At 62.8% G+C, this 67,012-nt stretch overlaps 3 protein-coding genes across 14 annotated transcripts in view; 1 reads left to right on the plus strand and 2 right to left on the minus strand.

Annotated features, from left to right (window-relative positions):
- Positions 1–10,192: 10,192 nt before the first annotated feature.
- Positions 10,193–24,639, plus strand: CHRNA4 (cholinergic receptor nicotinic alpha 4 subunit). Of its 3 annotated transcripts, XM_019637245.1 has the most exons (6): positions 10,193–11,139; positions 12,517–12,668; positions 14,805–14,849; positions 14,942–15,051; positions 20,274–21,651; positions 24,250–24,639. In XM_019637245.1, exons 1-6 carry the CDS (start codon positions 11,061–11,063, stop codon positions 24,373–24,375), a joined length of 1,890 nt encoding a protein of 629 aa, XP_019492790.1. In that variant the 5' UTR covers positions 10,193–11,060; the 3' UTR covers positions 24,376–24,639. The 3 variants fall into 3 exon arrangements, with proteins under 3 accessions (XP_019492790.1, XP_019492791.1, XP_019492792.1); XM_019637246.1 differs by lacking the exons at positions 10,193–11,139; positions 12,517–12,668; positions 14,805–14,849 and having other exon boundaries at positions 14,960–15,051; positions 20,410–21,651; XM_019637247.1 differs by lacking the exons at positions 10,193–11,139; positions 12,517–12,668; positions 14,805–14,849; positions 14,942–15,051 and adding an exon at positions 16,414–16,467 and having other exon boundaries at positions 20,410–21,651.
- A 2,778-nt stretch (positions 24,640–27,417) lies between these two features.
- Positions 27,418–52,104, minus strand: COL20A1 (collagen type XX alpha 1 chain). The gene is made up of 36 exons (XM_019637146.1): positions 52,023–52,104; positions 49,851–49,961; positions 46,454–46,597; positions 46,034–46,177; positions 44,485–44,643; positions 44,077–44,196; positions 43,361–43,525; positions 42,689–42,853; positions 42,247–42,404; positions 41,775–41,904; positions 40,784–40,929; positions 40,571–40,694; positions 40,238–40,377; positions 39,683–39,812; positions 39,114–39,256; positions 38,844–38,976; positions 38,302–38,444; positions 37,982–38,111; positions 36,857–36,895; positions 35,670–35,808; positions 35,227–35,369; positions 34,908–35,017; positions 34,317–34,475; positions 34,131–34,208; positions 33,639–33,725; positions 33,018–33,071; positions 31,295–31,390; positions 31,144–31,197; positions 30,980–31,033; positions 30,715–30,768; positions 29,903–29,974; positions 29,245–29,280; positions 29,073–29,121; positions 28,727–28,873; positions 27,900–27,977; positions 27,418–27,530 (listed from the first exon to the last, which is right to left on the minus strand). Exons 1-36 carry the CDS (start codon positions 52,102–52,104, stop codon positions 27,505–27,507), a joined length of 3,942 nt encoding a protein of 1,313 aa, XP_019492691.1. The 3' UTR covers positions 27,418–27,504.
- A 3,618-nt stretch (positions 52,105–55,722) lies between these two features.
- ARFGAP1 (ARF GTPase activating protein 1) overlaps positions 55,723–67,012 on the minus strand; it is an 11,912-nt gene continuing 622 nt past the window's right edge. The window contains exons 2-14 of one of the 10 annotated variants that reach the window (XM_019637363.1): positions 64,481–64,544; positions 64,231–64,340; positions 63,922–64,093; positions 63,374–63,474; positions 62,745–62,831; positions 62,148–62,244; positions 61,409–61,465; positions 60,030–60,062; positions 59,052–59,081; positions 58,267–58,323; positions 57,763–57,822; positions 57,198–57,268; positions 55,723–56,369 (exon numbers count right to left, since the gene is read on the minus strand). In XM_019637363.1, the coding sequence (XP_019492908.1) occupies positions 56,051–56,369; positions 57,198–57,268; positions 57,763–57,822; positions 58,267–58,323; positions 59,052–59,081; positions 60,030–60,062; positions 61,409–61,465; positions 62,148–62,244; positions 62,745–62,831; positions 63,374–63,474; positions 63,922–64,093; positions 64,231–64,340; positions 64,481–64,540 (1,254 nt within the window). In that variant the 5' untranslated portion in view covers positions 64,541–64,544 and the 3' untranslated portion in view covers positions 55,723–56,050. Of the gene's footprint in view, positions 56,370–57,197; positions 57,275–57,762; positions 57,823–58,266; positions 58,324–59,051; positions 59,082–60,029; positions 60,063–61,408; positions 61,466–62,147; positions 62,245–62,744; positions 62,832–63,373; positions 63,475–63,921; positions 64,094–64,230; positions 64,341–64,480; positions 64,545–67,012 lie in introns of all 10 variants that reach the window. The other 9 variants (XM_019637362.1, XM_019637371.1, XM_019637365.1 and 6 more) reach the window with 9 other exon arrangements.

Here is a 67,012-nt window from a genome sequence, read left to right on the forward strand (position 1 = left end):
GCCCCCAGGGGCCTCAGCCTGTAAATCTTGGCAGATGGTGGGACTTGGGGAGTGAGGGGACGGAAGTGTGAGACTCCCTAACTCCAGCTGTCTGTGTAAGGCTGCAGAAACGGTTACAGGCGTCACACCTCAGTTTTGTGATTTAGGAACATCAAGCAAATCTTCCATCATTGCAGCACTAAGGAAATAAAGCACAATAAAAAGACTGAGGCAGACCAGGCAGTGAAAACCTGCTCTGTGGGGTGGGCGCTGAGGCTGGGGCCCCACCAGGCAGGTTACTTGGAAGAGAGGTTCCCAAGCCTGTGGCCACCTTCCCCCCACCCCTCGTGCACCATGGGGTAATTGCTGGGGTGCTGGCTGTCACCTCCTCAGGCTGAAGGGGCCCTGGCTGCTGAGGAGGGACAGTCCTTTTCTTCAGGCAGCGAGAAAGACTCGCGTAAATGTTTCATGTGCCTTTTTTTTTTTTTTTAAAGAGTTCTGGCTGGCGGCTGGCGGAGAGAAACCTCTGCTCCTCAGATAGCCCTGCCAGCCCCGAGGGGCCGGTGACGGAAACCCGCAGGCTTGTCAGCAGGAAGGACTCCAGCAGGAAGTCCTGCTTGTTATCCCCCACACCCGCCTCCCCATGCTGGAGGGGGCTGGAGGGGGCGGGGCTAGTGGCCGGGGAGCAGGGGTGCCTTTGGCTGCGGGTCCCTGACTCAGAAGGAAGGGGCTGTGTCAAGGGCAGGCAGCCTACCCCTGAGGGCGGGGCCCAGCCTGGATGACAGCTCCAAGCAGGGACGTGGGGCAGGTGTCCAGCTGCAGCACACACAGGCCCTTCTGCCCACGCGCGTAGGAGCCAGCGCTCAGAATTCAGGGGTCTCTGGGGTCCCAGAGCCCCTCATGGTGCGAATCATCTTCTTGGGGACAGGATAGACAGGGGATTCCTGGTCCCCCCAGCCCCTCTGCCCAATGCTACCCTAGGGCTGGCAAGGCCAGGACATCAGGGGCCGTGCTGCCCTCCCCCTCTGGTGGGTCCCGAAAGTCCCAGTCCGGGGGCCCTTTCATCTACATTAGGCCGGGAACACCCCACTCTCTGTGTATTCACCTTTCTTTCCAGCAGCACCCACCCTCTGTACCCCAACTTTGTCCAACACATGCTCCCCAGGACAAGGGCATGGATTTCGACAGCTGCAAACACATGGGGTGCTGGTGGCCCCGTTTTAGAGATCAAATGGAGGAGTCAAGGTCCTGTTGCACCCCAGGCCCGGGCTGACCTCTTGCTGGCGATTGCCCAGCCTCCATGCACCACCCCAGAGTTTCCCAAGGAAGCCTGGAATCCCGAGTGCCTTGCTGTGAGAGGGACCCCCCCAGACAGCAAATCAGCAGCTCCACAAATGTCACTGGCACTGGGACACTGCTGCTGCTGCTCAGCCAGAGGCGAGAAGCCACCCCCATCTCATGGCAGCAGGAGGGAGCAGGCAGGGGCCTGCCTCTTGGCCTAGAGACCGGGGCCTCTGGTGAGCAGGAGGCCGGGGGGGCGTGCAGCCGCAGGGTCTCCGCCGGAGGGCTGGCCACCAGCTTCCCTCTCCCAGGGACACGTCCAGGTTGCACTCTTGTCCCTGGGGATTTGTGTGTCCTGCGGGGCCCCCTTTCACTGTAGCTAACGGGGGATGTCATCGCTCTGGGTCTCAATGTCCCTGTCTTCAAGACATACTCTGGAATGAACGAGGCCATGGACACGAGGCTGGCGGCACAGCGTCCGTGCTCACTGGCTTGTCCCCGTGGGAGCTGGGCTTATTGTCATCGTGGCCTCTGCGCTCCCAGTCTCGCCAGCCAACACAGCCATCCAGATCAGGGACCGTGTCTTCAAAGAGCTCACCGTCCGATGAGATGTGACCAACGGAGGCACGTGCAGGTTGCTATGGAAACACGCACAGGCTGTGGGCAGGGGGATGGGCCCCAGAGGGTCTCCGATGAGTTGTTGAAAGATAAACGCAGTTCTGAGCAAAGCAGGGCAAAGGGGGGTGGGTAGCACCTCTTTCTGAGCAACTGTGAAGCTGCTGGGACGCTGGAGACGGTCAGCCCGGGGCCGCACAGGCCAGAGCTGTTTATTTAAAAACCTCTCTGCAAAACCAGCGTAAGACTCAGAGCGTTCTGTTTGCTCCCTGGTTGGGGTGCCCAGACCGAGCTGGAGACTGCCGGTTCGTTACGCCAGTCTGTAAACACACTCCCCCCACATGGAGCTCCTGGCAGACACCAGGGCTGGGGAGGTGTGGGTGCCTCGGGCTGTCAGCCAGGCCAAGTAGGGTCACAGCGCCAAGGCCCACCAACCAGGTGGGTCCCTCCGGTGGGCATGTGAGCTCCCTGCTCTGTGTCTGCACTCAAGGTACTCACATCCCCCATCAAAGTCCCTCTCAGCTCTTCCTAGATGGCAGGTCCGTGGGCAGGGGTCCCTGAAGCGCTCTGGTCCAAGAATGGCCCTTGGCGAATGCCAGAACTGTGGCTGTCCTGTTGCGCTGTGGCACCAATACAGCTTGTCTTCGGAACGGGGAGGCCTCAGTGGCCAAGCGGTCTCAGCCCCTAGCACATCACAGAACCCACCTGCCCAGGAACAGGATTGCAGGTGGGCAAATGGGGAGGGTGAAGCCCCTTTCCGCCACGGTCTCCAAGGGCAATGTCTTTGCAGCTGTCCTCTGCTTGGAGGGGCAGGCCCCCCACATCCCTGGTGTGCAGAGGTCTGACTTCAGGGACCTCATGGTCTGCGGGGACAGGCGGTATGGGGGGGTTCCCTTTGTGTTCAGGGCAGGCGGTTTGTAAGTTCTGTGAGCTGGAACCTTGCAGGGACACCCCAGCTTTCCCTGTCTTTCCCTTTCCTGGGAAAGCCCTCCTCCCGTTCACCTCAAGCCACTTGGGGTCCTGGCCCTATGTTTGTCTGTCTGCCCCTCGGGGCTCCTGAGGGCCGCTCCCTTGTGCGATGATCATCGTGATTGCATGTTTGTCACTCTGCGCGCTCACCGAAAGTGCTGCCTCTGACCTTCACATGCCCGCTCCCTCCGCACAGTCGTCTGTTCAATCCTGATCAGTGTGAGTGGGAGGGGCCGCAGCAGGAGCCAGGCCCACGGGCTTTCTCAGGAGGCCTGAGCTGGCAAGGTCATCCAAGGTCGCCTCCTCCCACGCCCCTGGGACAGTGGTCATGGCCGTGTTGCGAGGATTCAGCTTCTGGGCCCCCTGGTCACTGGCTCTGGGCTGGCAGGGAGGAAGGATGGCCTCGCCCTGGGGGTGTTCTTCCTCCATACCCACCTCCTGGAGGCTGCCATGGGCATAGGACTCCCACGGAGGCCACTGTCTGAGTCAACAGTCTGTCCCCCAGAACCACAGCATCCGAGATCAGAGATGAGGGACCCACACGTTCCAGCTGCTCAGCTCAGCCTCTGTCCACCCCCGGAGAAGGCAGGAAGGCGCGGGGCAGCGAAGGTCGTGGCCAGAGAGCCAGCAGGGGAAGGGCAGCCCCCATTCGCAGCACCCTCGCCCGCGGCTAGCACTGTGAGAGGGTTCTCAGGCCCGGAGGGTGAGAAGGGCGCTGGAGACCGGAGGGAAGCCCGGTTGAGCTCGCCAGGGAGCAGAGACCCCCACTTCCAGCCTACATGTCCCCGCAGGGCTGTGATGGCAGAGCCCAGCACCGGCGCGAGACCCGGGACCCAGGCTTTGAGGGGCCCATTTCCCTGCAGCCCAGACAGCCAGGCTGCAGGCCCCGTGGGGAAGGGCAGGAATCTCCACCACTCAGGGCCCCTGCCCGGCTTGTCTCATCCCTCCTGGTCTGTCGCGCGGCCGGCAGGGAGGTCCCTGGACAGGGTGATGCCCCTATTGGCCAGCTTGGAGAACAAGGAACCGCAGTGTGCAGGTTCCAGGAGCTGGGCTTGTGCCGGTCGCTCGATGAGAAGGAGCCCCAGCCCCTCCCTCCGTGGTGGAAATGCCGTCCAGAGGCGGCTGAGCCAAAAAGGGACACACGCCACAGCCAAATCTGCATTTCCAACGCTGAGAAAATGTATCTAAGCTCTGCAAGCGACGTCAGGGTGATTATCTGCACCCAGCACTGGGACGAGGTCCAGTGCCTCCCTGAGAACTGGCCAGGGATGTGACAGGCGCTCTGGAGAGAGACGAGGAGCTGGCGGGGCCCTGGCACCCAGCCAGCCAAACAGGTACCAACTGACCCAGACGCAGGGAGGTGGAGGCCGGGCCACTGCCACCTCCTGGTGGTCAGAAGGAAGAGGAAGACGGAGTGGGGGGCTCAGGGAGGAGGGGCTGGAGCCTGTGGGAACCACCAGGGGAGACCTGAATATTCATGAGCCCGCTGCCCAGGTAGCTGTGGCCACTGGCACTGGCCGCTCTGGCTCCTGGCTCCTGGTTTTTGGAGCCATGACGGGCTATTTGTAGAGGCGTCTTTGTCAACAGGAGGCAGAGCTGGGTTTCAGGAGCTGTCCTGAGCAGACAGCTCTTGGCGCAGCTGGGGAGGAGGGTGGAGTGGCCTCAGGGGCTGTGATGCTGGGGGGGGGGTGGCCTGGCCCTCTCGTTGGCCCGATGACCTCAGCTTTGTCCTCATGGGAGTCACAGAATAATAATGCCGCCCCAGATGCTTGTGACAATTCATCTGGTGTGACAAATGTTAGAACATGCTGGAAATGAAAAAGGGCTCCGTGATCCAATGAGCCCCTTCTCCCCTGCTCTCGCTCCTAAAATAAGGATGAGCTTGAAAACATAAGCGCAGGGAGCCGAGCTCCCCTCCTCCTGACAGGACGACATTGCCACGCAAGTGACAGGCACCTGTGCTTGGTTCAGGGGATGTGTCCAGCCGGGTCTGAGTCAGTACGCTTATCAGTCAGAACAAATTAGTAAGATCCGCGTCCCCCTTTCACAGGAATCTCACCAGTCTTGGTTTCCGGCTCCCTGTACAGAGGCTGAATGTCCAAAAAGGATGAAGGCCGGCCGAGAGCCCAAGGTACCAGCTGGACCTCTGTGTGTCCATGAACCAGGCACAGAACCAGCAGCGAGAACCAGAGCGGTGGGTCCACAGGGCAGGTCACCACAACCACTCAGCGCCCCTGCCCAGCTCCGCTGACCCTGGGTCCTTGGGGTGACTGGCACATAGGGGGGCTGAGGGCATCCTGTCCCCGAGGCAGCACACCAGCACCAGAGCCCCACCAGAGTGCATGCATGCAGGGTGGCCCCCATGGGGCAGTGGCGGCCAGTGCTCTGGTGTGCTGAGCAGCCTCTGGTGGGGGGACAGCACCAGGGACGGAATGTGATGATTAGAAGATCCAGGCGCCCACCCGGCACAGGGAGCCTCTGAGCTGGAATCACCCCGGGGCCCGGAGACCTGAGCTCCCACCTACCAGCAGCTCCCTGAGCAAACATGGCCTGCGGCCTCCAGGATCTCTGATGGCCTCTGGGCCTGCACCGTCCAGCTGGCTTTGGGTGGGGGTACAGGGGCTTTCTCTCCTGCGCCTTCTGCTGAGCCTGAGGCAGCTCCGACCCCAGAGAGACCCCACTCGTGCAAAACAAGCACAAGGGGCTCTGGCCAAGCCCAACGTGGCTCTTCCATTGTCCCAGATGGGCCAGGCCTCGGAGTGGGGTGGGGGACCCCAGGTAGAGCTCCGTCTGCAGCGGCAACCGTCTCCTCTCTACCTGGTGCCAGGTTTGGGGCCGAGCAAGGGCAGGTGTCTCAGAGGTGAAGGAGAAAGGGGTGGGCTTGGCGTGCTCAGAGGCCCCTCCCTGCAGGGCTTCCGCTTTGGCTCCGCTCAGCAGCTCTCCAGCCACAGGCAGAGCGACTTCCACAGAGGTCTTCCCTGCTCCTCCCCCCTGAGCTCCCTTCCGTGACCCTCGGCCCTCATCCGATCCTCCTGGGATGTCTGCAAGGCTCAGGGCTGGGAGTCACAGGCAGGTGGCCAGCTGGCCGGGACAAAAGGCTTTTCTGTGCCGGTGGCCTGTCAGGACGTAATTCTTCACAAAAAGCTGAACTTTCTCCCTCTCCTAACGGCTGCCTCAGGGGCGCTGCTGGAGGGCTCCGTTGTCTGTGTCCGCTGGCTAGAGGGGTGGGCAGGCGCCCAGAGACCTGACGTTTGGGTCCCGTGTTAGGCTGTTTGCGATGGAGCCCTGTGTGGCGGTCCTTGGCCATAGACCTTGGCACATGCCGCTGGCACATGCTGCGGCCCCTGGGGAAGGTGGCAGGGCCCACACCGGGCCTGGCCCATGGGTTCAATGCTTGGACTCTGAAGGCACTTGAGTTGCAATCCTGCGTCCAGCCCTGTATCTGTTGGCACAGGGACCTTCCCCTGAAAGGACAGAGCAGGAGTCGCCAGGTGGCTTCTGTTTAATGGCAATTTTAGCCACAGCAACAGTGAGAAGTCAGCAACTGACAGACACCCAGCCAGGTACTAAATGCCAGCTGGCCCGACCTCCCTCCATCCTCACAACGGCCCCATGAGTTGGGGGCTGTCACTACCCGCACTTAACAGCCGAGGCTCAGAGAGGTGCCTGGCTGGTCGGGGCAGAGCCAGCATTTAAGCTCACATCTAAGCACCCGCTGTTTGCTGGGCCAGCTGTGAACCTGGAAGCAGGCACACGTGCCCATCATTTGTACTTTTTACAAACCGATTCTTCCCTCTGCAGACTGCTTTCACCTGGAGGCTGGAGCCCTCCTTGGGGGTGTCTATTCTATCCATCCATCCATCCAGTCATCTATCCATCCATCTACCATCTACCATCTATCCATCCATCCATCCATCCATCCATCCATCCATCCATCCATCCATCCATCCATCCATCCATCTATCCACTCACTCAACGCGTTTACTCAGCCCCTAATAAGAGCCAGGTGTTGTGTGCAAACCCTAGAGCCTCCCCTCGTGAACTTACATTGTCAGCAGGGGTCGGGGCAGAGGAGAGGCAACAGAAGACATGCAATATGATGTCTGGTGGTGACAAGCACTAGGAAGAGACATAAAGCTGGTATAGGGCAGAAGTCAGGGAGTGGGGGGCGGGGGCGAGAGAGAACACTTCTGGAAAGCTTAGTTACAAAGGAGCACTGCACTTCACATGGGTCCCCTCCTTCAGGAGTATTTGGGTTTTAAAGGGCTGCTATGGCTGACCCTAGGAAGACATGGAGGGACACCTGGTACAGTGTCACCAGGGTGGAGCAGAGGTTTGAGCAGGCCAGGGATGGACCTCCTCCATCCCTGGGTGAGGCCAGGCTGAACGGTGGGAGGAGAAGTCCCCTAGAGCTGTGGGAGGGCAGGCAGGACTCTGCCTCCCAGCTGAGCTCAGCAGCACTGCCCTGCGCTCCCGTGGGGCACGGAAGCACCACTGGGCCTGGTGCTGAAGGGCCCTCTCCTGTTCCCTCCCAGGGTCGCCTCCCTTAGCCCCTACATGATTGCCTACACCCCATGCAGCTCAGACTGGGCACCCAGCCGAAGCTCCCACCTTTATTTAATTCAAATCCTTGCTTACACCAATAACTGGTTACCATGGAAATGTCCTTGGGACAGGGTGGAAGGTGGAAAGGGCAACGGAAGGGGAAAGGCCTTCCTGCAGAGATGACTTTCCACTTCAGCAGCAGTCTTTGGAGCTAGTGTGACATTCGCTGGGGGGCGGCAGGGGCGGTGTGTGCATGTGGGAGGGGGTCTCCAGGAGCCTGCTCCACACCCTCCCTCCCCTTGCCCCCATCCGTGATCACCCTCAGAGGACACTGTCCTGCCACAGAGGACTCCAGGGTGGGGGGTTGGGGGGGTGGAGGTGCCCCTCTCCAGAGCTGGTCTCATTTGTCTGCAAATCGGGTTTTCCTTCCCTTAGAAACCGTTTCAGCAGCGGCCACAGGGAGGGGCCTAGAGGCCTGGAGTAAAAATCTAATTCAGAAGCTGAGATGATTACTAGGTTCCCACAACCCGTGCTTTCCAGCAGGCCCAGGTGGAGGGAAGGCTGTGCAAATTAATGAGTTAGACCCGATTAATCTTGCCGCGTTAGCAAATCCACTGGGAGAGCTAAACGAGGCTGGGCAGATGTGTGCGAGTGTGCATGTCAGAGCCCTGAGGACTGGCGCTAACCCAGCCCAGCCTCGGGCGCCGGGAGAGACAGCCCTGCTGGCCTTGCCAGGCTCCCTGGCTGAACTCACCTGTGGGAACGGCCATGAGAGCACCATCCCCGCTGCTTGAGCTGGCCAAAGTGAGGGAAAACAGGACAGAGCTGACCTTGCCTGGCGCTGCTCCTGCTGAGGACATAGGGCCTCTTTTGCTGTAGACGTGTGCCGTGGGGGCAATTCCAGCACCTGCCCAGGCCAGGACGCCAGGCTGTGTCCAAGCCCTGGCCAGGGGTGGGGGCCCTGCCTGTCCTCCACATGAATCCTTGGTCCAGGTCAGCTCTAAGTCTGAGGCCTCCAGCATCAGCGCTGCCTGAGATGGCAGTCACAAATCACAGATTTGGGGCCTCTGCCCAGGCTGAATAGACTCCAAGGGTGAATTGCCAGAACCTGGAACTTAAACAAACTGCAGACTATCCCCTGTGCATGACCGAGTGGACTTCCATGGTCCCTGGGGCTACGATCCTGTGTGCCGCTTCCTCCAGGAAGCCTCCACAGCTTGGCCCAGCTCACCATGCACCCTTCTAACATTCTCGGCAGCACCCAACCTTAAGTCCCAGGGGATGAGCCCAAATGCAGAGGCATGAGGGAGCAGCCTCACCTCAGAAGGCCTGTGTGGCACAGGATGACAGGATGAGGCGAGCATCACTTTATCAGCCAGTGACAAGCCCTGTTTATGCCTCCCTTCCTAGATTGCCGGAGGAGCGTAATGATGACCTCTGCTTCCTGGAGATGCTGACATGGCTGGGAAACCAGCCCGGAGCACGGCTGGCTTCTTCCACTAATAAAAGAATGTGGAATCAGCTCTGAAAACCATCCCATCCGGGACCGTCCTATTTGTCGTGGGATTTCTCATCACAACAGGATATACAGACAAAGGAGGCTGTACTCACTTTTCCCATGCAGGGGTCATTAGTCTCATCACCCTCCCCAGGCCCCTCTCCGAGAGGGGGACCCTGGCAGGTTCAGAACCTGGAGCAGCCCTGCCTTTGCCTGCCGTGTAGTGGGGATGGTCTGGGGCCCCCCCGCCCCTCCCTGGTGCCCTGTCAGTGGTAGGCAGGGCCTGCTCACCAGCCTTCTAGTTCTTAGCACAGAGCTGGCTCACGGAAGGAGCATACAATGCCAGAAGAACCCAGGGTTTGGCACTGCCTGAGGGGCTTTGGCGGGTAAGGAGGAGAGGGGTGACAAGAGGTCTTGTTTGGAGGGGCTTCGGTCCGTGGTCTGTGGGTTGGTCCGAAGGAGGGCAAAGTGGCAAGGCTGGGTGGTCCAAGGGGTTCCCCCAAGGGCAGACTTCCCTTGGCTCCAGGGGAGAACAGACCATGGGTGCCACCTGGAGGTCACCTCAGTAGGGGCACAGGCCAGCCCTGGGACACGCTATGCCCTGGGCCTGGAGGAAGCCGGGGTGCAGACCCTGAACACAGGTGGCCTGGGTTAGAATCTCACTACTGGCTGTGTGACCTTGGGCACGTGGCTTCACCTCTCTGGGCATCAATTTCCTCATCCCCATCCAGAGACAAGCCAAGAGCCCGCCTCCTCGGGGTTCTGTGAGGGCCTGTGAGTTCATGCCTCTCAAAGGGTTGGGCCAGAATCTGGGAGGCCCAGGGACAGACGGTGAGAAACCCCTACTGCTGAGGCTGGACACACAGCGCGCCGCATTTGGAAGTTCCATTTGTACCTGCCCCAGTGGACAAACGAGGACATGGGAGGGGGCAGGGCTGGAGAGGGGGTTGGGCAGGGGCGGTCACAGGCGTTCTGGTCCTCCAGGGGCGGGGTGCCTTCCTTCGCTGCCCCATGCCGAGGGAAGTCTGTGGGGGACTCGGCCCCCCGCGGAGCCCGGGCACTGGGGGAGTGGTCACAGGACCGCGGCCGCCTGGTTCCTGCGGAGCGCGCCCTCGCCTCGCCTCGCCGCAGACCGGTTCTGCTGCACGAAGCAGCCCCTCCCGGGCGCTTCCCAAGGCGCCGGCGGCTCTGCGGGCGGTAACCTTGACCTGCCCGAGGGCGGAGCCCCTGCGGGTCCCCCAGCGCCGCCGGCGGGATCGCAGCTGTGGCCCACAGCGTTGATCGGTCCGGGGACGCCGGGGGTCTGTTCTCCGCGCACCTGGGCCCGAGACCCCCCGCGGCCGCCCCACGGCCACTGCCCACAGCGCGTGGGGTGGGCGGCGCCCCAGGCCTCGGCGGCCCAGGGCTCGCCGGCCTCGAGGAGGTGGGGCGCACTCCCGCCCCGGCCCGACCGGGAGGCAGCCGGACGCGGCTCTGCTCTCCCCAGTAAGGCAGCCTCAGGGCCGGGGCGCCCCGCCGCGCGCCGCCGGTGCGCCGGGAACGGGCGGGTAGGTGCGGGCTGTTTCCTGGACGCCGCACCGGGCGGATGGCGAGGGACCTGCGATTCCCGAACTACGAAGCGGGGCGGCGGCGATGGAGTCAAGCAGCCGTGTGCGGGGCGCCCCGCCCAGCTCCCAGGACCCCTGGGCGCGCGGACCCCGGGCAGGCTGCGGGCAGCCGGGACTGAGGTCGGGGTGCGGGGCGGCGCCTCGTGGTCCGGAGCCAGACCCACGCCGGGACCCTCCAGTCGCGCGCAGTGACCGCGGCCCCCACGCGTGGCTCGAGCACGTTCTCAGCCCCGGGAGGACGAGGGAACCTTGACCCGCGCGGCGCGGGCTGAGCCCAGCCTCCGCGCCCCCTGTCGGCTCCGGGCGGGTCCCGCTCCCTCCGCCCTCCCGCCCTCGCCTTCCCTCCGGCTGCCTCCCTCTCCCCCTCCCTCTAGTCCCCGCCGGCTGGAGACGGGCAGGGCCGGGCGGGGACGCGCCGCGGATCCACAGCCCCGCGCGAGGAGCGGCCGAGCCAGGCCGGGCGGACAGGGCGGCGCGGGGGGCATGAAGTTGGGCGCTCGCGGGCCTCGGAGCGGGGGCGCGGCGGAGACAGCGGCCGCCCGCGTCTAGAGCTCGCTCGTTGCGCCATGGAGCTCGGGGGTCCGGGGGCGCTGCCGCCTCCGCCGCTGGCGCTGCTGCTGCTGCTGGGGGTCGGCCTCCTGCCTGGTAAGTTTCGGGCGCTGGACTGGCCCCCTTTCGCCCGCTTTCAGGGCAGCCCAGGACCTCCGGAGCCAGAGGAGGGGAGGTTCCTGGCTGTGGTCCCAAGCCGCGGGTGTGCGCAGCGGGGCACCCCCGAAACGCAAAGGCTGTCCTGCGGCGTGGCGGAGCCAGGCACGGAAGGAGTTAACGCGCCTGCTAACGCGGGACAGGGGTTTGGGTGGGGTGGGGGCTGCTGTTTCAGCAGCTGGACCCAGAAGCTGCTACTAGGGTTGAGAGAGGCGGGGTTCATCTCACCCTTCCCCTGCCCCCATCAGACCAAATTAACCTGCAGACCCCGTCCACACGCTTGCTCCTGGTTCAGGGGGGATCAGAGGGGGGCCTCTGTGCTTTTCTGCTTCCCCAGGCTCACAGGGACAGAGGGAGTTGCAGTCCGCCCCCGCCCCTCCCCTGGGCAGCACCTTGCTATTCAGGGGACGTGGAGGGAATTGAACCCCCGGCCCCCACTGAGAAGTGGCTACATCTTCCTGGTTGGTCAAAGGGACCAGGGGACAAGGTCGGTGCTCTGGGCTGGGAGTGCAGTGTCAGGGTCCAGGATGGACCCCAGGGGTGTGTGAGCCCTCCTCAGCTCCTGTCTGTGACTCACAGGTGAGCAGGGCAAGCTGAGGAGAGCAGGGAGCAGTCCCCTCATGATGCAGTCACCAGGGGAGGCCTTCAGACCACAGCTCACCCATGGGGCTGGACTGGGTGATGACGGCTCCCCCCACGTCCTCCCCAGTCGGGGGCTGCCCCCAGCCTTCGTGGAGGGCAATCTATGTGTCCATCCAAGAACACAGGATGCTGGGCTGGTTGTCAGGGTCAGCACTTAAAATGTCCCTTAGGCATCAGGGGACGAGAGCGCCTTCTGGGTGATAGATAACTCGATAACTCAGGGTTGCTGGCAGCCACAGGGAGCAGGCTGTCCTCCTTCCAGCTCCCGCCTGGGCCTGCCCCCACTGCCCTCTGCTCCTCACCCTGCACTTAGCCCACCTGGTGCTTTGAGGCAAGGTTCTGGGACTCTGCTGGTCGCTGGAGATACAGCCTCCAACGCAGACTTCGCCGCAGTTGTTGAAACAGCTGTCCATTTCTGTGTGAGATGCAGGGGCTCAGAAGGCCTGAGGGGTCTCAGAGGTCTGGAGAGGCTCCCCTAAGAAAATGACATTTACACCAGGGGTAGCGGGGAACCCGAGGCCTGGAGGGCAGTGTGTGCAAATGTCCTGAGGTGAGAGGCATGTACCAAGAGGAGCTGGAAGGAAGCCAGGTGGCTGAGTGCAGCCTGGAGTGAGGCCGGAGTGAGGCAGCCTGGACAGTACCTGCTCCTGAGCCACATGCCTGCCTGTCCCCCAGCGAGCAGCCACGTGGAGACCCGGGCCCACGCAGAGGAACGGCTGCTGAGGAAACTCTTCTCTGGCTACAACAAGTGGTCCCGGCCTGTGGCCAACATCTCGGATGTGGTCCTTGTCCACTTCGGCCTGTCGATCGCACAGCTCATTGACGTGGTAGGTGTGGGGGTGGGGACTGTGGCGCTCTGGGCCTCGGCTGTCACACATGGCGACAGAGCACCTGTGTCTGGGAGGAGGCCAGCCTTGAGGTGGCCCCAGGGCTGGGGAGCCTGGAGGAGCCGGGAGGACTGCAAGAACGCCTTGGCGGTGGGGCTCCCACGAGAGGCAGGTCCTCTGCATCTCTGCTCCAGGCCCTGCCCTCCCCTCCCCCACGTGGAAAACCAAAGTGCCAGGTTTTCAACAGTGGGTCAGGGATGTCACCTTCAGAAGCAAAGAGCAGAAAACACCCCTGTGGGGTGGGGGCGGCTGTCCAGGCCTGCGTGTGGCTGGGCTGTGGGGCTTCTGTGCTAGCTGTGCACGGGCTGGGGCAGCACGTGACCGGGAGCTGCTCCAGGAGGCCCCGTTACCCCCGGTCTAGAGTGCAGGGTTCAGGTGAGCCCGGACAGGTCTGGGGTGTCCATGCTCTTGGACGGCTGCCCCCCACCCCACAGAGGTGTTTTCTGCTCTTTGCTTCTGAAGGTGACGTTCCTGACCCACTGCTGAAAACCTGGTACTTTGGTTTTCCCTGTGGGGGAGGGGAGGGCAGGGCCTTGAGCTGGGGCACACAGGACCTGCCTCTCGTCCGAACCTGGTTAGGGACCAAGAGAGCTGCTGGGAAGGTGCAGGGGTCCGGCCACCGAGTGGCCACTGCTCTGGAAGTGCTGGGGCACCTAATTGGGGTGGGGGCCCATCCTGTGGGGGGTGATCTGACTGGGTACTGGGTGCACAGCCTGGGGTGGGGGTCCCAAGGACCTTGGCGTGTGGGCTCCAACCTGGCGGGGAGGGGCCACTGGGAGCCTGGCTCACTCACCATGAGGAGGCCCTCGGCCTACTAGGTTTGGAAGGGCTGGAGTTTTCCACACTAGGATCCAACTGCAGGGGGCTGCAGATATCCCCAAATGCCCACCCCATTCCCCTTCCAGGACCCCAACCTCGGATCCACTCTGTGAGGGCTGTAGAGACCCTGGTGTCAAGCTGGTGCCGTCATGGCAACACCTTCCACTGCTTGCCTGTCTCATCTGTGAAATGGGCTGAGCACAGCATGGCCACCTCGGGCCGAGAGAGTGACATCCAGGGGGCTTTGGGAGGTGGGAGGGGCTTTGGTCACCTTCAGAAGGACAGAAGGGCCAGCATGGACCCCGTTAGCAGGGAGACCCGGTTAGTCTGCCCTGTCCTCAGCTGCCCAGGCTTCTGCCAGCAGGCAACCTGGAACAGGGCCTTGGATGGTTCCTACAAAGTGCTCCTGGCTGGGCTGCAGCCAGAAGGCAACGAGAGATGTCCAGGTTTCCTAAACCGCTGGGGTTTGCAAACACGGCTCCAAGTGGCGGTTGGTGGAAGCGGCCACTGGCTGCCTACCTGAGCTCCCTGGGGCTCGCTTCTCACTCCCTGCACTGCCATCTCCCCGGTTTGCCCAGGAGAGGCTGAGATCAGGAGGGAGCACACCAGCTCCAAGACCCCAGGCTCCACGGCAGCACCAGGCAGGGTGGGACCAACTCCCAGGCTGTGCTGTGGCTCTGGGGCCGGCCAAGGACAGGCCCCACACATGCGTGCATGCGTGGTGAGCCGGTCTCACTGGCGTCCTGGGTGCTGGCTGGAGGGCCTGCGGTGTGGCGGGAGGGGCTGCCCCCGCATCTGAGCCCCGCTCTGTGCCTCTGCTGCAGGTTTGTGTCTGGAGGCGAAGGCTTGCGTGTGTGAGCTCACCCTGTGAGGAGCCTGAGGCGTCTGGGTGCTTTCCCGGCCTGGGCTGACTTTGCAAGAATGCACAGGGAGCACTTCGCATGCAGGGCGGGGGTGGCACAGCCGCTGGGGAAGGCCAGGCCCTGTCACCTTGAAAATCCCTGGTGGGGCAGGGAGGTGCTGGGGCCCAGAAGCGGCAGGCTGTCCCCCTACAAGGAGGGGCCCCTGTCCCCACATCCCTGTCTCCTTGGGCCCTGCTATCCTGGGCTTGGTTGCCTCTAGAGACGAGGTGCTCAGTCCCTCTCCATGTTCAACTCTGGCCTGTCCTTGTGGGTGAGGACATTCAGGACCAGAGAGAGATGCGTCCCGTCACCCTGACCGAGGGGGTCACGACCTCCCTTCTCATTTGTGTCCTAGGACGAGAAGAACCAGATGATGACAACAAACGTGTGGGTGAAGCAGGTGAGTGGGAGGGGACATGCCCGCCGCTGCCATCCCCGCCGCCCCTATCCCACACCCCTTCTCAGGTGGTTCTCTCCTCCTGTCTCCCCCAGGAGTGGCATGACTATAAGCTGCGCTGGGACCCTGGCGACTATGAGAATGTGACCTCCATCAGAATCCCCTCTGAGCTCATCTGGCGGCCAGACATCGTCCTGTACAACAAGTGAGCCCCGGGGGGACTTAGTGGACCGAGTGGGCCACCTTGCTCTGAGCTGAGTGCACGCCTCGGATTCCCTGGCACTTATAATGAAGCAGTTGGAAGCACTTAGCTCCCCTGGTCCCGGCCCTCTGGCCACAGCCCCCTGCTCTCCCCACTGCCGGAACCGAAAAGGCTCCTGCTCCAGCCCCTTCCAGGGCCCCAGGGGCTGGGCCTGACCTACAAAACGTTATTTGATTAAGAACGACTGGGTTCCTCTTCAACTTAATTGATTCCAGTAATGGCAGCGAGGATAGCAGCCGCACGTGAAGGAGCGTGGAGATGGTTTTCAGGGATGCATTAGGGGGTCAGCTTGAGGAGGGGAGGGCGGCAGCCCTTCCCCGCTGCCCTGGCAGGCTGTCTGCTCTCTGAAAGCCACCAGGTCTGAACTAGGAGCCCTGAGTCCTCCCGTTCCCCGCCCCCCCACTCCAGAGCCCCCCAGCCTTCCTGGGGTCCATGCTGAGCTCTCCAAACCCCGCCCCCAGGACCTTAGATCCAGAGAACACACATCAGCTTAATGTTCTGGGATCCAGGGGCACATTCATGTTCCAGAGAGAGCTAGAACGTCCCTGGGGAGGACCACACCCCTCCCATGAGCTCTGGGTCCTGTACAGCCTCCAGGCTGCAGCCCAGAGGTGCGGAGGGCCACCACCAAATTCCCTCTCTCTTTCCCCCTGCCAGGACCTGTGGGAGGTAGTGGGGTGGACCCTGTGCCGCGTCCGTCAGGCTAGTCCAATGGGCCAGAGTGGGAGTGACGGAGGATTAAGAAAAGACAAAGAAGTACTTGAAAGCGGGGGCTAGGTGGACAACTGTCTCCTGATGGGAGGGCAGTGACCCAGTCTAGCCGCTTATATAGCCTTGCTTATTGGGGGCAAGGAAGGGGAGGAAATGGCCTTGGGCAGAGGATGTTCCCTGCATCAGCTGCAGGATGTTTGCAATCAATGTTGCAACAAATGTATGGGACCCGGGATGTTTTATCACCAGTGTACCGAAACCACCTCTGTACGCTGAGATGCTGTGTCAGCCCTGCAAAAACACAGCCAGAGTGTGTGCCTTGTACCAGCCTCTCCTTTACAGCTCCGGAAGGTGGTCTTGGTCTCCGGCATGTTCCCCCCTTTTTTGTGTGTGTAAATGCAGCTAATGCGCACCCGTGGCTATTCGGATGAGTTTCCCATGGAGCCCTCGGCCGACTGGGAAGTAATCATGGCCAGCATAGCTAGGAACATGTGATCAGGGGCTGGGGGTTTGTTTGGCGCTGTAACATCTCTGTAGCCCTTCCGGTCAGCTTCTTCACTTGCCCCCAGGTCGGGGGATCGACTTCCCACGTCTGCCTGGCGAGGGATCCTCTTTTCTTCCGTCACTCGCAGGCATTTGAACCTGTTGGTAAGCTTGAACTGCATAGGTTAATTGACTGCCTAAACCAGCGAAGGCACCCGTCCCTGTCAACGTTTCAAAGGAAATGGGGACCAGGTGTTGCTGGTTTCTCCTAGCCGGGTCGCGGCCCCATCGTGCCATTCTGACTTAAATAGTAAATAATCCCCACCTGAGAGGCACGCCTTCCCCATTTCCCAGTCAGCTGGGGCTAAGGCGTCAGTGGAGATGGACTCTACCAAAGAAAGTAAATGGTGCCGTCGGCCCATACATTTGAGTCACTATCCTTAATTCCTTCAACAGTTTGAACTGAAGGGGCTCATGTCATCTGACCACCGGCCCTGGGTTAGCAGGGTCAGGAACCTCAGAGACCAGGAACCACTTGTGAAAGCCAGTAACATCTTCCCCTCGCTCCTCCGCTGCTAGTACAGCTTGCTGGAGAGGAGTGCCCCGCGGCCCCGCGATCTGCAGGAAGGCACAGAAAACCCTTGTTTGAGCCGATCCCCGCCTCCCGCTGTTCCCGTCCCCAATCTATGTGCGGCAGCCGCAGTCCTATGTATATGGTGGATGGCCGCCACGGTGGAGGAGGCGGCCCCGCGATTCCCCGAGTTTCCTTTAATGACATCTTATGCACAAAAGCGCTGAATATGTCTTCCTCTTCCTCCTCCTCCTCTTCACTGGGATCCTCGCCTTCCCTTTGCTCACCCTGCCTTGCCGCTCTTTCTAGCTGTTCTTCCTCTTCAGGGGATAACTGGCCATCCCCTGGCACGGAGGACATACAGTCTAGGTCGCGCGTGGCCAGATTAGTGGGATCCAAGCATTCTTTAATTCATTTCCAGAGAGCGAACGTATACACCGACAAATGTTGAGGCCCCTCCTGGGTGTAGCGCTCCCTCAAGTCTCTTCCAACCTTATGCCAGTTTTGAATATCTACAGTCCCTTCCTCCGGGAACCGGCGGCACGTCTCTTGGACAAATCCCAGGAATTTATCTAATGTTCTGCTGGGCACTTTTTACCCTCTATTTTTTAGCAGTGACTGCAGCACTTGTAAATACAGAGTGCGATCTCAAGATCCTGAATGCCCCATATTAACTTAGCGATTGTACTGCGTTCCACCTACCTCAAAAGTTCTGTACATCAGCTGACGCTTTCCCGTGGAGCGGTCCTCTCGTCTGCGGATTCGGAGTTCACCCGTACTCAGGTCCCTGTTCAGGCGCCATTTGCCGCGTCCAGCGCGGCTATTCGAACGGGCCAGAATGGGGGCGATGGAGGATTAAGAAAAGATAGACAAATACTTGAAAGCGGGAGCTAGGTGGACAACTGTTTCCTGATGGGAGGGCAGTGACCCAGTCTAGCCGCTTATATAGCCTTGCTTATGCGGGGCAAGGAAGGGGAGGAAATGGCCTTGGGCAGAGGATGTTCCCTGAATCAGCTGCAGGATGTTTGCAACCAATGTTGCAACAAATGTATGGGACCCGGGATGTTTTATCACCAGTGTACCGAAACCACCTCTGTACGCCGAGATGCTGTGTCAGCCCTGCAAAAACACAGCCAGAGAGTTTGCCTTGCACCAGCCTCTCCTTTACAGCTCCGGAAGGTGGTCTTGGTCTCTGGCACCCTGCTTCTCTGTGGGGTTGTGGTCAGCGCTGAGGCTGTCTTTGGATGGGGCTGGGCGGTGGGTGAGCACGGACCCTGGGGCTGGTGGCTGGTGCTGGCTGGGCCACAACCACTGAGGAGGCCCCTTTCCAGGCTTTTGGGTGGAGAAGCCCAGACCTGAGGCCCTGGGTGTGGATTCCAACCCCTGGGATGGGTGATCTTCTGGAACATTCCATGGGCTGCCACCAGCTCACACCACTAGCAGGAGCCGCTGATGTCCCCGCAGAATGTTTGCTGAATGGAATGTTTGCTCATTTGTTCTGTGAGCACGTTTGAATTTGTGCCTCCAGGGGGTGAGGCTGGTTTATGGAGAGATGGAGCCGAGGGGAAAGGAGCAGACTGGACGAGGCCATCCTGCGTCCACTCCTCATCTAGGTGGTCTGCATGGAGCCAGCCTGCTGAGAGGAGCGGGCAGCAGCCCAGGAGGGTGCATGGGGGTCAGCGGGTGCCGACTGAGACTTGGAGGCTCGGGCACCTTCAGGTCCAGGCCCCAGCAGGGTGCTGAGTGCCACGCATGGAAGGTCCGAGGGTCCTGGGGTGGCCGCCGTGCCTCCCTGAGCCTGGCCAGGCCCGCTGGGGCCTCCTGTCGGATGTGGCTGCATCACCAGCCCTTGGGGTTGACAATCACAGGGCACAGGGCAGGACCAGCGGGTCTCGGGGCTCCGGGACTAGGCTGTGTGGATGCTGTGGTGGGCATGGGGGGAGGGGTGTGGGAAGACGGTGGTGGGTGCCCCGTGAGGCAGGGGCAGAGCTGAGCGGGCGTGAAAGGCAGCAGAGGGCGGGATGTGGGTGCAGCGAAGAGCGGAGGGTCCCCGCAGCTCCGCGGTGCTGAGACCAGGATGATGTGCACAGCACATGTGGGGGTTCACGCTGCCTCTCCCTGTCTGTGGGCACCCGGGCTTTGTGGGGAAACTGAGGCTGAGAGAGTGGCACAGCTGCAGCCCAGGCTATACCCACCCTGGGTTCAGACTCAGGACCAGGCTGTGCCAGCTGCGGCCGCCGACTCCAGGAGAAGACGAGGGCTCATGGGGTTGTTTTCAGGTATCCCCAAGTTCCCACCCATTGTGTCAATGGGGTACACGCCTCCTGTGTGTGTCCTTGTGGGGCAGCTGAGGGGACATTGCTGTCTGGGAAGCCCGGGGCCAGGGCTGCAGGCTGGGCACTCTGCCCACCGGGAGGGCCTGGGCTGGGCCAAGGGAGAGGCAGGGGCCCTGGAACTGGATGGCCTGAGCTCACGCCCAGCCCTGTCACCTCCCACCTATGTGGCCAGCCTGGTTTTTGCCTCCATGGGTCTGCAGTCCTCACCTGTGCAGGAAGGGGGTCCTTCCTGTCTCTAAGCCACAGGTGGGAGGGCACGGTTAACCGGGAGAAAGTGCTGAGAGTGCTCAGTGTCGCTGGCACCCTGGTCTGGGGCAGAGGAAGGTGGTTGGACAGCCCCAGGGGTGACCTGCAGGGGACAAGGTGTGGTCCTGGGAGGCCTTGCAGAGCTCTGAAGGCTGGAGCAGATGCCAGGGGCCTTGTTCATGTTCGTGTCCTCAGTGTGGCGTGGATGGCCAAGTGGGCAGAGGTCGGTCCCAGGAGGAGTCTGCTCAGAGCTGCTTGGCCAGGACTTCCTTGACCCCCCTGGGCACAAACCTGCTTTGAGAATGGCCACCGAGACCCTCTGATGAGCCACCCCCTCTGCACTAGGCCTGAATCAGGGCCACTCCCCTTACCCAGGGGACAGGCGCGCCCCACCCCCAACACCCTGGTGGCGCCCCTACAGGCTGCCCGGTGGTTCCCAGTGCAGACTAGTTCGTAGCCCTAGGACTGAAAGGGATGAGGCACCACCTGCCCTTTGGGCTTGGAGGTGCAGGGTGCCCGGGAGGAGGCTGAGGACATTGGCCTCAGTCTCTGCCCCAACCCCCAAATAATCACCGTCATCACCAACAAGCTTGTGTGTCACACGTGTGTGTGTCACCCCAGTGTAGGGGAGACTAAGCTGAGGCAGGGAGGCGAGTAACATGCCCAGGGCCAGCAGCACAGCTGTGCCCTGTCCGGTCTCGGGCGAGGCCACTTGCCTTCCTTGGCTCGCCGGTGACGTGGGAATGGCGGGCACACAGGGGCCGGGCGTCAGGGCGGCGTGTCGGCAGGCCTCACCGTCCCTCTCTCTTCCTGCCCAGCGCGGACGGGGACTTTGCGGTCACCCACCTGACCAAGGCCCACCTGTTCCACGACGGGCGGGTGCAGTGGACGCCCCCCGCCATCTACAAGAGCTCCTGCAGCATCGATGTCACTTTCTTCCCCTTCGACCAGCAGAACTGCACCATGAAGTTTGGGTCCTGGACGTACGACAAGGCCAAGATCGACCTGGTGAACATGCACAGCCGCGTGGACCAGCTGGACTTCTGGGAGAGTGGCGAGTGGGTGATCGTGGACGCCGTGGGCACCTACAACACCAGGAAGTACGAGTGCTGCGCCGAGGTCTACCCGGACATCACGTACGCCTTCATCATCCGGCGCCTGCCGCTCTTCTACACGGTCAACCTCATCATCCCCTGCCTGCTCATCTCCTGCCTCACGGTCCTCGTCTTCTACCTGCCGTCCCAGTGCGGCGAGAAGGTGACGCTGTGCATCTCGGTGCTGCTGGCGCTCACCGTCTTCCTGCTGCTCATCACCGAGATCATCCCGTCCACCTCGCTGGTCATCCCGCTCATCGGCGAGTACCTGCTCTTCACCATGATCTTCGTCACGCTGTCCATCGTCATCACCGTCTTCGTGCTCAACGTGCACCATCGCTCCCCGCGCACACACAGCATGCCCGCCTGGGTGCGCCGCGTCTTCCTGGACGCCGTGCCGCGCCTGCTGCTCATGAAGCGGCCGTCGGTGGTGAAGGACAGCTGCCGGCGGCTCATCGAGTCCATGCACATGGCGGCCGACGCCCCGCGCCTCTGGCCTGAGCCCAAGGGGGAGCCCCACCCCGTGAGCAGAGCCCAGAGCTGGGGCCCCTCGCCCAGCCCGTCTTTCTGCGGCCCCCTGGACGAGCCCGTCAAGCCCCAGCCTGCCTACAAGCCGCCCTCAGACCACGTCCCCGCCCTGGAGCCCTCAGAGGCCCAGGAAGCCAGCCCCTGCCCCTCGCCCAGCCCCTCCCGCCCACCCACCGGCTCCGGGGCCCCCGGGCTCGCGAAAGCCCGGTCCCTGAGCGTCCAGCACATGTCCAGCCCCAGCAAAGCAGCGGAGGGCGGCGTCCGGTGCAGGTCTCAGAGCATCCAGTACTGTGTTCCCCGAGACCAGGCTGCCTCTCAGGCCGATGGCCAGATGGACAGCTCCCCCACCTCCCTGAAGGTCCCCCCAGCGGAGCTCCCACCCCCAGACCAGGCCTCTCCGTGTAAATGCAAATGCAAGAAGGAGCCGTCCAGAGGGTCCTCCAACACTGTCCTGAGAGCCCGCAGCACCAAGACCCCACCCCAGCACCTGCCCCTGTCGCCGGCCCTGACGCGGGCAGTTGAGGGTGTCCAGTACATCGCAGACCACCTGAAGGCAGAAGACACAGACTTCTCGGTAAGGCCCCATCCCTGGCTGCACCCCGAGGTGCCCCTGGCCCAGATGGGGCAGGTGGACACTCATGGCTGCCCTCTCCGCGCTGAAGGAGGGAGTGGTCGGCGGAAAAAAACCGGCAACTGGGCCCAGACGCAGGCTGCCAGCTTTGGGGCACGCAGCAGCCCAAGCCCCCACTCTCTGTTCCCTCTTCCCCGAGCCTCCTCCACTTGCGGGGTCCCTGGGGTGGAGCTGGGGTGGGTGATCCAAAGTGGCCATCGGGAGCACATTGTGGGGACACAGGAGCTTGTGGGCAGCAGGGAGAGGCCACTCGCCCCATCTGTGCCCACGGGCCTCCCCTCTGACCTATGGCCTGGAGCACACTCCTCCCTGGCGGGTGCCTGGAGGAACAAGGGGTGTCTGGGCCCTGGACTGGGGCGAAGGGCTGAAAAGAGCCTGATGGGCCTGGTGGGAGGAGCGGAGGGGGCGTCTGGAACACAGCTCTGGCCCTCCTGCCGGCCCCCGAGCTGGGGAGACGGGGCGCAGTCTGGGTGGGGCTGCTCCCCGAGTCCTGGACTCTGCTGGCTGTGTCTCAGGGCACACGTGAGGGCGGGTCCAGGCTGACGGTGGGCCCCCAGCTCAGAGCACGGGTGAGGGCGGGAGGACAGGGCCTCCGGGGTGGCGGGGGAGGGCCGCCTCCCCCCCATCAGTTATTCGCTGCTCTCCTGGGACCCTGTCAGCTTCCTCCGCCCCCAGGGGTGCTGGTGCTCGGGTGCTCCTGGGCCTGAGATGCACACACTCCCCTGACCGTCTCGTCTGCTCCTCCGCGTCCTCTCTGCCTCCTCTGAAGGGGCCACAGCCTCCTGGGGTCTCGGCTGAGCTGGTTTATCAGACCTGTGACCCCTGGAGGCCGATTATCCCGGTGGCCGAGTGAGCCCCGGAAAGGAAGCGGGGCTCCCACATAGGGACCCCCAAGAAGTGAGTGAGTCAGTCTCCCGGGCGCCCCACTGCATCCTAAGAAGCTGTGAAGCCATTCTGGAGGCTTCCGGAAAGCTCTGTGTGGGAGCAGCCCGCTGTGGGATAGCGTTTTGCCACCAGCTCATGAAACAAGCCATCTCTGGACTGGCGCCCGGTGTGAGCTGCCCTGAGGGCTGGCGAGCGTGGGCGGCGGCGGCAGGGGTGTGATCAGAACCGTTCCGGTGGGATGGCATGCAGGTCAGGTGCCGTGTCCCCACCGCCTGGCTCCACGGCCAGGCCTGCATCTGGTTCTGGAGGCTGGTGGTGTTGGGCAGCAGTGGTGTTTCATCCTCGGGATGGGGACACGCAGGGGGCGGATGAAAGACAGTGGGGACAGCGAGGCCTCAGGGAACAGCGGGAGCTCGGTGGACTCTTTATTTATAAGTGACCCTGTTGGCGCTCAGGGCTCCTGGGAATAAACAGGCCGTTTGGGTTTGATTGAAACCATCAGGACGCCTCTGGTGACTTTAAAAAGCAGACAGAACATGGCGAGGGACCCGCAGAAGGGAGGCTGAGCCCTGCCCCTGTCCCAGGCCTCGCAGACCCTCAGGCCAGCCGGCCGGGCCCTCGACTGCTGCTTCTCCCGTCACTTGGGCACTGACAGGACCCGCTGTGGCCCCGCCAGGCCCCCGAGCCTCTGCTCCTGGGGTCACCCCGGGAGGTGTCGCTCCTGCTTCAGGCCAGGGGGAGCCCGGGCTGGGGTCTGCTCCTCCTCCTAGCCACTCTGTGCCTCACTGTCCCCATCTCTACATGGGACAGAATTGCCACCTTCTTCAAGTGAGCGACCGCAGGCGCTGTGCTCAGCATGCTTCATGCGTGTCCGTGCCCACGGCCTGCCCTCTGGCCTCACGTCTGGACGCCCCCAGCCCAGGCCCCCCCGACTCTGCTTGCAGCGCCCAGGGCTGCGCTGCCTCTTGTGTGTGTCCCTTGTCCTCAAGGGGCTTCAGGGACAGAGCTGGGGGCCCCGCTGACCTGTGAGGGGCCATGTGGGCAGCCGGCCCCTGAGCGCCCACCCCAGGGCAGGGACGGCAGGAGTGCTTGCACGCCGTCCAGCATGGGGCCCCTGGGACTCTGCTTATAGGTCAGGCCCTGTCACCCAGGGTGCTCCTGGTCCTTGTCCTGCACGGCCAGCGGGTGTGGGCACCCCCTCTCCGAGCCTCACTTGCTCCATCTGCACAATGGGGTGTACTCTGTGATCTCCATGGTGCACCTCCCACCTTTAGCAAACCGAGAGCCAGTTTCACCGTGAAGCAGCTAGACCCTGGTGTTCCTCCAATGGCAGCCCCGTCTACCCCTGGGGGCCAGATACCCTGCCCGGCAGGTGACATGGGGCACAGTGCCAAACCCTCGCCTCCCATGGCGGCTGTGACGTTGGCCCCGAGAGGCGCTGGCCCTTCTGCAGCCCAGTGTCCCTGAGCCCAGATGTCAGCTGGACAGGCCACGTCCCTCCTTGTTACGTCAGTACAGGTGTGCCCGTGACCCTGGTGACCTTGGTGGCCAAGATAGGAAGCAGAGAACCTGCCACACAAAGCACCACATTCTAGAAGGTTCCTGCTGCCTGCGCGGCCCCGGGCGGTGGGCGGGAGTGACGTGTCTGTGTTGCAGGTGAAGGAAGACTGGAAGTACGTCGCCATGGTCATCGACCGCATCTTCCTCTGGGTGTTTGTCATCGTCTGCCTGCTGGGCACCGTGGGTCTCTTCCTGCCGCCCTGGCTGGCCGGCATGATCTAGTGGCCGGGCTGGCAGGGCCCTGGCACCGCAGGACACCGGCAGCGTCGTGGGCCTGCGTCTGTTCTCCAGGGTCATGCCGTTTGCCAGACTGTCCCCGCCCTGTTCTGTCTACTATAAGAGGGACTTGGGCGGCCAGGGCGTCAGCCCCCTGGGACCTGCCCCAGGGCGTCCAGTGGCGGCAAAGGGGCTGGGCTGGTAACGGCGTGTTCTTACCTGCAGGACGGTGCCACTGCCTGAGTCTTAATAAAGTTTATTGGGAGCATGGCCACGTGTTGGCTTTCCTGTCCAGGACGCGTCTGACCGCTCTCAGCAGAGGTCCCAGCAGTCCCCATGTGCTGGGACCACGCCCTGTGTCCCTCTCAGCCCCAAATGCCCACCTTCCTGCCCTCTCTGTGGGATCCTGGAGGCCTGGCCACCCCTCCTCGGGGTGTCGGGTCTACCTGGGTCCTCTGCCAGCTTTTTGACACACGGGAAGCTCATTTGCCTGGCTGGGTCCAAGCAGGGATGTATTGATTTGCTTTGTTTCACTAAATTAGTGAAAACCCAAGTTTGTGTCCAAGGAGCCTTGGGGAGTGGAACTGCTAGACCTGGTTCTGCTTGGAGGAGAATTAGGGGCAGGCCCCCCACAAGGGAGGGACCCCCCCAGGCTCCAGGAATCTAGGCATCTACCTTCCAGGGGTGCTGGGGTGTCTTGCACAAGCACTTCGCAGGGACCCCAGGTCCCCATGGGCACTGGTAGTTTGTGAGGGGCCTGGAGCAGTGTCTAGGACCCGGGCTCCGGGCTCCCTATCCATGCTGTCCACCACACCTCCCTGTGGGCTCCCCCTCTGTGCACAGCCCCCCAAGACCCACTCTGGGGCGTACACATGAGCAGGGGCTTCCCTGACACTGGCCATGGTGAGGCTGGAGGTCCCAGAAAACAGCTCACCCAGGGCCTCCTCTGGGACCCTCTGGAGTGTGGTCCCTTGGGGGGACCCTCCTGTGGGCCTCCTGCCCTTGGACTTGTCCTCCGGGGACCAGCAGAGCCCAGGAGCCTCTGTCATATTGGATGCAAGGGTCATCCTGCCCAGAGGTGGGGAAGGCCTGAGGACAATGGTCCTGGGGGCCCAGTGTCATCTCCCCAAGGCAGAGGACTGGGTGTCACCAAGTGTCCCCTGTGACCCTGGGAAAACCCTGCCCCTGGGAGGCGTGTGGGTGGGCGAGTGCTGCCTCAGGCTGCAAGTGTGGGGGCCGGGGGGAAGGGATGGCGGGGACACTGTGGCCCCTTCCCCAAAAGTGACGAGTGACATTGGCTGGCGGAAAGAGGCCTGAGGGCTGAAGGAAGGTACTTGCGGGAACTGAGTGAATTATTTGGTGGGGCTCAGAGCCTGGCACAGGCCAAGTATCTGTTGAACCTCGTTGCTGCAGAGGCTGGATGTGCTGGTCCCGGGGGGGGGGCTGTGCCCCCACTCGGGAGCCCATGGGGGGGACCCTGACTTGGACCTGGGGTTCCTCTTGCCCAGGAGTGGGGTGCAGAGACCTTAGTGTCTGAATCCTGGGTGTTCTTGCCTCCTCAGCGCCCTGGCCACCCAGGACCCCATCTGCCCAGCTGTGCTTCACACCTGCCTCCTGGAAGCCGTCCGGGGCTTCAGTCCAGGATGCTGGGAGAGTTCACCCAGAATGGTGGGGGGGGGGCGTGGGCCCCGGGGGGAGCTGGTACACAGATTTCAGACCTAAGCGCTTGATCCTCTTATGTAATCGGTACGGCAGCCGGCTGTGCGGGCATCTGCCAGGAGCTGCCCTGGCACAGGCCCAGCTGCAGATGTGCTTTTCTGGGTCTGGAGAGAGACCCCGCACGCACACAGCAGCTGGGGGAGACAGGAACCTGCCGCTGGCCCTTGATGGCTTGACCTGCGCTGAGGACCCGTCGCACAGTCATCCACGTGAAGCCATCACAGACCTCGGCACACACATTCACACTCACACACGGCGCACACATGCACACACCGTGTCCCCACGTGGGCGCACACATGCACACACAGCACTCTTGTCCGGGTCTGGACTCGCCAACCCACCCGCTGGCTCCCCTCGCTGCCTGGTTACTGTGGGCACCTGCACCCTGTTCTCCCGCCCACGGCCTGTCCCCTGAGTCTCCCCGACTCAGCCAGGGGCTCAGCCAGCCGCCTGCCCTGAATCTGCCTCCTCCACCTCGGCGAACAACGGCCGAGACCCCAGCCCACCTGGCTCCCTCAGGTCTTATTTTCAGGTGGTCACATCGGTTCTCTGCTCAGAACCCTGGTGGCGTCCAGTCCCTCTCAGGGCAGAACGAGACCCGTCCCCACAGTGCCCGCCCGAGGTGGGTACTGAGCCCTCTCCTAGAGCCGTGCTCAGCCTTCTCTGTCCCCTCCATCCACCTTCCTGCGGTTTCTGGGCCGTGCCCACCCGGGTCCAGCCTTAGGCCTCTCACGTGCTGTGCTCCTGCCCGAAACCTTTGCCATCTGCCCTGCCTACTTTGTTCCTGCCTTCTGTCACTGTCACCCGGGAAGCCTTTACTGGCCGCCGTATCTGAAGGAGTCCCGGCCCTCAAATCTTCCTGGTGTTTAGAAAACTACTTGGTGTTGAAGGTGGAACAGGTGGCACCTGGGGCCCACAGCTGCTGGGGTTTCATTTCCAGGTGAGCAAGTATGGACGTCTGGCCAAGGGGAGGCTGCTTGGGGTGCAGGGGGGCCAACGATACTCAGATGCTGATGCCGGGCTGGGCCCCAGACAGTCACGTGGGAGTCTGAGCGTGACTCAAAGTGCAGCTGAGGCTGAGGACTCCTGGCCTGAGCTCGGGGTGCGCCTCAAGGTAACAGGAAGACCACTGGGGGCTCCTTAAGGCCAGGAAAGGATGGGGGCTTGTCTCTGAGATGGGGTGGGGCATTGCGACCCCACTTGACAGGGACGCACGCCGGCCCCAGGACACGTTCCCCCCCCCCAGTAATGAGAGGCCACCTCGCTTGACAAGCAGAGCATTTGGGTTTATGTGAACTGGAAACGGCACAGAGGCAGGGCTGTCCACCTCCGTCCGCCTCCCGCCGCTCCCCTCACTCTCCAGGCTCCTGCGGCACCACAGCTCAGGTGTCTGGGGACTCCAGGATGAAGTGCAGGTCACTCGGGGCAGCACGGAGAACCTCCTGGCCAGAGAGAAGGTGGGCAGGTCTAGGGGAGGCAGCTGCCAGCTGACACCCGGTCAGCCGCCTGGCACTGTGGACCCAGCCCCCAGAGTCCGGCGAGTCCAGCCGGGCAGAGCCACGAGGCCTCGGCACGAACAGACTCCCTGGCGCTGCCCCCACATGACCTCTCCGCCAGGGCCAGTGTCCCCCGGTGCACTGCCCCACCTGCTGCCATGCTGACCCCTGACCGAGGCCTCCCTGGGTTCTCACTATGGGGGCTTCCCACACCCACCCAAGTCTTGCTGGGCCCTGACACACCCCGTTGCTCAGCCTGCAGTCTGTCCTTGCTGTACCCCCACCCCGGCTGCCCCTCCCACAGGGGGGGCTCACCTGCTCCTCCAGGGGGTCCCGGAGGCTGGCTCCCCTGTGGCCCAGGGCTCCCCACCTGACTGAGGGCTCCAGGCTCACCTACGAGGAAGGGGGATGTGCTAAAACCGAGGGGTGCAGGAAGCAACACTGCCTTTCCCGGGGCCCCTGTGCTGGCCAAGGGGACGTGGGTCCCTGAGCCCCCAGTAGGCTGAGGTTTAGTGTGCGGTGGGGGCTGGTGGGGGAGGCACTGGGTGGGCTCCTCATGACAACACCTGCCAGCCTTGTCTAGATGGGTGGTGCAAAGAGGGGTTCTGAACCCCAAGGCGCCATCTGGGGGACTGACGGGCCATGGTGGGCAGGGGGTTCCCATAGTCAGGGCCTCCCTTCCACCCAGGAATGCAAAGGGGGGCACGAGGCAGGAGCTGCTCCCTGCCCTCCCCTTTCCCACCCCCAGTCTCCTTTCACCTCATGGGGGACCATGAGCTCACTTCCCTCTCCCCTAATTGTCTCAGCTCTGAGCCATGACAGGCACCTCGCGTGGCCGGCCAGACGGTCAGCGGGCTGAGCCCCCCCGCGTGTCCCAGGCAGGAGAAAGGGGAGGGGCGTGAGGGGAGATGGGGGGGCGGAGGCCCCGGCTCAGGCTGGGAGACTGGGGAGAGGGCTGCTTTGAGGACCCCAGGCAGCCAGGCAGCTTCCAGTTCTGCAGTGATGATCTTCGGAGGTGCCCTGTGTCCCCACACCCAGGAGGCCTGGTGCAGAGGCTGCTGAGGGCCATACAGAGTGAGCATCCCAGGACGGTGTGTGGGGAGACATGCTCATCCCAGAGCCCTCCCCAAGGAGGCCAATACCTCTGTCCTCAGGGCGGGGGTCACCATGTCCCCTTTCTCCGGGGAGCCGGGTCTCACTGCGCATGCCGGGGAGCCTGGCGGCCTCCAAGATGGGCATGGGGGGCCTGGTGCTCTCATGGAGGAAGGAGTCGAACTTCAGCATGTGCGCTGGGTGGGGGATGCGGGGAGATCAGCAGGGCAGGGTGGGTGGGGGAGGCCCCCCTCGCCTCCCCCCTCGCCTCCCCCAGCTCTGTGGCCTGTGGCCATGAAAGGCTGAGTGTAGGGCTTCCGTCCAGCCTGGCTGGTGTGGCGACAGCTCGGGGGCTCACGCGGAGGCTGGGCCACTCACTCTGGATGGCAGACTCGCAGGCCTGGCTCACGAGCTGGTAGATGGTGGCCAGGGACTGTGGCTCGCCCTGAGAGGGAAGATGGGCCCCGTGGCCCCGGGCAGTGACCAGTCTGGCCCCAGGGGCATGGGGGCTGGCGCTGCCCCCCTGCCCTGCAGGAAGGGCCTGGACCCCTGACACGGGTGCACTCACCTTCTCTCCTCGCTCGCCCTTGGGCCCCGGCAGCCCCTGAGGCGGAGGAAAAGGAGAGAAGGTAACCAGAAGCAGGGCGAAGCTGGGGCCCTGGGCGTGCCCAGCAGCCACCCCACCTGCTCCCCTCACTGTCTTGACGGCCTGGCAGCCTGGGGGTCCCGTCCAGCTGGTAGGAGGGCAGCCAGGTATGCGGGACCCCAGAGGCAGGCAGAATTCCTCATCCCTGAAAGGCTGGCCACAGGAGTCCCCCGTGGGCGAAGGACCTGCCTCTTGGATGGGGAGGAACCCGAGGAGAACAGACCCTCCCCAGCCCACAGCCAGGCGTCCTGGCCCGAGTCAGCCAGGCTTGTACAGAGCAGGCCTCAGCCCCTGCCCCACGTGCCGCCACCTCCCCAGCTCCTGGGAACCTGCTGGACACCCCCACCAACCCCCGTTAACCCCCGTTACCTGCCCCCAGCCATCTGTCTTGGGCCTGGCAAGGGGCAGCTCTAGCTTTAGCTACTCCAGACAAGCCCCAAACCCTTGCTCGGCATGCACAGACCTCGCTTTACAGACGTGCCGGCTGCAGGAACTCCCTGAGCATCATGGAGGGTGAGTTTGCATACGTTTGTCACCCCCTCCCAGCCTGTCAGGCTGTCTGGGTGGGGAAGGAACTTACCGTGGGCCCCACAGCCCCTGGGGGTCCTCGCGCCCCGCTGGTCCCCCTGGCGCCTGCCATGCCCTGGAAACCCTGCCGAGACGCAGAGGTCAGGGCTTGCCTGCAGCCCCCAGCGAGTCCGGCCCCCGTCCCGCTAGCCCTGACCCCGTCCTGGACCACGGTCTTACGCCCAGACCAGACACTTTGGTTTGCGCCCAGCCTCCATAGGCCTGTTCCTCCCTCGGAGCTCGTCCCGGCCCTGCTGTGCTCGTCCGGCACCCTGGGCAGACCCCTGCCCACCCTGCCCGCTGGCACTGACTCTGCACTCACACCCCCTGGCTGGGTTCTGGGCCCTCCCGAGGGCGGGTTCTGTGGAAGGGGCAGCTGGCCTCCCTGGCACCCAGCAGAGGCCCACTCAGGAGACACCGGCAGGGTCTGGGCTGCCTGCCCGGACCCCCACTCAGCACGGGCCCCCTAGGAAGAAGGTGCCTGAGAGGGGGAGGGTGGCCCAGCCTCCCAGCAGAGGTGGTGTCCCAGGCCAGGGAAAAGGGCCCGGGGTCACGCCCACAGTCAGGCCAACTGGGAACCCAGACACCCTCCTGCTGTGTGGAGTTGGGGTGCAGGCGTGGCTGGGGGCTGCACCAATGCTGCATTTCTGTACCCCCCCCACCCCCCACTCGCCAGGGTGGCCGCTGCAGCCCTCGGGGACAAAGAGCACTGACATGCCGGCAGGGCCGGGGAGAGTGAGGCCTCCCAGGTCCCCTCATGGTGATGAGGGCACTCAGTTCAGCCCCAAGGAAGCGTGGGGAGTGTGGGCGGGAGGTGGTGCCTACCCTGGGGCCCGGGGGTCCCGGCAGGCCGGCAGTGCCCTCCAGGCCTCTCATTCCCTGAGGGCAAAGGAAGGCAGGCTGGGGGGTGGGGGCTCACACCCCACACGCCCCTCCCGCACCTGTGCCCCCCGCCCCCCACTGTGTGCGGGCTGATGCTCCCCTCCCCCCAGCCAGGCCACCGGTAGGGTCAGGACTGGGTGGGGACCGAGGAGGAAACCCCACCCCACAGCTTCCATTGTGAGACCCTCCCCGCGGGATTCTCTCCCACCTTTGGTCCCTGGAGGCCAACCTTCCCAGGGGCGCCCTGGTGGCCGGGGTGGCCCTAGAAGAGAACAGAGGCATTGGCCAGGCTGGGGCCAACTCTGACCCAGAGGAGGAGACCGTGTCCCTGAGACCCTCCTGTGCACGTGCCGAGTGTGGTCTGACCCCTACCTGCAGGCCTGGGAGCCCATGGTCTCCCTTCTCTCCTTTGACCCCTGGTGGACCCTGGAGAGGAAATAGAGACTGGGCAGCGGGGCGAGGACAGAGAGGGACCAAGGGCAAGGGGGACAGCAGGGAGGCGAGGAGGGGAGGCAACACCTACCACGGGTCCCTGGACGGTCCGGCCCTGGGTGCCTGGTGACCCCTGCTGACCTCCGGGACCCTCGGGTCCTGTCTGTCCAGGTGGCCCGGGCTCTCCCTGGAGACACAGCAAGGGAGAGGCTGAGAAGGTGCCAGGCCACTCCTGCAGCCCCTCCCCTGACCCTGTCCTCCAGGCCCCTCAGCCTCAGAGGGGTCTGCACCACCACCGGCCACTCTGGGAGGGGTCCTGCTGCTGGGCCCGAGGCCACTTCTCCAGGTCACAGAGCTTGTGAATGAGAAAACCCCAAACACCAGATCAGACCTCACTGGAACCTTCTACCGAATGACACCAATCCCATTTAAGCAGATTGCAGGAAAAAAATGCTTTGAAATATTTTTTTGTGAATCAAGCATATCAACGCGCCAAAATCAATAACAAAAACTAAAATTCTTGCTGGTGAATGTGGAAATCCAAACAAACCATCGGCAAGCAGACGCCCTGCAGCGCGTGCAGCGGGGGTGAGAGCTCCGTGCCCAGGCTGGCTTCTCAGGGGATGGACACGAGTTCAGTGGAGGAACCCCTGAGGTCACCCACCCAGCTCATCGGAGGGAAAGGGTCCGAGCATGTCCATAGCAGCTGAAGAGGCACTAAGTCTTACAGAACCTCCATTCTTGGTTTTTCGAATCCACTATTAAGGTGAGAATCAGCGGATTTTTCGATCACATGACCCAACGCGTGGGCCTTGGCTCCGCCAGCCTGGGGACCAGCCTGGGGACGAGCACGTCTGCTCCCCCTACCATCCTCGGACCAAGTTCACCCCTCATGGTGCAAGACACAGAAACAAGCAGTGAAGTCAGAGAGGACAAGCAGGAGGTTTTGGCCGGTGATGTATGTTTAAACCAGGAAAGCCCAAGAAAACCATCTGAGAATAAAAAACTATTGGAAATAGGATAATTGAGTAAGGAAGGGGGTTGCAAAGATAATACACAGATCCGAGGGCTTGGGGAGGTGAGGGCAGAGCAGACTGCAGCTGCACGCATAGTCAGCCGGATGTGAGCGTCAGAATGTAGTCTGTGACAGCTCGGGCGTGACAGGGACAGGGAACAGGCCGTTCAATAAACGGTGCAGGTGACAGGGCAGTGACGTGGGGAGCAGGAAGTGGACCCCTCGCTCACATCTTAAACAAAATAAATTGAGGTGAATTGACCCTGAAATGGTTAAAGGTACTGGAAGTAGTAGTAGCACCTAGGGAGGACGCGTGCCCTCAGGCTGAGGAAGACCTTTCCAAGCGACAGGAAGGCAAAAGCCACAGGAGACAGACCCACACAGCTGACTCAACAGAGGCCATGAACAAGGTCAAAAGACAATCAAATGGTAGATCACAGACAAGTGGCTCATTTCCACAAAACGCAGAGCACCTCACAATCCGCAAGAAAACCACGCCTGTGGAGGCGGGGCCAGAGGACACACGTCCCACCCGAAAACCCCAGCAAGTTCCAAAGGCTGCAGGCGCTGCTTGGAGGGACGCGAATGACCCATATGGAGGCGCGTCACCTGTCACGTTGCCAAGGCCAGTGACCACCCGACAATCTCCAGGTGGGGAGGGCACCTCGCCCCCAGTCAGGAAGCCCCCCCCGCCCTGGAATTGGGCCATGTGGGGCCCACTCCTGCACTCCTGTGAATGTGCTGGGGGCCCTCCCCTGGGAGGTAGGATCCAGGCCCCAACAGGCCCCCCAGCACTCACCCTGGGCCCGGGGAAGCCCTGCTGTCCGGGGGCTCCGTTCCTCCCGGGGAGGCCCTGCAGGAACACAAGCCAGGCTGAGGCTGGGAGCACATGGCCCAGCATTGCCCTGGACTGCAGGCCCTGCCTTTGGGTGGGGACGGGAAAAGGGCTTCCTGGCGAGGGCCCTTGGCCCACCCTTCCACCCCACAGCTGCGGTCACAGTGCAGACTGGGGTTCGGGCAGCCTCTCAGCCAGATGGGGTCTGCGCTGCTGAGCCGGTGCTCATGAACCCCTTCCCACTGCAGTCCTGGGGCCTCCCTTGGGTGGCAGAGGGGCTGGGCCTGCCCCTCAGTGCTGCCGGCCTGCGGGCCTGGACCCCCACTCCAACCAGGAAAGACGGACCACACTGGGCCTCTCAGCAGCGAAGGTTGGCTCCGGAGAGGGAGCAGGTGCGGGGAGCTTGCCATGGGGGGGGGGACGGATGTGGTAGTGAGGCCTGTGAAGTGTGTGTGCAGCAGGCCTGGGGACAGCTGTGGGGACCCAGCTCCCATGTGGGGGCATGGGGGGGCCACCCTTGTCTGCCAGTGGCAGCAAGATGTTGCCAGGAGAACCTGGTCACTGCGGAGGGGCTGCTGAACTCACCGGAGGTCCCTGGGGCCCGGGGGGCCCAGGGGTCTGCCAGGAACAGGGGCAGGCAGAAGGCAGGGCAGGGCAGGTGTCTCCGTCCTTCTGGAAGAGGGGACCCACTCATTGCGTGGACCCTCTCTCGGGCTCTTTTCTGACCCTAGAGCTCAGCACAGCCTCAGACACCTTGGTTGGGTGGGGACCCGATGCCCAGGCTGCCCAGCACATGCCCCAGGGCAGGACACCCTCTCTCACTACCAAGCAGGCCCTCAGCATGGGTGCACAGGGGTGTCGCAGAAACAGGGAGTGGCCCCAAGTGTGAGGCTTCAGCCAGCCTGCAGCTGGGGACTTCTCGGCCACTCCAACCTGCCTTGCCCGTAGGGCCGCCAGGACGGTGTCTGGAGAACACCTCTTCCAGGAAGCCTGCCTGATCTCTCCCAGCACCGTGCCAACCTGGAAAGCCCGTCCACGCCCAGGCTTTATGGCCCTTGGTGGGCACTTAGCACCTACCGACCCAGGAAGCTCACAGCACCTGTCCTCCTCTGCCCAGGTGTCACTACACACGATCTGCAGCACCTGGAGCTGGAACTACAGAGCACAGGTGCGGGGGCAAGGTCAGCGGTATTCAGCTCGGGAGGGGAAGGCGGGCAGTCCACTGGCCCCCGGCTGGTCAGGCAGCACGAAACCGAGGCTTACCGCAGCTGAGCTGCTCCGGGGCCCCCGGGCCTTGGCCAGCCTCCCCAGCGTGACAAAGCCGGTGGCGGGTGGGCTGCTGGCCTCCCCGATGGGCCTCTCGGCCACCTTCCGGCAGTCCACATAGAGCTGGACCTTGGAGCGGCCCACGGCCACGTGCACCTGTGAGACACCATGGAGGTTCCCCTGAAGCTCCAGCCAGGTGGGGGGATAAGTGCCCGTCACCTGGGGCCTGACCCCACCCCAAGTCTCGTGGGAACCCCTCCATGGGCCTCAGTTTCCCTCTGTACATGGGCCACATGACACCAATGTGGGCCCTCCCAGGATTTGCGAGACCGGAGAGCAGAGCTGAGATGCTCTTCAACCTAAATTAAGATGGGACGTCAGAGGCAGAGGGGACCGTAGGGGCAGAGGTGACTCTCAAGGAAAGTTCTGGCATTCCGGGGGTCCCATGGTGACGAGCAGCCTGCTGTGGAGAGGTAGGTATGCAAGTCCTGCAGAGCCCCAGGGGGTCTGTCCCAGAAGTTGGGGAGCAGGGGAGGGTCTTAGGCACAGGGAGATGCGGGCTTCAATCCTTCTGGAACCTTCCAGGACCTTGTGGAAGCTCCCAAAGAATATCCTCCTCACTTCGGGCAGGTCGAAGGTCACTTCCTGTAGGGCCGCCCTGGGGTCGTGGCTGAAGTAGGTCAGGGACTTTCTGCCGGCTACGGGGGCACAGGGAGGCGTCTGTGAGACCCCGCCATGCCCACCCAGGGCCAAATGGGGCAGCAGGTGCAGAGCCCAGCGTGCCCAGAACCCCGAGGCACTGCCTCCCATGGGCGTCATGCCTTGACCAAGCCTGGAGGGGAACCCACAGCCAGCGAGGTTCCCAGGGGCAGGCTGGGCTCACCACCCGCCCTCCCTCCTGACTGACCGTCCAGCAGGACGCCCAGCACAGGCCGGAAGTCCTCAGCTGTCATCTGCCACAGCGCAAAAGCCTCGCGGGGTGTCTCCGGGAGCAGGCGCAGCAGGAACACCACCGTGTGCTCCGGTGGGAGGGCGGCCGGGTGGATGTCACTGGGGGGGCAGAGGTGGGGTGGCCCCAGGCCTGGGGTCACGGTCGTTCTCCAGGGCCCAGACCCGCGGGACTGCTGAGCGGGGTCAAGGGGGATGAGCTGGGGCTTTCCTGCCTCAGGCTCCCTACATGTCACATGCGGTGTGAGGGACAGAACTGCTTCCCAGGGCTGCTGGGGACTCCGTGAGAGCTGCCCCAAGGGTGTGGCGCCGCGCCCTCTGTCTCCAAGGCTGGGGCCGAAGGCCACCCGACCACAGCCAGCGTCCACGGCCAGCGTCACAGCTCATCCCCCGCCCTCCCACCTGGCCCGGCGCGTCAGCTGAGCGTCCTTCAAGAGTGTGAAGGTCCTGGTCGGGCCGAATGCCGAGGGCTCCATGGCCACGCCGCGGATGGAGGCGTACTCTGTCTGCACCAGGCCAAAGGCGGCCATCAGGTCAAAGCCTGGACGGGACAGACAGGGATGAGGTAGGGGAGGGTCGGGCAGGAGGCAAAGAGGGAGAAAACCAGGTGTCAGCGTGAAGGGCAGGAGAAGCGGAGAGCAGACGCCCACAGCCAAGGGCTTAGGACAGAGATGGGGATGCACAGAGATGGGACACACAGAAATGGGGAGAAGGTGAAAATAAGGAGGCACAGGGGCCACTTGGGGTCCTCAGGTGAGTGGCAGTTGGGAGCTCAGAGGTCTGCCTAGGCACCCTGAGACCCCGCCAGCCACACCCCACTCCCAAGAGGCCCCTTCCCTCTGTCCTGACCTGGCATCACCCCGCCACCTCTGCTGCCCACAGCCCTCAGTCCCTTGTGACTCTGAGTCTGACCCTCTGCCCAGCGGAGTCACGGGTGAACAGCGGCTGGTCCCACCACCCACCTGGACTTGGCCAGCTGAGCACCTGTGGCTTCTCCAATGTTAACGGTACAAAGTGAGCGTGCAATCTCATTTCACTGGGTGCTCAGTGCCCAGGGCTCAGTGCACAGGCAGAAGTGAGCAGCCTGGCCTGTCCCACTGCCCGGCCACAGGTGGTCCCCGCACTGCTTCACAGTCTGAGGCCCCAGGAGACTCAGTTGTCAGGACAGGCTACCCTCCCCGCACCCCCACAGCCAGCACCCACATGTCAGCCCTCTCTGGGGAGTGTCTCAGACTCACAAAGCACTGAAGATGCTGTGTGACCCTGGGCGGCCCCTCTCCCCGCCCAGCACTCGGTCAGCAGAGGCTCACGCAGGCTGGACGGGGCCCCTGCTTCACCTCTGCCCGACCACACCTCCCCCGTGACCTTGGACAAGAGACCTTGGACAAGCCTCAGTAACTTGGACTGTGAATCAGGAATACAGGCACCAGCCAACCTTGAGGGGCCTCCTGTAAAGGCGTGAGCTCTGCTGCCTGAACATCCTCTAACATCCCAGTGACCAGGCCACCCTTCCCCATGAGGACCCGAGAAGAAGAGGAATATGGGGAGGGCTGGGAGGGAAAGCAGCTGCCACACAGGCCAGGACCCACCTGTGAGGGAGCCGTCCAGGTGGAGGGCCGGGCAGGCTGCTGAGAGACGACAGGGAGGGGCGGTCAGTGGAGAGGGGACTCGGCCTCTTCCTGGGCAGCTGTCCTGCCCTGTGGTCCAAGCATGGCTTGGAGCCGCACTGCCGTACACACCCTCGCAGGTCCTTGCAGGCCTGTGGTCCCCATGCCTCGAGGACGGGGAAGGGACAGGAATGGTGTCCTGCCATCTCAGGGCTCTCACTTCCCCCCCCCCCCCCCCTGAGAAGACAGCAACCAGCCAAGGTGCTCTCACTGGGTACTGTACCCTGAGAGGGTGCCAGCCACCCAAAGTGCCCCAAATGGCAGGGCCAGGGAGATGCCGCATGGCGGGCACGCCGACGGAGCCTGGTGTGTGGGCTTGTTTACCTGCCAGGTGCACGGCAGGTGCTCGGAAGTGATCGTGGGCAAGCCAATGCAAGAACTGGGACCCACAGGGCCCTCCGCTGGGAAGGGGGTTACGCCTCGGCAGCTGTCCGTGCAGTAGTGAGGCCCCCGCCCCCAGAGGCATTCAAGCCAGAACCAGGTAACCCCATGGAGGGGACACAGAGGGAAGCAGAGGTGGTCAGGCTGACCGGGCCCTGAGGGCCTTCTGCTCCTATGTGTGACTGTCCACGAAACCAGCATCGCCCAGCAGAAGCAGCAGGTCCCGCCCAGCCTCGGGGGCAGGGCCCCAGGGACTACTGCTGCCTGGAGCCGCTTTTCAGTCCTCTCCTGTGCCCCCTGCCTGCCTGCCCTGTCCAGGAGCTGCTCCGACAGGCCGGACATGCGCCCTGACTTCCCAGACACAGATAGAGGAGAAGGTTGTCCGTTCCCCAGGCCTGGGCCTCCGCGGGCCTGGCTCCAGCTGGCCTGGCCCCATCAGCCTGCAGGAGCCCTGCTGGTCCCCGCCTCAGCTAGCGCAGGCACTGCCGAGTGGGGACGGCTTCACATCCACATGGAAGTCCTGCTCCCCTTCTGTTCAGCTCTGCCCCTCTGGCCCGTGAGGGGAGCAGCAGGCCCCATGTCCTGCTGGCGGGGCCCCAGCCGAATGGCCTCCCAGGGGCAGGCGCCTGGGGGCCTGGCAGGGTCCGGGGTCTCGCGCCTACTCACCTGTCCGGCCCGTGGCAGACACGGCCGTACTCTCCCCTGCTCCGTAGACTGCTGAGACCAGGACCCTGTACTTGGTGGCTGCCATCAGGTTGGGGAGTGTCACGTGGCTCGTGGGTCCTGGAACGGTGACCTGGAGGGCCGTGGTCACCTGAGCCTCCCTCCTGCGTGCCTGTTCTCGTAGGCAGCTCAGCTTATTTTTGTCTGTGTCCCACCACGGAAGAGCTGACACCCTCAACAGACAGGGGGGCCATGTCCCCCCACTGCCACCAGGACCCAGGGGCACACAAGGGGCGATGGCTCTCGGCTCCACCAAGACCCACCAATTTCTCGGGTCCTGAGCCCGAAGCCAGGGCGTAGGTGAGCCGGTAATGGAGGACACGGCCACTCGGGGGCGTCCAGCTGACCCGTAGGCTGCTGGGGGACTCGGAGGCCAGGGCCAAGTTAGAGGGCGGGTTCCTGCTGACTGAACACAGCGGGCGGAGCTCAGCGAGGGCGGGGCCAGAAGACGGGCAGGCATCTCACCCCCAGCTCTGTACCACACCCTGCTGTGCCCCTCACCATCCTCACCTCCCCAACCACCCCTGCTCCCCGCCCACGACGCCCCGCTGCCCTGCGACCTCAGCACAGACCAGGTCAGCTCCAAGGCCTTCTTGAGCACTGTCACACCAGGTGACTTGGACCCTCAGCCACCCAGGAACACCTGCCCGGAAGGCTCATGGAGACCCCAAGAACCCAAGTGGTCAGGCTGGATGGTCAGGAACGCGTGAAACCGCCTATCAGCGATTCTGGGAGTTCGGGGTCCCGGGCCCATGGAGCTGGGGGAGCCGGGGCTGCTCCTGCGACACAGCTGAGGGTCACGTACTGGGGGTGTAGTGGAGGGACACGGGGTCACTGCGGGCCCCGTCTCTGTAGTAGGCGAGGATGGTGATCTCGTACTCTGAGTGCTTCCCCAGGCCGGGCAGGATGGCAGTGCCCAGGTTCCCCGGGACGGAGATCTGCAGAGAGGAGGGACCAGGTGTCCACACGCCGGGGCTGGGCTCCCAGGCCACGGGCGGGCAGGTGCTCTGTGACGCGGTGCTCAGGAAGCCCAGGAGATGGGCGTGGGAGGGCGCCTTCTCGCCCCACGCCACACCTCATGGGCCTTCCCGTCTCCCAGGGGTGTCCACTTGATCTGGTAGACGAGCACGCCGGAGGCTGCTGCGGCCGCCCACTCCAGCCGGACCTCATCCCCAGGGAGCTCTGTCACTGACAGCTGGCTCGGGCTGGGGACTTTCCCTGGAAGATGGAAGAGGGACACAGGCGGGGTGGCAGGGCCTGGAGCTGTGACGACGGCCCCAGGAAGGAGCCCCTCAGGTGATTCATCGGAAGCGCCCTCAGGTGCTCCTTAAGGAGGTTTTGCTGGCAAAGGTCACACAGGGTGCAGGGCGGAACCCCGTCCTCACGGGGCTGCTGTGGCCACTTCTCCCCTTTTCCCAGTGCAGGCGTGGTTCCTGGAGGCACCCCAGCCTCACTTCTGCTCAACACCTGGGTCTTCTGCATCGTGCCCCCAAGGGCCCTGCCCCTCCTGTCACACCTGTTTAGGCAGCTGGCTCAGGGCTGCACAGAGCAGACACCTAAGCATACGTGTTGATTTGAACCGTCCATGGGGCCAGAGGGACATAGCCCAGCCTGGGAAACCCAGCCCGACCGCTGCCCACTCACGTGTGGTCAGGCGACCAGTCACCGTGGAGGAGCCGCCCCCGGGGTAGAGGCAGGTGACACGGACAGTGTACGTGGTGGAGGAGGAGAGGGGGCCCAGGGTGGCCGAGGTGGCGTTCCCAGGAGCCTCCGTCTACAAGGTGGGTGGGGACAGAGGCAGGGCCTGGAGCTGACCCCCCAAGCCGGAGAGGGGCAGCCCTTGCCCAGGTGGAGGTCCAGGCCCAGGACTTCCTCCAAAGTGGCGGCAGGTGTGGGACCCCACGCTGGGGCGGGGCCATCCGGGGCCACGCCCACCCCTTTGTCAAACACCACAACCAGCTGCATCCCGTCATATTGTGCTGACCATCACGGTGATTTTAGGACTCGGCTTCACATCTGTTCCTCACAGTCTCATCAGACTGGGGCCCCCAAGGGCTGGGGTGTCAGTGCTGCTGGGCTTCCCCTGTACCAGGCTGCGAGTCGTGGTGCGGGTAACGGTGCCAGGCCCCCCGTAGATGCTTCAGCCTCCCTGGACACTGGGCCCCCCAGTGGCCCCATAGGACATCGGCCTGCTCTCACCTGCCCCGAGTGGCCGCCCTCGCTGGACACATAGCTGACCCTGAACAGGCGCACAGGCTTTGGGGTGCCCTCCCAGGACACGCGGGCTGAGTCATGGCTCACATCTGAGAAGGCCAGGTGTCTGGGGGGTGCCGGGGGTGCTGCAGAGCAGAGCACGGCCTCAGGGACCAGCCGCCACCCCTCCCCAAGCATACGGGGAACGGATGGGCGGTGGCCAGGGCTGAGGGGGCTGCCCGATGAGGTCTGGGGTTCTCCACCCTATGGAAGGCTTGGGGAACCAGGGTGGCACCTCTGCCCATGCGTGGGCGGCAGCCTGTGAGGCCAGGAACTCACAGGTCCTGGCACGGATGCCCCGGGCCTCGCTGGCCTCTGCCCCTCTCAGGCTCTGCACCCAGATGTCATAGTCCCTGGCGGGCTCCAGGCCGTCCAGCAGCACCTCCGGCAGCCTCACCTGCACCTGTGGGGACGAGCCCTCACGCTGGTCCCTGCCGGCCACTCTCCCCACCCTGTCTGCCCGGCTCCCTCCTCTACCTCTCTGCCACGCACCTCTCTGCCCTCCTCCTCACCCTTGGGGGAGGCAGGTGCGCACCGCACCAGGTACTGAGTGGCCCCGGCTGAAGGCTGCCAGGTGAGGCGGACAGTTCTGGGTGTCACTGTGGCCAGGGCGAGCGCCTGGGGTGGAGGGAGCGGTGCTGGAAGAGGGGGAACAGCACAAGCAGAAATCACACCATGGACCAGGGACAGAGGCTCTCCCATGGGGACACAAGCGGGAGGACAGCCCCTGGGGTGGCGCCCCACAGACGATTCTAAGTCTCTGCCCCAACCTCACCCTGGGCCAAGTGTCTGGCTCACAGCTCTGGGGAAACGGGCACCCCGTGGGATTCTGCTCAAAGGTGGGAGGGCCGTGGCCTCCAGCGGAAAGGGCCCGTGACAAAGGCACACATGACAGGCCACACATGGTGCGGCCTCATCTATACAAAAGGTCCAGAAATTGTGAACCCCTGGAGACAGGAGCAGATTAGGGTAGCCAGGGGCTGGAGGGGAGGACTGGGGTGATCGCTAAGGGTGCAGGGTCTCTGTTCAGAGTGATGAAATTGCTCTAAAGTTGAGTGTAGTGATGGGTACACAACTCTGACTGCACAACAAACTGCTGAACTGCACACTTTAAATGGTGGCTTGTAGGACATGTCTCAGTGAAGCTGTTAAGAGGGGCTCACGGCAGTCCCTGGGGCCGCAGCCTGGCAAGGTGGGACAGGTGGGGGCGCCCCATAAATGTGTGAGCAATAACAGTAACGGGTCCTAGTAGTGGTTGTGGTGATGACACAAATGACGTCACTTGTGTTCAGAAGACGACACTGAGGGTCAGAGAGGTCCAGTGATTCAGCCTCAGTTACACAGCAAGTGGGAGGGTGCCCACAACCCAGGATAAGACCCATGAGTGCCCGCTGCACCATCCTTCCTGGTGCCAGGCTCCAGGAGGAGTCTGCGGGTGGGGGCAGCCCGGAACCCTGAGCCCAGGCCCCCCGCCCCCACCCACCTGTGGTCACCAGGCCCCGCAGGCCCTCTCCAGCACCCGCCTTGTAGATGGGGAATACGGACACCAGGTACTCCGTGCCGGAGGTCAGGTTGAGCAGCTCCGTGGACGAGCTGGGCCCCTCCACCACCACCTGTAACGGCAGCCCTGGTGGAGTGGGCGGGCGGTGGGGTGCAGGGGGCGCAGGGCAGGGAAACGCAGCCAACCTGGGGAGGCTGGGGTGAGTTCTCGCTCCCTGTGCAGCCTTGCCCCTGGCTCGGGGAGCCGTGCAGCTCCTGGCCACCAAGCGGCCATCGCAGGCACGCGCACCCGCACGTGCTCCATCCTGCTCACTGGGCCACCAGAGTGCGCCCGCAGGACGTGGGCCTCTGGCAGGGCCGCCCCACTCTGCTCATTGCCCGTGCTGACTTTGTCACCCGGAGCCCGTTGTTCCAGCCCTGACTCTGCACGGGGCAGGCAGAGGGCCATCTCTCACCTCCCTGGGGACGCCGCCCCTAGAAGGGCGCCACACGACCAGGTACTTGAGGGGCGGCCGCGGGGCTGGAGTCCAGGACAAGCGGACGCTGGAGGAGGTCAGCTGGCTCAGGACCAGGCTGGCGGGAGTGGAGAGGGGGTCCAGGGCGGGAGCGGCAGCTGCTGGCTTAGCTGAGGGAGGAAAGGTGGACGGCCCAGGGACCCACCAGGCAGCTGGCGTCAGCAGCTCCGCCTGCTCCCCCTGGTGGCTACTTCAGGGAGGACAGGTGTTCCCCAGGTGGGGGCTGCAGACCCCCTAGGAGCCATGGGAACAGGGGCATGAGGGGCTTCAGGGAGTTCCTTGAGGAGCCAGTCCCTGTTTCTCTGCCCAAAGTGTCCAGACAGGGCCTGGCGGGGCCGTGAGCGTGGTCGGCTCCCCGTCGCGTCACCACCTGCCTGCTCACCTGAGCCCCCATGCGGGCTCCTGCCCTGGACCTGCTGACAGATGAGGCGGCTGAGCAGGCCGGCCAGCGTGCCGAGCTGGGGGAAGTCCTGCACGTTGTGGACAGTGATGTCCAGTGGCCGGGACGCCAGCAGCCGCAGCTCGGTTTCGTCGGCATTCTTCACGCCTGCCCACAGGGCACGGGGGTGAGAGGTGCCCCTTGGCACCGTCGTTCCTTTGTACAGCCCGGCCACTGGGGCCGAGTCCATCACCCAGCGGGTTGGGGGCCTTTCCAAGCCACACACAAGACCCCCTCAGACCCCAAGACGGGGTCACCCCGCAGGGCCCCCTGAGAGGTGGCAGCCTGGGACTGGTGTGAAGGTGGGGCCAGGCCTCCCAAGGCCCCTCGCAGGCTGTGCTGCGCCCTGGGGGGTTGGGGGGAAGAGACATGTCTGCAGACGATGCTGCAAACCGGCCAATCCCCAGCGAGTGGCTTGTGGGGCCACTTGCCAAGCCCCATGGGAGCTCAGGTCCTCGCTTGTGCTCCGTCACCAGCCCCCAGGGCGGTCTCGTCTCCCACATCACAGACTTGGGGCCGAGAGGCTCCGAGACACCTCGAGACCCCAGGATGAGGCCGGGGTGCAAACTCCCGCCTGTGCTAGGAGCCCACCCTGCAGGGGTCTGGGCTGCTCACCCACAGCAAAGACGTCAACGTCCAGATCCTTGAGGACGCGGCCGGCAGCATGGACATCGTCCTGGGACTTGCCGTCTGTCACTAGAATCACCACCTTGGCTGCCTCTGGACGGGGACCGGCTGTGGGCTTCAGGTTCTCCTGTAGCACGTGGGTGAGGGCCAGGCCTGGGGAACAGCGAGAATAAAGGTCAGGCGGCCCCAGCCCCGCTCACGGCACCTTCCCAGTGCCCTGCTCCTCTGCCACCGCTGGACCAGCCCGTCGGCCCACGTGCTCTGCCTGCCATATCAGTCCTGGCCTCTCCAGGCTGGGGTGTTCGGAGGGAAGGGACCCCTCCTCCCCACCCCTGAAAGGCCCAGCTCACAGGACACCCAGGGCCGGCACCTCACCCCCTGCCGCTTGAGCAGCTGGTGCCTCCCGGGAGCAGGGAGGCCCCAGGTTGTGAGAGCAGACAGGAGGCTGTGCCCTGTGCCCCAGACGCGCGAGGGGGCTGCTTCCAGTTAGACCACGCCCACACCCACGGGCGGCCCCTCCCACAAGCTCTATCTTCAGAGCTACTCGTTTTCAGTGGCTGCCCCACAGAAACCACATTCTCGCCAAGGACAAATAAGGGCAATTTGCTGTTTTCAAAGGTGAGGATGGAGCGAGGGGCTTCGTTCAGGGCCCGGCCATGAGCAGATGGCTGAGGCTGGGGGCACGGGCGCGGGCTGGGGCAGACCTGTGAACGTGTTCCCCCCTTTGTAGTGAAGATTCCGCACCGCAGCCAGCACCTCCTCCTTGGTGCCGAAGGCATTCAGGTCCCACTCGGTCTGGGGGTCTCCGCTGTACTGAGTCAGGCCTGGGGAGGGGGTGGGCGTGGCTGCTGGAGAGCCAAGGGGAGGGCTGGCGCACACGGCCTTTCCGCCTGGGGGCACCAGGAGGGCACATGTGTGCAAAGCCCCCACTTTCCACACGCGGGAGTTGCCAGAATGTCCTCCCAGGAGCCAGCAGTCCAGGTGAGGACCCCCACCCGGCCTGGCCAGGTGCAGCTCCCCTTCCAGTTGCCCCCCCACCTCACCCGGCGTGGGGGATGATGCGGAGCTGTGAGGCCCGCCGGGATGGGGCCCAGGGCAAGGCCAGCACCCACCTACTTGGACTTTGTCCGGCCCGATTTCAAAGGGCTCAATGACACTGGCCAGGAAGTCTTTGACCTGCTGGAAGTGACTGTGGCCAATGCTCCAGGACCCGTCCACCAGGAAGATCATGTCCGCAGGTGTGGGGGGCATGCAGCGGAACTGGGGCCCGGCTGGGTGGGCGGGGAGGGAGGTGCAGTGTGGGCGAGGCCCGCCGCCCCTGTGGGACGCCAGGCGGCTCTGGGCTGAGCTCCAGCCCCCCAGTAGCTCTTTGCCTGAGATTGGTGGAGGGTGAGGGGCCTTGGGGGGCAGGGACTCCCAAGATGCTCAGGTCTCACCCATCAGAAAACCCCATGTGGACCTTGGTCCGTCGGCTCAGCCCCTCTGAACTCCCTAAAGAAAGCTAATGAGACACCCAGGTGCTCGGGTGCCTCTGCCCTCCAGTGGCCTTGGCAGGGCTCGTCACTACGTGGTTGTCTATGTGGGGGCTGCTATGCGGGGGTCCATCTGCCCGGCCGGCCAGCCACACCCAGGCCCAGCAGGCAGAGGTTGCCCAAGGCTGTGCCCACTGGGATGGGTGGGGTCAGCGCTACGGACAGCCCCACTGGCCAGCTCTGGGCTGAGACCTCATCTCTAGGGTGGGGGCTAGTCCTGAGGACCCAGGAGCTCTTGGGGGACAAAGCCTCGCCACCTCCACCCCCACATCTGGGGTCTGAAGCTCCCTGAGTTTTGCACAAACGGCGCCTCAGAGCCAGGGCCGAGCCCAGAGCCAGGGTCAGACTCCACATGGAGGTTCCTGGGAGGGCAGGTGCATTGGGACCCTGTCTAATGGGGGAGGCACAGCCCTGTCCTCAAGGCCCTGCCTGGTGGGGAGACCATCCCGGCAGACCCCAAGTCCACTGGGAGACAACAGGGGCCCGGACCCCAGTACCCCACGTGAGAGGTGCTGTGCCTATTTGAGGAGGCAGACACCTCCTTCCATTCCAAGTCTGATGGGGGAGACAAAGTCAGGGCCTTATCATGTCTGATGGGTGCACAGCCCTGCCTGCAGGGCCTTGTGCAGAAAATGCCATGCTATCTGCCCTGCACCGGGTCACACAGCAGCCCCACCCCGCCAGCCCGCAGAGCTTGGAGCCCTGGCCATTTTACCTGGCTTCTCTCGCCTTCCCACGGAAGCCCTGGCGTGGCTCTGCCTCTCCAGGTCTGGGTTGGGCTGAGCAGGGGCCTTCCCCCCGGGGCTTCTGCGGGGAGGCTGCTCTTCGCTGGGTACACCTCGGGAAAGTCACAGCTGTGTCACCTCTCACCTGCCACACTCAGGCAGGGGACATCTGAGAGGGGTCGCGGTGGTGGGACCAGGCATTGGGGCCTCAAGTACACCCCAGTGGATGACCTGCCCCCAGTGGGTTTGAGAGAACCCAGGAGAACGGGAAGCAAGCTTCAGTTAAAACTAGAGAGTGTGAGGTCAGATATGAGGAAGAACTTTCTGCTCATGGAGAGAAAATGTGAGAAGCTAAAGATTACTCACTGCCCCCAGGGACTTACTTTCACCCCACTTTGACCCACCCAAACTGGGCGGGTCTTGGCTTGGGGCCAAGGTGACTTGGGGCTCAGGGTCTGGGCTCCCCACGTGGGAGGGCATGGGCCCCAGAGCTGTCCCCAGTGTCCTCCGGCTGCTCCTGCTCATGGAGTTACTCTTCAAATCCTCAACTGCAGAGAAACGCAAGGGGCTGTCAGAACCCCACTGCCCAGGGAGGGAGCAGAGGCCTGGGGAGCCTGGGGGACCTGCATGCACAACCCTCCCTACAAGGACACACCCTGGGCTCCATGGGTCTTCCGGTCCCTTAGGAGGCAGGCAGGGGTCTCAGGAGCTCTAAGCAAGCCTCCTGGGCAGAACTCAGGCCCAGGGCTCCCAGCCCAGAGGTCCTTTCCATACACACTCACCCCCCAGAGGCTGGAATTCCACGTGGAAAACAGCAGACTTACTCACAAACTCCCTGTGAGCCAGCAGGACATTCCCTGAGCCAGTGAGCTCGAAGATTTGCACGGTGTACTCTTTGGAGGGGCTCAGGCCCCCGACCGTGGCCTTGGGGGTCTTGGTGGTCAGCATTACCTCCTGTTCCGAGTCTCCTGGGTGGGGTTAGGAAGAGCTGTCTAGGCCACCAAAGTGGGTGGGTGCATGTGTGTGCATGTGCATGTGTGCGCGCGTGCACACGTGTGTGTGTGCACGCACGTGTGTACATGTGTGTGTACATGTGTGTGCGTGTGCATGCTTGCCTATGTGTGTGTGTGTCAGGGAGTAAGAAATCCCCCAGGTGCCTCCTCTTCCCCACCCCGTGCTCCCCTGTAGGACGTGATGGGAGGGACTATACTCCTGGGATGCAAATTGAGAGAATGTATCTCTGTGTCCTTTACCAAGCCCTCCCAGGTGGATTTCTCCTGGTGAGAATTCAGCTCAACAGCCTGGGGGACGCGTGAGGGTGCAGGGAGAGAGGGTGACAGGGGGCACCGGGCCCCACCCACCTGTGCACGGGTGGTTGGATGGCGTGATGCCAGCCCACCTCTAACCACCTTCTGCTCTGTGACTCCAGGAGTCCAAACTTGGGGGCTGGGTTTCAAGTATTGAAAACAAACAAATGGGGCTGGCCGAGTGGCTCAGTTGGTTAAGAGCTCGCTCAAGAGTTTGAGCTCTGAGCAACAGGGTCACCAGTTCGACTCTCGGCCTGAGCTGAGCTGCCAACAGCTGCCAACAGGTGGCAGGATGGCTCAGCTAAAAAATGAAATGAAATAAAATAAATAAAAATAAAAACAAACAAATGATTCCAAGGGACACTGCCCTGTTCTCAGAGGACACATCCGTGGAACAGACCAGACAGACAGCAGTCCGACGTCAGGAATGTCTTGGTGACCCTCCAGTGTCAAATGTAAGAAAGCAGAAAGGACCTGTGCTCCCACCCCTAGAGGGAAAGCTGGCGTGGCTACCTCGCCCAGGGCCCAGCCGCGCTGCAGATGTGGGACAGACAAGTGGGGTGAGGCCACGGGCGCCACTGAGCGGGTACTGTGGTTACCACTGAGCACTCACTGGGTGCCTGGCAGCTACCTGGGCCCTTCATGTGTAGCAAGCTGCGTAATTTTCACCAACCCATTACCCCACTTTGCAGGCGGGAGCTGAGCCAAGCCCCAGTTACTCAAGGACAGAATCAGGACGTCAGTCCAGGTCTGTCCGAACCCTGAGCCCGCCTGCACAGATGTGTGACTGACAAGCACAGAGAGTGGGATTCACGCCCACATGCAGGCTGCCCAGCCTGGGTGCCCACACCATCCCAGCTGCCATGTGCTGGATGCTGACTTCATGCAACCAGAGCCTCGGCGACAAGAACAAAGTCTTAATCCCACGTGCCCCATGCACTCTTGCAGGCTCATTATTTTTAAAAGAAGCTATGGCTGTTTGAAAGGTTGAACATGAAACATCACAAGCAGCTCATGGCTGTACAATCCCAGCGACTCCTGTACAGATGCCTGCCCGCCATCCACACCACACGGGGGGCAGCTCTCCGGCTGCGAGGGGCAGGAAAACTGGAAAGAGCAATTTTTAAGACTCTGCTTGAAGGCTGAGAGCCCATAGGGCAGCGAAGAATGGCAAGAAAGGAGAAAAGTACAACAAATGTAACCAAAAAAAAAGGAAGATGGTAGATTTAAACCCAAACATATCGGCAATTAAATGCAATGGAAATTAAATAGAAATGGAAAGAAATGTTTCAATTAAAAGGCAAAGATTGTCACACTGGACGAAAACAATACCAATTCTATGCCCCTTAGAAGATGCTTCTCGAATGAAAGGTTGGAGGAAGGCGGAGTGAGTGGACGTGTACTCAGTGCAAACAGCGCCCAGGCCAGCACGATGGCATGAACACCAGTGCGCGTGAGAACCCTACTGGGGAGATAGAGGGGGGGCCCCCGCGACAGAAAGACTCAGCGCACTGGGAAGATGCAATCGTTCTCGATGTGCATGCACCTCACAGCAGGGCCCTGATGTCTAAAGCAAAGACTGGTAAGACAGCCAGAGAAAGACGCGTCTACAGCCACAGTCTCAGGAACCGATAGGATACGCAGATCAAAAGAATCGATCCCAGTCGTGGGTGTTCATCAGAGGGAAACTCAGTCACTGTGTCAGACACACCTGCACCCGTGTCCACAGCAGCGCTATTCACAGCAGCCAAGACACGGAAGCAGCCTGGGTGTCCATCGACAGGTGGATGGGTAAGGACAGCACAGTGTGTGAGATACAGTATCACTTGGCCATAAAAAGCGAGGAAATTCCACCATTTGTGACACTGTAGATGGACCCTGAAGGAGTCACGTTAAGTGAAATGGGTCAGACAGATAGACAATGTATGATCTCACTAACATGTGGAACCTAAAACAAACAAACAAAAGAAAACTCTCGGAAAAAGAGATGGGACTTGTTTCCAGAGGCAGAGGGGAGGGGAGGGGCAGTTGGAGGAAGGTGGTCCAAAGGTGCAGCGAGTGAGGGTCGGGCTGTGACGGGCCGCACGGTGACGGCAGCCGACCCTGCTGTAGGATACATAGGAAAGTAGTTAAGAGAGTTTTCAGCCCAAGGAAAACTTTTTTCTTTCTGTTGTACGAGTATCTTTAGAGACAACGGATGTCGGCTGAACCTGCCGTGATCATTCCACAACATGTATCAACCAAACCCTCACATCCCACGTTACTTCTCAGTAAAACTGGGAAAGAAGATATAAAAGATTTGAAAAACGAGGGAAATGAATGTGGCTTAATGAAAACAGAGCTACACCCACATCACGTGTCATTCTTGGGAGCGGAGGGCAGCTGGGGCTGGCAGGGGCCGAAGGACAGGCTCCTTTTCACCCCGGGGGGTGGGGGGCCGAGCTCAGGTTCACACCCTCAGCCTACGTCCTGCAATTGCACACATCTGTGGGATTTGCTTCCAGCTTTTAACACGCCGTGGTCGCGTTGGCAGTGCTCTGTGGCCAGCCCGTGCTAGGCCTTCAGGCACCCTCACCACCCCCACCCCACCCCGCAAAACTCCAGGGCTCGCACTGTGGACAGATGCCACCCCCGGTCCGCTCAGCCGCTGGACGGGCTCTAAGCCCCACAGGGATTCACTGCTTCGTCAGAAGATGTGGCGGGTGCCTTGCCCCAGTGCAGGTCCAGGTGGAGCCAGTCGTGGGAAATTAAAGCCCTTCTGCTATGCACGCACACGGCAGGGCAGACGGTCTGGGGTGGGGGGCAGAGTCACACAGATGTGCAGATGCTGAGACGCAGGGGCAGGTACAGCAGCCACTGTGCTGGGCCCCGTCACTGCCCGTCCTCACAGAGGTGGACGGGCACAGGCCCTTACCTGCCATGGGCTTCACCTGCACCAGGTAACCAAGGCCACTCCCATCCGACTCCTTCCATTTCATTTGCAGCCTGTCCTCGGGCAGCACGGCCAGCCTCAGGCGGCCGCTCGCTGGGGAAACAGGACAGGACGGTCAGGACTGACCCCCAACGACCATCCCAAACAGCTGTTGGGGGCCAGGGGGACTGACCCTGAGTGGTGTACGGAGGCCTTTGCCCCATTGGGGGGTCAGAGGGGCCCATGGCCCCACTGAGGGGACTTTGAGAAGAGGAGGCCCAACCCAGGGCTGGAGAGGACCGTCTGAGGCACCAGGGCCACCTGACAGCTCCAGGAAGAGGGGCTGCTCCCCCGAGTCTGGCCTAGTGAGGCTCAGGCGGCGTCCGGGAGAGGCCGTACCCGCCCTGCCACCCCAGGCCCTGGAGCAGCCCTGCACCTCCCTGCCGGAGTCTGAGTCCAAGTGGGGAGCAGGAGACCCCCAGCTGCCAAGGTCACAGCTGGGCTCACACAGCCCCATGGGGTCGGGTCCCCTAGGGCATGGCCTAGCCCCCCAGAGAAGCATCCGGGAGCTGCACGGCGGAAGCAGCTATTTTTGGAAAATGGGACAGAGACAGGCTTCTCCTGGATGTCCCACTGGAAGCAGGGGTGTGGGGAGGAGGGGGGGGCCGGGGTGCCCCGGGCAGACACAATGCTGGCTTCAGAGAGCGAAGCAGCTGAGCCGGTCTCTGGTGGGCCGGCTGCTCCCCTGGGGCGTCGGGCTGAAAGGCAGGCCTGTTTGGGGGACAGGGGCTCTGAAAGGCCCCTTGTGAGCAGGGGTCCCAGCTCTGGCTCATGAAGAGCCCTCTGTGTGTCACTGTGCCTCTGCTGTGCTGGGGAGGCACCCCGGGCTGCCTTCTGGGGACCCCATGTTGGGGGCCTAGGCAGGGTGCTGCGAAGACAGCTAGGGGCTCGCCAGGAGCACCCCCTCCCCAGGCCCAGCCTTGGGAAGGGCTGCCCTGACACACGGGCCCACCAACCACAGGTCAACCCAGAGCCTGCAGGGACCCGCTGAGGGGCAGCCCAGCCCTGTCATGGGGTCACTTCATGACTTGGTCCCACCTTGGGGTGGTCCTGTCAGAGTCACAGTGACTGAGGGACCCACCCAGGTGGCAGTCACCAACCTGGGTGTGAAACAAAACAGAAGACATGCCACAAAATAAGAATGCAGTTATCAGGTCGGGGATCCCCGCTGGCCTGGCTGCCAGATGCCCCCGGAGGAGAAGCATTCTTCGGACCTGATGTTAGACCTCAGAGGCAATGCAGGAGTGCAGCTTCGGACCGTGATGCGATGCGGTCTCTTGCCCTCACGTCACCCAGTGGGAGCTGGCATGAGCCAGGGACCCACATGGCTGGGGGCAAAGCCAGCTCGCTGTGTGACCAGAGCCTGAGTACCTGGGACACAGAGACTGCTTCCCAGCACCGGTCTCACCCAGCTCTCTGTGGGACAAGCTCAGCCAAGATGTGTCCCTTTCGGGGTGTTACAAAAGACACCGCAATGAATGTTACCCTGAAAGGGAAATGCCAACAATGCCCAACAGGCAGCAGTTGGACTGAAACGTCCCCACGCTGGACAAAGCACCGCCACCAACAGGCATGAGAGGGAACGCGACGCCACACAGAGGGGCTGGGGGCAGAAGCTGGTGTGAACTGTGACCCCTGCACGTGCCTGAAGTGACCTGGGGAGGTGCTGGAAGCCAACGCCTGGTGCTGGGGACTCACTTTTACTGCAGATTTGTGCTGAATGAAAAATTTACGTGGAAAAGGCATCCATGGAATAGTTAAAAACAAAATATTAACAACAGAAAATTAAGTGCACAGAGTGCTGATATCTGTTTAAAAAAAACCGAACCAGAACACAGAAGCATCCACTAGACGTGGTGAAAGGTCACAAGGCCAAAGATCAAGCAGAGAGCTGGAGCGAGGCTTTGAGCAGAGGAGCCCAGATGAGCCCTGGGGCTGTCTGGTCCTGTCTGTCCACCGGGAGCAGCCGCCACTGGGGGTCGAGAGCGGGAGGCGGAAGGCTGGTCCTGCCGTGGGGCCTCTGCCCCGGCCGCTGTGGTCCAGGCGGCTGCTGTGAGGCCAGGAGGGGCCGAGCGGAGGCCCAATTTCCAGAAAGCCCTCACCCCATGTCCTTACCTTGTCCCTGACCACGTCCCAGAGTGACACCCAACCACAGCCAGAGGCAGACCTCCAGGTGGGGACGCACGGGGGCACTCATGGTGCGTGCCCTGTGGAAAGAGAGGCCGCTCAGCCCTGTCTGCCCACCCCTCCTGACCACAGAGCCAGTCTCCATCCACACCCCCGTGGGTGAGGCTGAGCCCACGCCGGGCACCTACACGTGCAGGTGTGAAGACCCTGGCAGCAGCTTCCTGGAGCAGGTCAGCTGCCCTGCGGCCCACACCCCAGACATGCCTGGCTCTGTCACAGCCTCGGTCCCACATGCCACCCTCAGGATGCTCTCCACAGGGCAGCTCGGGTCCTGGCCGCTGCTCGTCTCCCATTCATCACTAGACCAGGCTGGGGTGGCCGCTGTCAGAGCTGAGATGGGGTGGGGTCCCCAGTTTAAGAACCTCTCGGGAGTGGCAGCGCACCAGCCTCCCAGCTGCTCAGCAGGGTGGGGGGGGGCCCACAGAGGTGGGCTTGGGGTCCTGGGGGAGCCTTCTGGGGCGCCCCTCCCCAGGAAATGGTCCCGACTCGGGACCCTTTCCAGCGGCACGGGATCATGGCTGTGAACAGGAGCCCTAGGCCTACCTCAGGTCAGCTCCACCCACCCTTTCTGAAAGGACAAGTCATCCTCAGATCACAGACCTGGGCGGATCCCTGGTGGTCCTCCTCACCCAGCCCCCATGACCACAGGCGAGTCACCAACCTGCTCCTGCTCCAAGGGTAGCGTCTTGTGCTCCCTGAATGCTCAGGTCCACTCTGGTGCTGCTGCGGCCACAGGGAGGCCAGGGCTCGTGAGGGCCCCTTCCCTCTGACGTCACTGCCCCAGCCCACCCCCTGGCCCACCCCTTGGCCTCCTCCCCTCCCCTGGCTGTCTTTGCAAGATGTCCCTCTAAGAGTGCGAGGGACACAGGTCCCAGCGTGAAGGACCCCCTCTGATGGCAGGGCAGGGATCCCATGTCAGGGAAAGCACAGCACTGGCCAAACACCTCACTCCACAGGGTCTGCCCCAGAGAGGCGCCCAGGGGGAAGGCAGTACAGGGACATGGCCCCGGACGCTACGATGTGGGTGATGGGCACTGGGGGTCTGGCATGGGGGCAGCCTGGACCAGCACCTGGACTCTGGGGCCACACCAGCCTGCACCCCCTCCCCAGGGTCAGGACCCCAAACCCGAGCTGCTGAGTCTCTGCAGTGGTCTGTAGGGCCCAGGCTCCCACTGTCCCCCTCCCCACCAAGCCTGCTCTCTGCTGGCCACCTCTCTACAATGCTCCCTGGTCTGCACACTCAGACAAGCTCAGTCCCTTCCCATGCCCTCCCACCCCGAAGGGGACGGCCCCACCGCCTGGCCGACCTGGCAACAAGTACTTGGAGGGGGTGCCCAGCCTGGGACCCAGGCACCCACCAGGCTCCGCCCCCGCCCAGGTAGTTGAGGGGTGGGCAGACCTGACCTCTGGGTGGTCTCAGAGGCTGCCAGGAGCCCACAGGGGCTGGGGGCTGCTCTGGGTTGTTTCTGGAGGCAGAGGTGCTTTGGGGGAGGCGGGCACACAGCACGGGCCCTCAGGCTGAAGTGAGATTCGCGGGAGGCTGGGAGAGGTCAGTGGGCAGAGGTCGGGGGCTCATCTCTCGCCCCAGACCCCCTTGCCTCGCCCCTGCTGGCGGGTCCACCAGCTTGAAGCCTGGGAACGCTGCTGGCAGGGCCCCACAGCCCCAGGCCTGGGCGAGGAAACTGAAGCCCAGAAGCCCACCTTGCCCCCAGGTCTCATATCACGAGCCCAGCTTCTCATCCTGGTGGTCGGTGCTCCTGACCGGAGTGCCTCAGGACAAGAGGAGCTCCAGGACTTGTGACGTGCCATAACGTGGGAGCCACCCAAGCCTGAGGACCCATGGTGTCCAGCCGACAGATACAGGACACTTGTGTTGACAGGTGCAGGGGTACGTCCTGGGACCCAGGCTGCCCATCCAAGGGCTCCGCAGACCCGGGAAGTGGCCAGTAGAGGGAGCCTGGCCTGGTGGCCAGACTCCCGATGCAGGTCACGGTCACTTGGGACACATGTGCCCTCACGCACACAAGACCATCAGGTCTTCGGCGTTCTTGGCTGGACCCCATCCACCCCTCATGTGTGTGCCTGAGCCAGAGTACCTGCACCTAGCAAGCTGCACGCCCATGACACCGCCCCGAGAGCCACCGAGCAGTCAGGGCTCGGCCAGGGCACAAGCTGTCCTGGTCACAGCTGAGAAAGGGCAGGACAGAACCAGGTACTGGTCCCTTGCTAAGAAAGAGCCGTCTGCCTTCTGGGGACAGCATAACAGTCAGTCTCCTGACTGCGTACCCCTCCCGTCAGGTGCAAGGGGGGATGTGGCCCCAGGAGCTCCCGTTCTGACCCGCCCTGGCTCGGGTGTGGGATCCCAGCAGAGTCTCAGCGGCTGGGTGTGCAGACCTGTTGGCATGGCCACCTGGCTGGGAACGGCTGCTCAACAGGGCGGCAGCAAAGGTGGATGGATGTGCAAAGGGGGAGGGTGCACAGACCATCGCTGCTCGGGAGCAAGTTCCAGGAAGGAACCTAAGCTGAGCAAGGGCTTGGCCTTGAGGCGTGTCTGCTGGCCAGTCCTGTGCACTGGGCAGGGGCCTGGGGCAGACACGGTGGAGGCTGGCCAGGAGACTTAACCTGGTGGTGGACATGCGGGTCCTGGGTCAGCCTGGCCTCCTGGAGGCTGACTCTGGCTGGTCCTGTCTCCCACCCAGCTGTCCCGAGGCAGAGGCCTGACTGGCCAGTGAGTCAGGTGGAGTGGGGCGACTGGGGCTCAGCCAGGACAGTGTCTGCAGGACAGCCCTGCCCCACCCTGAAGCACCGCCTGGGACATGACGGCCCACGAGACCACGGCTCCAACTCAGCCCTCCACTCGGCCACACTTTCCTCAGTGGCTTCAGAACGCAGGCTTGGGTGGAGGGCGCAGAGGCCGTGTGGCCATTGCTAACCCAGGCACAGGGTCCGGGGAGTCCCAGGCAGCCCCTGGGACACAATGCACCTGGTCAAAGCTTGGATGAGTGACACGAGGGTCAGCAGAAGGGGTGGGCACGAGGACTGACCACTGCCTTGCGCCACAGACCAAAGGGAGCAACCGGGCACCCCATTATGGCATGACTGTGGGAACACAGTGGCTTAAAGCCAGGAGGCTCTGACAAGATGAGATCAAAAAGGCAGAGACGAGAGGCCAGCCAGTGCGGACAGCTAACGCCATGCGGGCAGAGTGGTGGGACCCACCAGATGCAAACTCACTCCCAGCTGCTAAGGCGTGGCCACCAGGCACACTGTCGTGCTGGCTGCACCTCAGAGCACCGATGGGCAGAATCCAGGGGGGCGTGGCCTAGCCCCTGCCTGGTGATGGCCCACAAAGGCCCTGGGGAGCCCACCCTGCTGTCGTGGCCCCCGGGCCTGGCAGGGAATGAACCCGGCTTGGAGGGTGCTGGGCCTGCCTGCCGTGCAGGCCACACTGTGCTCGGCGCTGTCCGAGCTGGCTCAGCGGGCACAGCTGAGTCCAAGCGCTGACAACAGCTCGGGTTGGGGTGGGGGTCAGATGGCAGTGGGAGCTCTGCTATGGCAAAATTTCAGCATTTGTCTCTAAAACCTCGGGCATTTTCTACGAAAAGAGAACTCGAGCAGACACAGGAGATAAGGACACACACGTCTCACGTCACCGATGCAGACAGCACTCGGGAGGGTGTTTAATAACTGCACCAGCCTGCAGCGGGGCCCTGCCCTGGACGGCGCCTGCAAACCCAGGAGGGGACACCAGATGGCAGGACAGCGGCCAGACCTCTGCCCCGCTGTGGCCGTGGCGCACAGGGCCCCACGTGCTGAGTCCCCCATGCGGGCCAACAGTACCACCCCCAGGGTCCCGCCCAAGGCGCTGTCTTCACACTGCAGCTGGGATTTCTTGGGTCAGATGGAAGGAAGCACATGAGAGCCAAGTCATACACGGCCGCCCAAGGGCCAGGGGCCTACCAGTCCTGGTTGTCCCAGCCCTCATCCACCTGCGTGGTGGGGGGCGCCGGCTTCCTGGTGGCCTTGGCCCTGCCCTCCCCGCCACCCCCCCAGGCCTCCCCCACGTCGCTGTGGTCACTGCTCTTGCTGTTGGACGCGGAGCCCGAGCCCCACACATCCCAGCTGTCCGAACTCCGCTTCTCGGCCGAGGCGTCGGCGCACGTCCAGCTGTCACTGCTCGGGGACCTGTGGGCCTTGGCGGGGTCGGCGTTCCCAAAGGTCTCCCAGAAGCTCTGGTCCACGGAGCTGCTCTGGTACCCCTGGCCCTCCGGCAGCCTTGGAAACAGAGGGGGCCGTGAACAGCTGCCTCAGGAACAGCCACCCACGCCCCGCGGCCTGGGTCAGAGGAAGCCAGGTTCAGTGTGGCCCCAGAAGGGCGCCCAGACGTGGATCCTGCTGTGTGGACTCAGACCGGCTTCCCGCCAGAGCCCACGCTCCAGCCCCACCCAGCATGAAGGATGTGTGGACAAACATAAAACATAGGTTATATACAGTGATTAAGGGAAAACGGAAACGCAGAGCACTCAGGCCACCTCTACACTGTCAGAGGCCGGCTGGGGACAGGGCCTACCGGTCCAGTCATGCCACTTAAATACCAAGCAGCACATTGGCAAGAAAGTGTTGGCCTTCAGCCCGTGGGCAAGAGAACCGTGTGCCATCCTGGGAGTATGGACTGGCAGTGCCCACCAGGGCCAGCCTCTTAGTAGCCGCTGCTCTTGGCTCAGCCCACGTCCACCTGCCCATCAGACCCCCAAGGTCCCACCCACAGGACAGAGAACAAGGCCAGCCAGAGTGCGTTCCAGCAGGAGGGCCCAGGCCGGAGCGCAGGCCGTGCGTGCCGGACCCTGGAACTGGGCCCCCGAGGGCGGCCCTGCACCCACCCAGGCTCCACAGACAGCAGCCTCCTCTTGAGAACCCCTGCTCTCACGCCAACCCGACCTGTCCCTCCCGCCCCAGTCCCCGGCAGCAGTTCCCACAGGGTCGAAAGGAGGCCGTGGGCCACTGCACTGGGACCCTGGGACCCCTAGGTGCTGACTGCCTCTCAGAGACCCCGTGGGAAGAACCCCGAGAGGGGGCCCGCGCAGGGACAGTGACTCGCCATACCTGTCCGAGGAGTCATCTGCTTTCCCAGAAAAAAAGGTGGTCACATCCCGCCATCCTTTGCTGCCAACCCCCTGGACCTGGAAGGGGATGGGAGGCAGCTCGGCCTGGGCTCGTACACGAGCACGTGCAGTGAGAGCGTGCCAAGGCCCCCTGCCGTCACCACGGGTCACCCAGGCGGACTTCGCTGGCAGGTGGGCCACCCGGGGGGACGGTGAGGGGCTGTGGCCCTCGGGGAGGGAAGCTCCCTGGCAGGCACAGGAAGCAGGGTCACATACACCCCCGCCCGCTGGGAGGCAGGGACGGCGGGCAGGCGTCCCCCACGTGTGAGGGGCCGGCACTCACCAGGGGGTGGTCAGCGGCAGCAAGGGAGCACAAGGGAAAGAAGTGACAGGTTAGGGGCCGAGCCGGCCATCCAGCCGCCCCCACATTCTCCAGGTGTCGACACCAGAGAATCTGCCTGACCCCTCACGTCTGAGGACGGGGCGGCGCAAGGACACTCGGTGCCAACGCACGGGAATGTGGAGACCGCCAGCTGTGCCCGCACATCAGGCGGGGCCCACCCTACCTTGGACGCCAACTGAGAGACCCCACTGGTCACATCATCAAAAATCTTTCCCTCCTTCACCTGCGTGGGTTAAACAGTGTCGTCGGCCGAGGGGCAGAAGCTGCCCCTCACTGACAGGACCAGGACTGCGCCGGGACAATCTGCCTCCGGCTATGACCCAAGCCCCAAAGTGACAATGCTCACCAGTGCTGATCCAAGCGGCGCCTGCCCCTGGGGGTCTCCCACCTCCTCCCAACCTCCCAAGAACAGGCTGGCACTGCTCCCCAAGTCCCCAGACCACCAACAGCTTCTCCTACCCAGTCTGGGCCTCCTCCGTTCCACCCAGCCCCATGGGGGGGACCCCTCAGAAGCAGTGCAAGGCCAGGCTTCACTGAGCCTGCGGACAGGAGCCCACAGGGACACGGGGCCCAAAGCCCTGCCCACTGCACAGCTGCTCCCAACGGGGCCTGCCTGGACACACAAAGGGCACTGCCTGAGTGCCCAGCTGGGCCGGTAGCACGTTACCTTCTCCTGGGCGGGCCTGAGGACATTCTCATTCAGACTGTGGCCCAGCTCTGATGCCTGTGTGAAGAAAAGATGCCATGAGAGGGAAGTCGGGGAGCTCCTGGGCAGCACGTTTACCCCAGGACAAGGGTCAGCACAGCAGCCACCAGCTTTGCGGGCAGCGACGGTGAGCAGCCCACCAGCACACAGGATGCCCCACGCTCTCGCAGCAGCTGCACAGAAGTGGCCCCTGGGCACCTGGCCATACAGAGGCTGGACCACTGGGCCCAGCTACACTCTCTCATGGGAAGGGACCCAGGCACAGGACAGCACAAGCCCTCGGGCCCATCCTGTCCAGCCACCACCCCGAGTCGCCCCATCAGTGACGACAGGCCATGTACCAGCAGATCACACGCTCCCCTGCAGATGCAGCCGGCACAAACTCATCACCAGCCCCGTGAAGCCCACCTGCCCTGCAGCGGGCACTGCGGGAGCTGGCTCGGGGGGGAAAGGGGGCAGACCAGAAGGAACATGCTCAGGTCCGGGCAGGGGTGGGCCGACGGGGTGGCTGTCAGGCCCTCACTTCTGGGTAAGATGCCTTTGTGCGTGAAATGGAAACCCTGCCAAGTAGCTCCAGGTGCCGCAGGACAGTGTGCAGGGGCCCAGGAGCCCCAGGCCAGCGAGAAGCCCTGAGCGTGGGCACACATAAGCACAGCACGACAGGCCACGGCAGGCAGGATGGCTCAGGGCATGGCTGGGCACAGCGCAGACGAGGGGGCATGCTGAGAGCAGACACGGGGCCTTACCAGCTCTGGCTGCTGCTTGGAACCCCAAAACTGCACCCAGCCAGCAGAGGGAGACAGGGGAGAGAGAGAGAGGACAGAGCGAGGCGGTAGGGCAGCACTGGGCAACACCAGGGAGCACCTCGGGTGCGTCATTCGCATCGTCTGCTTCTCACAGCATCACCCGGTGGGCCCCCAGTGGCCTTGGGGCGCCCTTTACTGATGCTGAGCCCAACCACTTTCCACCCCCAACTACCTTCCAGAACCGTGTGAGCGAGTGCAATTCAGGAGCCCAAGTGGGGGGCTCAAAGACAGAAGTGGAGCAGGGGCTGCGAGCGAGCGAGCAGCTGAGAAACCACCCCCTAGCCAGGCAGTGCCCCTTCCCTCACTCAGGGCATGAGGGCGGGTCCCCGGCAGCCCTGAGCCATCCTGGGACAGCCCTGTGGCCGCTGCCTCTTGTGTGAGCCCTGACCCCAGCCCCAGGAGGGAGGGCCAGCTCAGAGCCCTGGCACCTGGTGGGGACTGCAGGGACCACTGTCCAAGATGTGAAGAAAAAAGGGATCGGGCCTGAGACTGCCACCTATAGGAAGAGGAGCTGACCAGGGGCAGAGGTCAGCCCCACCGTCCTCAGGAGGCGCCGGCTCAGGGGTCACAGCACAGCCTCAGTGACACTGAGCCTCCTCCAGTCCAGCGGTGCAGACCGCCTGCTCCTCCCTGATCAAGTGGCTGGTTGCCCAGAGCCCAGGTCACCCTGGACAGGGCGGTGGTTTGAACCCAACAGGCCCTGAGCAGGTGCAGCCTCTTACCCCACCTCCAAGCCTGCAGGCCCCCAAGTAACGTGTGCTGACGTGAGCTTGCGAGACAAACCCGTGCACGAAAGCCTGTGGGTGCCCAGGCTGCACACAGCACGTCCCCTACGCTGAGTGTGGGACCTGGGGGCACCTCTCGATGGGACGTGAGACCTGAAGTTTAAGAGTACAGGGTGCAGAAACTTCCTGTTACCTTTTGACTTGCCTGTGATCCAAATTTTGTAGCCTGAAAGCAGATGAGACGGGGCTTTTAGACCAACTGTCCTGACTTGGCCACTGGGCCGCGTTTTCCCTGGGCTCAGACAGACGCTATCCCAGGCCTGTCTCCTGAGGCCACCAAGGCACCAACGCTCACCCTGCTGCGGCTCTAAGGACCCCACCTGCTCCGAGGGGGACCCAACAAAGCTGCCCACGCTGCTGCCCCACACTGGAGGGAGGCCAGCAGGGAAGCAGCACCCCTGTCGTGCCCAGAGCTGTCTCTGTCCCACTCGCTCTCTGAGTGATGGGCCCAACAGGCCCACTGGTCAGGGGTGGCCACCTGATCCCACATTCAGTGGACTTTTCCACAGCCCAGCAGGATCCAGTCCCACCATCCCCTCTGCCCAACACCTAGTCGCTATCATAACAAGGAAAGAAAAGGCCTGGTCGCACAGTGTAGCTGGAAGGCGCCTGGGTCCCTGGGCAGCAGCCCTCTTCCAGAGCCAGGGCCTCAGAGAGAACCTGCAGGGCCACGGGCCAGGCAGTGATGCCACCGGGGGAGGAGCCCTTCCACACCAGGCAGGTGGGGGCATGCAGGGCACGGTGGCCCCCTGGGAGCACTGAAGTGGTCCCTGGGACTTCACGCCAGCCCATGGAGCTAACCCCAGATCCCCTGGGTGTCCACACAGCTGCGGGCACCCACTGGCCCGAGGCCCCTGGCTCTGGCCCTTGGAACCCCTGTGCCGGGCCTCCGAGGGCCTGTCTGCCCGGGGTCAGCTCAGCAGCAGCCTCCCATCCCTGCCTGGGCTCTCCCCCACGGCCACGTGGCCTGGCCCACGGGGTCCCTCCCAGGCTGACATCTTCATGCCGCTTTCCAGCCTGTTCCTTTCCACCCGGCCCAGGAGCATGAGCACATTCCCACTTTCCACTCGCTGTCCTGACAAAACCCCACCCCCTCCCTTGGCCGCAGGCAAAGCTCTGGCTGTCAAACTCTGCTCTGACACACAGAGGCAGAACCCGAGGGGCCGCAGGGCCACCACCTGCTGCCCCGGGCATGGGCAGGGTCCGCCAGCACTGTGGGTCACCATCTGCCCCCACTCAACACAGTGTCTTTCTACTAGAGCCCACTTAGCATCTGTGAGCAGCTCGTGTGACACACGGACAAGCACCTCTGTTAGCGCAGAGAACCGTGTGGCTTTGGGAACTCTGGCTAGTGGCAGGGACAGTCCCTCGAGGCAGGTGGGCGCTGCCCTAAGCGTAGGGGCAGGCCTCCCACCACCTTGATCAGGACCCTTCCCATCTCCCAGAGTCAGGGCCAGCCAGCCTGTGATGGTCCCACAGGGCCTGGTGGCACGTGGGGGACAGGCTACTTACGCCCTCCTTAGCTGCCGAGGCGAACTTGCTGGCTCCAGTGGCAAAGCTGCTCCAGCCCTGGAAGGAGGCAGAGGCCACATCAGGTCCCTCAGTGACACCCAGGAGGCTGCTTTCCGGCCCTGCCAAGGTCTGCCCAGCCCCTGACAGGAAGGACGTGGACGAGCCAGGCCTGGACCAGGTGGGCCCGCTGCCCTGTCCCGTGGCCCCCTGCCACCGCCCTTAGGCCTGTGCCTGCTCCTCCTGTGGTCCTCAGTCCCCCTGCCTCCTGAGGGGTATGGGCCTGGAGCCCACTCGGGACAGATGGACCCTGGGGAGGGGGTCACTGCACCCTGTTCTCCTCTAAGTTCAAGGCTGCTTTCTCCTAAGCCCCCCAAACCAACCTGAACTATTGAGGAATATGAGCATCTCATGTAAGCATCACCGTAGGCTCTCCTCCTGAAGGCAACGCCCAGTGCATCCAGGAGAGGACTACGGGCATTGGGTAACTGCGAGGGGTAGAGACCTGCGGCCGCGGGGCCACGGGAGACACGACATTCTGAGGGCGGGCCTGTTCCTAAACAGACTCCTCCACAGCAGGCTTCCGGCCCAAACTCTGCCTTTCTTCCCTGGAGAAGACTCGGCAGCCACTACTGTGGGCAAAACGAGCTCAGGCCCGGGCTCCCACTGACCCTCGCAGGCCCCGAGGCGCCCCAGGGCGAAGGCAGCTCTAAACAGCTCTCAGTGAGAAATGTGTCCTCACCGAGTACAGAGACGACATGGCGCTGTTGAGGAAGTCGTCGTCTCTCTTCTGAGGCGGCGCTGTGTTCCCAAACCCCACATAGCGACTCTCCTGGGCCCTGACGGGGACACAAGCGGCCACCATGCTGCTCCTGAAACCCGCGGGCACAGGCAGCACCCAGACCCCAGGACAGACCCCATGAGGACGTGGGACGCCCACGCGTGCCCTGCAATGGCACGGGAGTCTGGTTTTCCGCAGCTCACTGGAGACCTTCCTGCTGCATCCAGCCAAAGGGCCCAGGCAAGGCCCACAGCCACCAAGCAGTGGCGGCAAGAGCCGGCCAACAGTGTAAGCTGACGGTTCCGGAGAGGCACCGTTCCAGGCCAGGTGGGGCCAGGAAGGAAAACGTCCTCTTCTCTTGTGAGTGGCAGGCCTTGTCTCCACTCCAGACCCCATTCACCCTGCGCAGGCCCAGGGCCGGCAGCCGTGCTGACTGCACACGCGGCACACACAGCAACAGGCCTCACCACCCACAGAGGCAGTCCTGCCCCGAGGGACCGAACCCTCCACAACTGGTCAGCCCGGCACCCCGCTGCCCCCAGCTGTCCTTGGCCTCACCCTTGATATGAGCTGAGGTCCTCATTCAGCCAGTCCTCAAAGGCCTTGTCAGAGGAGACAGTGGAGCTCTGCAGCGGGCCAGAGGCTCTGAAACAGAGGCAACGGTCGGTGCCGCCACCAGAGGGCAGCAGACGCCCACCCAGCACCACCTGGGCCTCTGGGAGGTACTTTCAGGACCACCTGGTCACACCTGGGCTCCCCCAAGAACTGCACAGCTGGGAGGCAGCAGAGGGAACGCCTCAACCTGACAGGCAGGAGCAGCAGGTGTGTGGGGGGCGCCTTCTGAGGCAGGTCACATGGGAACACCAGCCTCCAACGTGTGAGACCATGGGGTCGCTCTGGGGAGGTGGGCAGCCGGCAGGCCGGACGGCATGGAGCTGGAATTGCCTGCCGAGCAGCACAGAGGTCGTGGGCACATGTTGCAAATGACCTGCACTGTGCTGACACCTGACGTTTCACTTTAAACATGTCTTTGTGGGTTGAATTTTTAAGAAAAGCAACATACAATATTGTTTCTCTCACCGACTTTTGGGAAGTGCTCACAACTGGAGCTGTCACCACGACAGCATGGGACCCTGGGCTACAACTGACGTCAGGACCCCGAGAACAGCGGCCAGACGATCACCTACCGTTGGGCAGTGGACGGCAGCGTCCTGGGCTGGGGCGGGGTCCAGTTCTGGGCAGACGATGACTCCAGAGACCACTGTTTGCCTTCGGCCTCAGTGGCCACCTGCCAAGGGGACAGGGGTCAGAGCCCGCACCTGTCAGGGCAGCCATGCAGGGCTGGCTCCCAGTGTGCCCTGCACGCTGCTCTCCTGGGTGCAGCAGCTGCGGGCTGGGGTCTCTGCCTCATGTGAGCACCGACACCAACCCCAAGTACCCGGGACCCACTTGTGTGTCCCCCAGCGGGCACCACTGTCCTCAGGAGTATTTTAACCAAGATGGATGGAGGTGGGCGGATACCACACCCTCCCAGGGGCTGGGGAGGAAGGCCCAGCCTTCACCCCTACTATCAGCCATGTGCTTCCCCCAGGGTGGGAGGAGATGGGGCCACACACCCGTGGACTGCATACGACTGCCATGGCTGTGTCAGAACCCACAGACGAATCCCAGCTCCTAGAGCCACTGAAGCCACCGACGGGAGCAGCGGGGCACCGCCCGCCGGGGGGGTCCTCACCTTGTCCCTGAAGAGGGCCGCGGCTTTGCTGCTGTACTTCTCCTGCAGGGACCAGCCGGGGTCGAAGTCCTCCTGAGACTCCAAGAACTGCTGGAATTTAGCATTCCCACCCGCTTTCATCTTCTCGAGCTCAATGTCCTTCCACTTGTCCATGGTGGCAGAGCGCACAAAACTAGAAACCAGGTGATCGGCCTAATTACCACAAGCTGGGCATCCCAGGGCCCCGCCCCAGGCAGGCCCGGGATCAGACGCATGCTTCTCGGGATGACACACTGGGGACACGTGGAGCAGCCGGAGCAGGGCACTGACCTGAGGTGCACCCCGAGCCCACGGTGTCTCCCTGAGCACTCCAGACAGATCCAGATGCCATAGGTCACACTCACCCACTGGGGGTTGAACGCGCCACACTCAAAACACACCTGCGAAGGGGGCCACATGCCACTCACCAGGGCAGATCAGGCCAGGGCCCAGGAACCCCAAAAACCCAGTGGGTGGCCCCAAGACAGAGCAGAGGACAGGCTGGCTGGGGGACCGACAGCGACAGGGAGGGCGGGCTCACGTTGTTCTCATCCTGCACCCTGACCTCCTTGAGAACCTTCCTGGTCCGTGGGCTGGCCATGGTGCTGCAAGGAAAGAAAACAAGCGGAAGACGTACAAACAGGTCACCTGACGGGAACATCGGTGGTCCGTGCAGAAACACTACAAAACACAGTTTCAGGGACGAGACGTTCCATTAAGTTGCTTGGCATCAATAGGGTGAGGATGCCACTCAATGCAAGCAGCACGGGAGACCACTGACGGAGGAAGGCTGTTCTCCACACGCCACGAGGACCAAGGGCAGGCTGGATGCTCCCAGGCCAAGGGCAACGCAACCACACAGGGTAACACGGCTGTCCCCTTTGCTTAAGCATTGCGCACCCACAACTGCATAAGGTATTGCGAGTCCTGCCCTCTACCGAGCTTCACTCACAGCAAGGTTGATCGTTATTAAAACACACGCAGATTGGCTGCCCAGTAAAGGGTGACACACAGACCTGGGCTGACAGCCTTCACACACAGGCAGCCCATGTTCTCGGCACTCCCCAGTGTGCTAGGGTGGGGTGGCCCGGACGGACGCGTGGAGGGGCTGGCCAGCAGGAGGGTCTGTAGGTAGGCCCTCCACAAGGCCATCATGAGGGATAGAGGTGACAGGTGGCATGGCCACAGGAGGGCAAATCTGTCACCACGCCTCACAGGGACGCTGCTAGGGAACAGCAGTCACACAGCTCGGCCTGAAAAGCCACTTATTTCTTTATAGATCTCCTAGCTTTGGGAACGTTCACCTTCAACCTGTGGCCCACTGAATTCATGACCAAGAAAATCAAAACCATAAAACACTCAAGCAGGAGGAAGGGGGTGGCAGCCAAGCACAGTGCTGGGCATGAATTAACCCCGCCAGTGCAGCACGCGCCACCTCGGATGGGACCTGGGCCTCCTCGCCCCGCCAGTCCCGTGCGCGCCACCATGGATCAGACCTGGGTTTCAGGCCACCTTTACCACCTCCAGCCCACAACTGGGTGTGTGGCCTTCCTGAAGCGCGCCCTTCTCTTGACTGTGACTGGAATCTGAGCTGTCCCCTCTAGCTCACATGGCAGCACACGTGCTCTTGAGAGCACTAGTTGGAGAGCTGCGTGCCCGCACTGCTGGACGCCCCACACCACCCTCTGCCACTCCCCTGCCGTTAGTGGTGCAGCGGGAGCTTCACACCGAGTGGCAGGTGAAAGCTAGAGGCAGCGCCATCCTCTATTTCACCTTCAATCGCAGGTACACAGAAACACGCGACTCACTGAGGGGACCCTGGCTGTGCACACAGCCAAGCCTCCTAAACCTGGAGTCCAGGACTCTAATGTCCCTCAGTGCCACTGCTAAGCCAGATGAAGTTGAGAAGTAAATGTTTGTTTTCTGTACTTGATGGGAACAAACCAGAGCTCACCCGAGGCTCCTTTATGCCCAGGAATTCTCTGTGCTGTACGTGACGGTCCCCAGAAACCACCCGACCTCAGGCACAAACACGTGAATGCACACTCCTGCCCAGTACTGGCCCTCGGCCTGACCCACTCCGGTGGAACACTGTCTCCACATTGAGCGTCCACAGCATGACAGTGGGCGAACACACACATGGTGAGATGTCCCGGTGGGTACGACTTTTTTACAAAGCCCTTTGCACACACTCGCCCCAGGGTGGTCACAGGAGAGCCCGGTGGGGGCTGGTGTGTGGGGCTGACATGCAAACCCGCCCGGCACAGGTCTCCACATCTGGCTTCATCGAGCTGTGCCTGCCCTCGGGGGCTTGCGTTCTGGCCAACAGGACACAGGCACACAGCAGTCAGAACTGGGGGAGCCTGCTCTGTGTTTCTCGTGGTGTAAAACAGGGCAGAGCGAACATCCGCAGAAACACTAACGAGAAGAATACGTGAAAAGTGAATGAAATCGCTTGGATTTAAAAGGAACCGCTTCACAGTCACTGGTTTTGGATGTCTGAATCCTTGGGTTCTATGACATGCTGTTTAATAAAAACACCTCCTTACTTTCAAAACCTTAAATGTGACTCGTCTTGAAAGACGATCTAAGAACGCCTGTCTTAACGCTCGAAACCAAGATGGCACAACGCAGCTCTTTCTGCAAGCGGACAGAACTTCAGTCAATGTTGGACCAAGTGAGGTCCCTCCGTCCTAGTTCATTGCGTGCGCCACTCGTCAGACTGCAGAGTGTCCGGTCCGTTAAGTTGGGACTTTCTCTACGTGAGATCAGAAGCGACGACTACAGCACACCGCTTAGTCCCCAGGTCCGTTCTACAGGCCACAGGCAGAGGCGGGCGTCATCGTTCTCAGAAACCAAATGAGGCGCCAAAGCACCTTTCTCTAAGAACAGCCTTTCTCGCACGAACACATTACTTCTGAACTTCCTCCCAGTCCGGCCCGGACAGGGATGTCAGATGAACAAGAGCCCGGGGCCCCGGGCCACTATGACAGCCCCGTCTGGCACCGTTACAGACACAGGACCCGGAATATTAGACCCGCACTAAACGAGCACAATTATTTCTCAAAATTGG

This window comes from Hipposideros armiger, unplaced genomic scaffold (assembly GCF_001890085.2).
Source record: "Hipposideros armiger isolate ML-2016 unplaced genomic scaffold, ASM189008v1 scaffold_32, whole genome shotgun sequence".
Lineage (NCBI taxonomy): Eukaryota > Metazoa > Chordata > Mammalia > Chiroptera > Hipposideridae > Hipposideros > Hipposideros armiger.

Excerpts from the sequence above, each read along its gene's own strand:
- CHRNA4 (XM_019637245.1), top strand. The coding sequence starts at position 11,061 with ATGGAGCTCGGGGGTCCGGGGGCGCTGCCGCCTCCGCCGCTGGCGCTG. Across the intron at positions 14,850-14,941 it reads CAAACGTGTGGGTGAAGCAG|GAGTGGCATGACTATAAGCT; the intron begins GTGAGTGGGAGG and ends TGTCTCCCCCAG. Across the intron at positions 15,052-20,273 it reads GACATCGTCCTGTACAACAA|CGCGGACGGGGACTTTGCGG; the intron begins GTGAGCCCCGGG and ends CTTCCTGCCCAG.
- COL20A1 (XM_019637146.1), bottom strand. The coding sequence starts at position 52,104 with ATGAGTGCCCCCGTGCGTCCCCACCTGGAGGTCTGCCTCTGGCTGTGG. Across the intron at positions 44,197-44,484 it reads GCCGGACAAAGTCCAAGTAG|GCCTGACTCAGTACAGCGGA; the intron begins GTGGGTGCTGGC and ends CCCCCTCCCCAG. Across the intron at positions 39,257-39,682 it reads GACTGGTCGCCTGACCACAC|GGAAAGTCCCCAGCCCGAGC; the intron begins GTGAGTGGGCAG and ends TCCATCTTCCAG.